General features: G+C 36.7%; 3 protein-coding genes and 1 pseudogene across 3 annotated transcripts; 3 read left to right on the top strand and 1 right to left on the bottom strand.

Moving 5' to 3' along the window:
* Positions 1-18,111: 18,111 nt before the first annotated feature.
* Positions 18,112-19,891, bottom strand: LOC107828804 (GDSL esterase/lipase At4g10955-like; annotated as a pseudogene).
* Positions 19,892-21,090: 1,199 nt separating this feature from the next.
* On the top strand, positions 21,091-25,381 carry LOC107828803 (putative F-box protein At1g32420). Its single transcript, XM_016656178.2, has 2 exons — positions 21,091-22,444; positions 25,006-25,381. Exons 1-2 carry the CDS (start codon positions 21,216-21,218, stop codon positions 25,076-25,078), a joined length of 1,302 nt encoding a protein of 433 aa, XP_016511664.1. The 5' UTR covers positions 21,091-21,215; the 3' UTR covers positions 25,079-25,381.
* A 7,221-nt stretch (positions 25,382-32,602) lies between these two features.
* On the top strand, positions 32,603-36,284 carry LOC107828801 (putative F-box protein At1g32420). Its single transcript, XM_016656176.2, has 2 exons — positions 32,603-33,910; positions 36,056-36,284. The coding sequence occupies exons 1-2, from the start codon at positions 32,716-32,718 to the stop codon at positions 36,079-36,081; spliced, it is 1,221 nt and encodes a 406-aa protein (XP_016511662.2). The 5' UTR covers positions 32,603-32,715; the 3' UTR covers positions 36,082-36,284.
* Positions 36,285-37,019: 735 nt separating this feature from the next.
* On the top strand, positions 37,020-38,943 carry LOC107828802 (large ribosomal subunit protein eL20z-like). Its single transcript, XM_016656177.2, has 3 exons — positions 37,020-37,443; positions 38,372-38,447; positions 38,829-38,943. The coding sequence occupies exons 1-3, from the start codon at positions 37,227-37,229 to the stop codon at positions 38,941-38,943; spliced, it is 408 nt and encodes a 135-aa protein (XP_016511663.2). The 5' UTR covers positions 37,020-37,226.
* The last annotated feature ends 33,146 nt before the right edge of the window (positions 38,944-72,089 follow it).

Raw genomic sequence — 72,089 nt, 5'->3', positions numbered from 1 at the left:
ATTACCCCTGCCTCCAGACGAGGCACCACTAAAACTACTGAACTGACGAGGCCTCTTATCATACCTCTGCTCTCTCTCATATGCAAGAACCATCTCGATCCTCCTCGCGACATTAGCAGCCGCCTGAAAGGAAATCTCACTTCCGGTCTCCTTGGACATCTGAAGCTTGATGGGGTGAGTGAGTCCCTCAATAAACCACCTCATTATCTCTCCCTCAGTAGGTAGTAAAAGGAGAGCATGACAGGCTAAATCCACAAAACGGGACTCATACTGAGTAACAGTCATACTGCCCAGCTGTAGATGCTCAAATTACTTGCGGTAATCCCCTCTCAGTGTGATAGGAAGGAACTTCTCTAGAAATAGTTGCGAAAACTGCTCCTAGGTAAGTGCAGGTGATCCAACTGGTCTGGTCAATGTATAATCTCTCCACCACCTCTTGGCGGAACCCGTCATCTGAAATACAACAAAATCAACCCCATTGGTCTCAACTATACCCATGTTCTGCAGCACCTCATGGCAGCGGTCAAGATAATCATGTGGGTCCTCAAAAGGTGTACCACTGAAATGAGATGGAAAGTGCTTAGTAAACTTATCCAGTCTCAATAAGGCCTCAAAAGACATGGCGAGCCTATCACTGGTCTGTGCCGCAACAACTGGCTGAACTACCCCAACTGGCGGGGATGCTGGAGCCTGATTCTGGGGAGCCATCTGTTCCGGAGCGAGAGTAGTGGGATTTTGTGATCCTCCCCTAGCCTGTGAGAAGGCTGGTGTCACTGGAAATGTATCATTCTGGGCCACTCCCTCCATAAGACTCACCAAACGGATTAGAGCATCCTGAAGTACTGGAGTAGCTATGAACCCTTCCGGAACCTGAACTGGTCCAACTAGTACAGTATGAACTGGAACTTCTTCCTGAAGGTCCACCTGAGGTTCTACAATAGGCAGCTGCTCGAGCTCTGGACTGAGCTCTACCTCGACCTCTGCCTCGGCCTCTAACATGACCTCGGCCTCGACCTCTACCCCTGGCCATAGTTGCCACCGGGGGCTCTCGTCCCTGTCTGTCGGTAGATATATTACGGGTTCTCGCCATCTGCGAGAGAATAAGAATAGAATGGTTCAATTATTGATGATAGAATAAGATCGCACGACAGAATAAGAAAGAAGTGATATTGTTCCTAAACTTTATAGCCTCTGAAGGATAAGTAAATACGTCTCCGTACCGATCCTTCAGAATCTACTAAGTTTGCTCAAGACTCGTGAGACCTATTTAACCTAGTGCTCTGATACCAACTGTCACGACCCAAAATTTCCACCTTCGAGACCGTGATGGTGCCTAACATTTCACTTGCTAGGCAAGCCAATGTTAGAATAATATTATCTATTTTAAAATAATTTTAAATTAATAAATATCAAAGAAACAAATGCGGAAGTAAAGTTTGAAATATAGTGAATAATCCATAATAATAGCGATGTCTAAATACCATCCCAAAACTGGAGTCACAAGTGCACAAGCTTCTAGAATGATACAAATAAGGGTCTGAATAAAATAAAGTTGTCTGAAAGCAAACACATAGCTAAAGAAAAGTATACGGGGACTTCAGAACTGCGGACGTTATGCAGTTATACCTCAAGTCTCCTCTGAGTAGCTGAAATCCGAGCAAGTCTATGGTACATCACTGGGACCAACTCTGAAATCTGCAGAAGAAGAGCAGAGTGTAGTATCAGTACAACCGACCCCATGTACTGGTAAGTGCCGAGCCTAACCTCGACGAAGTAGTGACGAGGCTAAGGCGGGTCACTTACATTTAACCTGTATGTAATAATAGTAATAACAACAATAATAATAACGGGAATATTAGTAAGACCAGTAAATAATAATAATAATAATTGAAATCAACTCAGCAGTCACAATCCCTCAACTTGTTTCTATTGCGGCGTGCAACTCGTTCCCCTAATATAAATTTTAAACAATTCTATTGCGGTGTGAAACCCGATCCCCCAATATAGACTTTTAAATAAGTCTGTTGCGGCGTGCAATCCGATCCCCCAATATAGACATTTAAATAAGTTTGTTGCGGCGTGCCTTCCAATTCCCCAATATAGACTTTTAAATAAGTCTGTTGCGGCGTGCAATCCGATCCCCCAATTTAGACTTTTAAATAAGTCTGTTGCGACGTGCAATCCGATCCCCCAATATAGACTTTTAAATAAGTCTGTTGCGGCGTACAATCCGATCCCCCAATATATTTTAACAACTCATAAATATAATAAAATTACTCCAATAAATACCACGTCCAATGAGAAACTATTGAACATCAAGGCACACAATAATTATAATTTATTTATGAACAAACAATGACAATTAGTAAATAATTGTGGAAATCATAGAGAAAATAAGCAGTTTAATATTTAGTATGCTAAATATCGAATAGCATTTAAGACACATAAGTCAAATAAGCATGTAACAATTATTGCAGGAATCCAAGAGTTAATATTTGACAAGGAATATGAGTGAAACAATTAATATAATAATTCATTCATGATTTAAAATGATTTATGATTTTTTAAGTAATTATGCAAACAATTAATTTGACTACGTATAGACACCCGTCACCTTGCCTATACATGATTTACATGCATCTCACATAACAAATAATTTAAGGGTTCTATTCCCTCAAGTCAAGGTTAACCACGACACTTACCTCGCTTTGCAACCAAATTTTAAGAATCCAACAAACCTTTGTCTCGCGAATTCGTGTCTAAAATCCTCAAATATAATCATAAACTATTCAATATACTCAATACAAATCGTAGGAATTAATTTCATAAGAATTTGCAAATTTTCCGGATAAAAATCCGAAATTTATTTTAAAAATCAACAGTGGGACCCATGTCTCAAATCCCAAAAAAATTAGTGAAATCCGAACACCCGTTCTAATACGAGTTCAACCATACAAAGATTATTAAATTCCGACATTGGATTGGCTTTCAAATCTTCATTTTACATTTTTGGAAGATTTTATAAAAATATGATTTTTCTTCCATAAATTCACGGATTCATGATATAAATGAAAATGGAATCATGAAATATAATCAATATAGGATAAGGAACACTTAACCACTATTTTTCCGTAAAAAAAGCCCAAAACTCATCTTACCCGAGCTCAAAAACAAAAATGGTGGAAAATGGGTCAAAATCCCATTTCCAGAACTTAAGTTCTGTTTGTCTAGATTTTTACTCCTCGCGATCGCGGAAATTCGTTTGCGATCGCGTAGAACAACTTTTGCCCAGGTTTATTTTACTCTTCGCGATCGCAGATAATTCTCTGTGATCGCGAATCATGTTTTGGTTGCCCGAAATTTTAACTCTATGCGATCGCGTAAATGGCCATGCGATCGCAGGAACATTTTCTCAACCTTATGCGATCGCGTACTGACCTGTGTGATCACATAGCACAAATTTGGTGCTTTAGTTTCTGCCTCATTCCTTCTTCGCGAACGCGAAGCTTTGCACTTCGACCCTTTGCGAACGCGTGCCCTCAGTCGCGAACGCAAAGCACAAAATGTGCCAGTCCAACTTTCCTCTTCGCGATCGCAGGAATGGCTTCACGATCGTGAAGCACAATGCACTAGATGATAGCAGAAGCTAAAAACCAGATTTTTCTCAAAGTTCAAATGGTCCGTAGGCTATCTGAAACTTACCCGAACCCTCGGGGCTCCAAATCAAACATGCACACAAGTCCAAAAACCTCATACGAACTTGCTCGCACGATCAAAACACCAATTTAATACCTAGAATTACGAATCGGACACCAAATCAAATAATTTTTTTAAGAAAACTTCAAATCTTCTATTTTCACAACTAAACATCTGAATCACGTCAAATCAACTCCGTTTCTCACCAAATTTGGCAGACAAGTCATAAATGATATAACAGACCTATGAAAATTTTCAGAACTCGAATCCGACCCCGATATCATTAAAAGTCAATTTGTAATCAAACTTTGAAATCTTTAAGTCTTTAGGTTTCTAGTTTAAGCCAACTAGCGATAATTCAAGCTAGGGACTTCCAAATTAAATCTCGGGCATATATCCAAGTCCCAAATCACAATACGGACCTACCAAAACTGTCAAAATATTGATCCAAGTCTGTTTGTTCAAAATGTTGACCAAAGTCAACTCAATTGAGTTTTAAAGCTCTATTTCATATTTTAATCCATTTTTCACATAAAAACTTTTCGAAAAATTATACGGACTGTGCACGCAAGTCGAGAAATGATAAATAGTACTTTTTGAGGTCTTAAAACACATTATTAATTATTAAATTTAAAGATGACTTTTTGGGTCATCACAATTTTATATTGGATTGTAGACAATATATGAACAAGGTGGGAAATGCACAGAGTTTTATATTATTAGTGATATTGCTTGAAGTACACTAAGCACATTTTCTTCCTAACAACTTGTTTGGATGGTCGTTACGTATTGTATTATATCGTATTGTTACTTTAAATATGATATTTGTTTTGGCTGTTACTTAAATTTTATTGTATCGTATCGTTAAATTCGTCGTTACGTAACGACGAAATGTGCCACTTTATGTAACGAACGATTTAGTGTGGTTGCGTCGTTATCTTGTCTTTTCTCTCATCTCACCCTTCACTATTATTAAATAATTTTATTTTATCATTTACCCTACCTTTTTATATAATAAATTTATCTCGTATCATAATTTTTCTTTATATATTGCAAATTTATTCTTCATATTGCTGGTACATGATATCATGAAACAACAACAAACGATATAATCGATCCAAACATTATATTCATCAAACGATATACTACAATATGATACATTATGAAAAGATGTGTAACAACCACCCAAACAAGCAGTAAAATTAAAACTATTATTATTTTTTGGAAGAGTAACTTAAATTTACAATATGATAGTCAAATTTGAATAAATTTAATTAAGAAGAGTATATATTATTCCAATTAAGCTTATGTCACTAAATAATTTGAGCATAAGAAAAATTATAAATTGCACTTAAAAAAAATATTACACTTATATAATATGGGTTAAACCCATATTTTACCCCCTATTTGATACCCAACCCATTTTTGACCCGTATAAAATATGGGTGGGTTGAGATCCAACCCATTTTTAACCCGCCCAAAGCCGACTTAACCCGCCCATTTGCCACCACTAATTGTGATAAACCTCTTTGGCTTAATTAGTTAATGTAATTGTATTTTTCTTTGCTTAATTATGATTTGATTTTTAATTACATATTCAGTCTTGTGCCTCAGTGATTTTAATTGGATGACTTCTAAAAGAGAAGAAAGTAGAAGATGAAAAATATTGCGATGTTATTTGATTGTATGACAGACCATTTATACATATATGTACAGCAGATGCAGCAACAAGATAAACTTGAAAAAGATAATACCTATCAGAAAAGAGCCTAAATAGGAGGAGAGAGTTACGGCAAATTTCTAAAGATCAGTTCTACATAATAGTAAGGAATTTTAGAGTAAGCAATAATCAGTCATTATTACGCCCTGGTAAGTTAGTGGTGTCAACAACACCGAACTTGGAAAATTGCTTAACAAATGAGGCTCTTGGAAGTGGTTTCATAAGTATATCTGCCACTTGATCAGCCGAGTGAAGGTGTTGAACTTCGATTTCCTTGGTTTGAACTTGTTCACGAACAAAGTGAAAGTCAATAGCAATATGCTTCATACGACTATGGAACACCGGATTGGTGCAAATGTAGTGGTACTGACAATGTCACAAAATATCTGAGAAGTGGCTGATATACGAAAGTGAAGCTCATAGAGTAAACTTCTTAGCCAATTGGTCTCAGAAACAGTAGTTGCAACAGCCCGATATTCTGCTTTTGCGGACGAACAGAAAACAGATCTTTGCTTCTTAGAAGACCATGATATCAGAGAGCTGCCAAGGTAAACAACATAACCTGTAGTGGAGGTTCGATCAAGAGGATCTCCAGCCCAGTCAGAATCTGAGTAGGCTAGAAGACGATGATCACGTTCTTTAGCAAGTCGGAGACCAAACGAAGATGTATGGTGAAGATACCGAAGGAGACGCTTCATGGTTGTCCAATGAGATATTAAGGGTTAGTGCATGAACTGTGAGAGTTTGCTAACAGCAAAAGCGATGTCCGGGCGTATAAAGGAAAGATAATGAATTATACCAATTATCTGTTTATAAGGAGAGCCATCTACTAGAGAATCTTCAGCAGATTCTGGTAAAACAACAGTAAAAGGCATTGGCGTTGGAACACCCTTGCAATTGTGCATATTAACTTCCAGTAACAGATCTGTAATGTATTTTTATTGAGATAACAAAAGACCATCTGGATAAAAAAAGACTTCAACACCAAGAAAATAATGAAGTGGACCAATATCCTTTAGTGAGAATCGGGTTGCAAGATTTTCAATAATATTTTGAACACCACGAATTCGATTGCCCGTAACAATTATGTCAACAACATAAACTAGTATATAAGCAGTAAACTTAGAATTATGAATGATGAATCAGATTGGGATTTAATAAATCCCGAAGTAACAAGATAATTTTCGAGTTCAGTGTATCAGGCCCTAGGAGCTTGTTTGAGGCCATATATAGCTTTGTGCAGCTTGTTGATACCCAATTTTTCTCTCATATTTTATAAATGTCATACATACTTTCAAAATATCATTTGCATTTACAAGAGTCATATAAGTATTTTTCTATAATATTTCATAATTTTAAAACTTTAAAAATTAATTTTCTTACATTTAATTACTCAAAATTTGTTAATTAGTCCTTCAAATTATTTTGTGATGACTTAATCATCCAAATTTATTATTTACATCTACATATATGTTTTATAATATTTTACTTCATTTCATATAATTATCTTTGCATTTTTGAGCCATTTGCATAATTTTGCAATAATAGCATATGTTCTATGCATAATTACATTTATTACATTATTCATGTTAAAATAGCATTTTTATATTTTTTATAATGTTAAATCATTATATTCAATCATTTTATTTCATAAGTAATATTTTATTACTTGTTATTTATTTTTATTTAAATAATTTCGTGTATTTAGTTTATATACCAACATAGAACTAATTTTCAGATCAAAAACAAGTCCAAGGCACCTGGCCCATTTATTTTACCCTTCAGAAGCCCAAACCAAACAACCCATCTACCTTACCCGGTCTGGACCCATTTTTTGACCCACCCCACCTTCGTTAATCCTGGTTGTTGATCTCAAATGATCAACGGCCCAAAATAGAACCCTCATTCTCCTTATGCTCTCACACCAAACCCTAGAGATCATTTCCCTCCACCCAGCCGCCCCTGCATTCTCTCATCTCCACTCTCACGCTAAACCCTAGCTGACCGTGGAGATCCCTTCTTATTCTTTCCTTATGTGCGTCCATACGCGGGTTTTACTTACCTTTCTTGCTACGATTACTCATTTATGGTAACTTTTGTTACCACTGCACTTATGGCAAGCTCGATTCTCACAAATTCAGCTTTGATTCTATGGTTCTGGGTGCGAATGTGGTTCCTAGAGAAGAGAAAATCTCTCTTGTATATGGTATATTTCTGTTGATTTCGTCGTGATTGGGGCTTGTGAACGATTTTCCCTAAGTTCGATTCCAACTAGGGTTTGGATTATGATTCTTCTTTCTTGATTTAGGTTTAATTGATTGTTTTCTTGTTTGTTCGTCCTAATTTATCACTATATAAACCCCCTTACTCGTTTCCCTGGGGAGTCTGAACGTTTTTTTATGAAACTACTGCTATTACTCTCTCACTCTCACTATTCTAAACTTGAGCCGACTGAAAGCCAAGGCCGCCAGAATTCGATTGTTGTTCTTTTCTCAGTGCGAGCACTGGCCGGGGTTTACTTGAAACCCTTGGAAACTCTAATGCACTGAGATTTTGGGGTTCTGCTGCTCTTTTGGCTATTGACGATTGGAATACTATTGAGATTATTCTTCTTATTTTGCTTGTTTGATAATTTGTAACTGGTAAGTCTTTTGCCTTCGAAATTTCCTTATCTTTTGTTCATATATATGCTTTGTGACACTGAAACTTCCATGAATCAGTGTCCTACTATCCCATCTTTTTTGTAGCTTATTTGCTCTTAAATATTATTGTGCCTCTATACTCTTAGCATCTGAACTTGCCTAGGTTCTAACTATGGTGTATTCTTATCACATGTGTTTAGCATAAACAACGTTTTTCAAAACTTGTTTAGCATGCCATGTCTATGTATATACATGATGCTTGCCCTGAGTCTTCTCCCTGCTTTGTTCTGGATTATTATGATAACCAACTCATGTGTCCCAATCCTTGTTGAGTTAATCTCACCCAACCTGCTACGTTTCTGGGGTTGTGTTGTTAGCTAGGGCATACTTTCGTGTTATTTGGTTCTAGTATATGCAATTGACTTGTGAAATCATGAGTTCTTCAGTATTATTTGAGACCTTAGGGTAAACCTCATACCTAGCCTTTTCTCCTATGTATGGCCAACTAGTACAAAATTTGATGCTTGCATATCTTGTTGATCTGGAACTGACATGTTGCTTGTTCACCATAAATATTTATGGTATTGACTGATGCTTAGCATGTTAAAGTTATCTCACATTCAACTAAAGTATTTGCTCATGAACCTGTTCTGCTATACTACTCTCACAAAGCTCCTATGTTGGACATTCTATTGTATCCCACTTCTTCTTGTCTATGACTCTGCCATGTTCTCATGTTAAGACTCTTAGCTAAAGTCCTTTTGACTAATTCTAGATCATGTCTTAAACTAGATTTCTAAGATGTATGTGTTCACCCTAAGTAGATATGCCTCTGAAGTTTTTCTAGTGTTTGACTGTGTTCAGCATGCTACTCTTATTCCTTTTGTTGAATAATTGCTCACGCAGGAACCTATGTTGTCTTCTTTGTAAGAAAAACCCTGTTGAAGATTAAGCCCTTATTGATTCTCCTAGTTCTCATGTTCTTTGCCTAATCAACCATGTTACTCTTGCTTTCTGAAATGCCAATGTGTTTATGTGAACCTTGTTAAATGTCATATAATTTTGTCTCTATGAGGTATTGCTTCAGGGCTATTTAATTAATTTTCATGTGTGGTTCATTAATTTATTGGGTTAAGTGGTCAATCTATAATTGTTAGGCTTGGTATGAGTTCATGTATGGCCTTGGGCTGTGCAAATGGACATACTATCCTGTTTGAGAGGCGTTTGGATATGGGCCTGCTATTCGTGTGAAAATGAGCCTATTGAAGGCCCAGACAGTATTGTGTTATTTTTATTTAGGCCTGCTGTTATTCCTTAGGTAATATTTATACTTATATTCATTATATGGGCCTGTAATAATTTGTAAACAAATAGCTAGGGGGTTAGTAAAAATGGGGGAAGCGGGTATACTATAACTTTTCCTAAATGGGTAGAAAACCTGTCCATAGGGATTATTTGCTTTGCTTGCTATTTGACGTGCTTTAATTCTACACACTGATAAAAATTATGCCTATAAGGAATCACATACGTCACTTACTTAATTTGCATGATGCTTGTACACTATCAAAAACATGTTTGTTTGAGTAAATACTTTACCTGCTCCCATGTCTACTTCTATATGATTATTAGATAGCATGCCTATAGGATTTCAATAATACATGCCTTTGCTAATACTCATCTAGATACCATTTCTATAGGGCTCTAATTAATTAATTAATCGACTACTTCTGTTATTCTTATTACATTGCCCGCCTAGATAATGTGTCTATAGGAATATGCATGATGTGTCTATGTTTAAATACCAACTATTAGAGATCCTGCCTATAGGATATTGTTACTCGCCTAGAAAGCATGTCTATAGGATCAAACACGAATAATTCCGAGTTTTCTAATAGCTTTCACTTCCCCATTGGCACAAATAACTTAGAGATCATGTCTATAAGTTTGATAATACCTGTAATCTGCAAATTCGATAGTCTGAAATAGCAGCATTGCCTGTAGGACGTCTTGAACTGGGATCACATAGAAGCTATGTCTATAGGACTTAACGACTCTAGCATGGCTTAATTCTGTATCTGTCTACTGTATATTGCTGAATCTACCTGCGTGCAATTTGTTGTTTAAGTGTGGAGGTCCACTTGAGCCTTTCATTGCAATTGTGTGCAGTCCTATCTGTTTTGAATGTCGCCTAGTTTTATCATTTTGAGCAACCTGAGTAAAGTCTAGAACCACCCGATAGTAGGTCCAAAGCCTCTTGGACCAAAGGTATGGAACGAGTAGTGCACGCATAGGATACAGTTTAGAATTGAATTAGAGCGCCTTTAAGTAATAACTTCAACATAGTAATCGGGTAGCAGGAGATGATAGTCTGTGCCTGCTGAATAATATGAGCAACCCCTATCCTAATGGAGTTGCAAAGTATTATTTATGTTGCACGGGGTGATCCTTTAGGCTAAAAAACTTAGGACCCCCTATCCTTTTATATACACACTTAGTCATAGATCGACGCAATTATACTCCTTGAGATTTTTTAAGACTTGTATCAATTAGTCATATAGTTAATTCTTATGTTGTAATAGAGTTTTTAACTTCTACATCTTTTGCTTATTTGATCACCTAGTTTAATTATCTAATCCATATAGCGTAAACTTCGGTCGGGACCCACAGTTGTGGACCTCGAAGAGTGCCTAACACCTTCTCTTTGAGGAAATTTGAGCCCTTACCCGATCTTTGGTGGCGTTGACTAGTCAAACATAGTTATTTGTAAATAGGTACCCCTAACGCACCTTAAAATCGTTAGGTGACGACTCTTCTCTTTTAATACCCATTTAAAAGAGTTGTCACATATCGAAACCCGCTTTCGCGAGAAAACGGGGCATGACACAGCTTGTAAACATGTGTAGGATGTGTAGAAGCTTCGAAACCAGGTGGTTGGCACATATAGACCTCCTCGTCAAGATGACCTTACAGAAAGGAATTATTGATATCAAGTTGACGGATGGGCCAGCTCTGCTGTGTCTCAATTGCAAGAACGAGTCGAACAGTTGCGGGCTTTACCACAGGACTAAAAGTACATTGAAAATCAAGGCCAGGTCGTTGTGTGAACCCTTTGAAAACTAGGCGAGCTTTGTACCTGTCAACAGAACCATCAAGATGATATTTAACTCGAAAAAGCCACTTACAATCCACCACATTTTTCGAAGGATCACATGGTACCATATCCCATGTCCGGTTCCGAACTAAGACTTCAAATTCTTTTTCATAGCTTCATGCCAGTGTAAGACTTGTTGAGCTTGCTTAAAGGTTCTACGTATAGAGGAAGTGGTTTGAATAACATTGTGAAATTGTTTAGGCTTAAGGTTGTTGGTCTTAGACCGAGTAATCATATGATGAGTGGATGTCACTGTAGAATCAGAGGCAATAAGGGAAGGTTGTGAGGCGATGGAAGGTCAGACAAGTGACGAGGAAGAAGGTTGTATCATAGGGTTCTGGGTCAATGGTCCAGTGGACTTATTTCGGCGTTGGTAAGTGATTATTGTGGATTGAGGCTGAGCGTTTAAATGGGGAGAATGTTGAACTGGTGAGGCAGAACGATTTAGTTGAGAGGAATCATGGCTGGCAACTGAGTTTAGTGTGGCAAGAGGAGGGGGCAGCAGAGATGTTGGAGAAGGAGAGGAAGTGCTAGATAAGCAAGAAACCGAATTACCTGAGATGGTGGCACCTGTTGGGGCAGAAGAGACGAGTGAATGAGTGTCCAGACTGTTGTACATTATGAGTAGGAAGCTCATAATAGACATTTGAACTCAAAGTATTAACCATTTGTGGTTGTTCACTTGAACAAATCTCCCAAGATACATTTTTATTTAGTGTAATTTTCAAATGGGAAATAATATTTTCAAATGGGAATTGATTTTTCAGAAATAAGACATCACGTGATAAATAAATTTTGAAAGTTAAAGGATCAAAACATTGATGGCAGTAATGTTTATTTGAAAATCCTAAATAAACACATGGTGACGAACGGGGCTCTAATTTATTTTTGACATATGGTTTGAGCCATGGATAGCACAAGCATCCAAATACTTTAATGGAGTCATACTTGGGCATAGTTTGAATTCAAATTTCAAAGGGGCTCTTATGCTGAAGATTGGGTGTAGTGAGCCTGTTTATAAGATAAACAACTTGTTGACAGGCAAAACTCCAAAAGCATGAGGGTAAAGATGCTTTGTGCATTAAGGTTCTAGCAGTTTCAATAACATGCCGGTGTCGTCTTTCGACTAAAGCAACTCTTTGAGGAGTATATGGGGGTGACACTAAGTGTTCTATGCCATGTGTTTTGAGATAGGACTGTAAACTTTGAAATTCACCACCACCATCAGTGTAAAGAGATTGAATTTTGGTGTTGAATTTGCGTTCAAGCAATGGATGCAAAGTTTGAAAAACTTCAAGCGTTTCATTTTTTTATTTCAATGTGAACAACCATATGTATTTTGAAAATTGGTCAACAAATAACACATAATATCTTCTTTTATCAATTGACAAAACCGGATCACTATACAGGATTTGCAGTGGCTTATTACTTTGCAATGAATTTTCGAAAAAAGTCAACTTGTGCATTTTATTTGAATAACGGGAATTACAAATGGAACTAGCTTTAGGATCTGAAACAGGAAGGGAAATATTATTAAGAATAGTATTGAAAACGCGACGACTAGGATGACCTAAACGCCGATGCCACAGGTGAATTGGAACAACCACATTGCATTGAGGAGGACGATATGCACAACCCGGTGGCCACTCGTACAACCCATCTTTAATCTGCCCGCGAACTAGAGATGCTCCCGTACTCAGATCCTTTACAAGATAATGAAAAGGAAAGAATTCAATAGATGAATGAATATCACAACAAAACTTAGAAACATGAATAAGGTTACTTTTTATGATAGGAGAGCATAAGGTATTGAGAAGTTTGAAATTATGATTTGAAGCACTTATGTTAGCGTTACCGGTATAGGATATTGGTATGGCGTTACCATTGCCCATAGTTATCTATTTGGTTCCGTGGTAATCATGTATAGTGGTTAGGTTTTGAGTATCAGATGCAATATGATGAGTGGCTCCACTATCCACAATCCACGGGGTCTGTTGAGGAGAAAAACGAGCAGCAAAGTTTGCTCGAGCTTGCAGATGATCATGTGACTACGATCTATATACTCTAGCAAAATGACCTACACGATCACATAGTTGGCAGCGAGGGTTTTTGTCAAAGAGATGTTGCTAGTTGTTTCTTCGTGGGCGCCATGGTTGTGCTTGCCATTGCTGATTGTTGGCAGGTGCTTTCGGACCTAGACGATGATTGCTGGAGTTAGGATTATTACCCTGACGAGGAGGAGTTGGTGTAGTCTTTTGTGCTATTGCAACGATAATAGGTGTTGACAGCGGCTTCTTGTCTTCCTCGTGCTTTAGGAAAAATTCATGATCTAGAAGCTTTTCATAATTCTCTTCATAAGGAAATTGTAGAATCTCGAGCGCGAATGGAAGCAGAGAGTTCGCGAAATTCATATCCGAGTCCACTGAGTATTTTAATGATGAGTTCGGCGTTTGATACAGGGGCACTAGCAGTTGCAAGTTCATCACAGATCGATCGAATTTGATGAAGATAATCGGTGACCGGACGAGAGTCTCATAGTGAGGCGAGCCAATCGATCTCGCAAGCTGAAAATTCTTGTTTGAGATTTGTTCACATACGCAGTATGCCCAACAAAAATCTTACTATTTCTGTAAGAGCAATTATATATATACCCAATAAAAATCTTTTACTCTTTCAATATGGGACATTGTCTCATTGTCAAGAGGGGGAAACTTAAAATTTTACTCAAAAATTTTATTTTTTCCTTCATTTCCCATTCACCCTCATTTTAAGACTATTTCATCTTAAATAACAAAAAACCTCAACAGGGTTTAGAAATGAGGTTCCGCCATGGCTTGCAAACGCACCTGAGTCGTAAAAGGCACTTCACAGGGAGACGGGAAAGGATATTAGAGATGATTTCTCTTGGGAAAATGCAGTTGCATGTTGGGTCTGGAGCTCTGCTCTTTGTTTTCTTAGAATTCCATTTCCCTTTCTTCTTCCCATTTCCTTTGCCTTTAGCTGGCGCCATCTTAGCTGGGAAGTCCGATCCGGAGGTTGAAAACGATGAATGGTTTTGACAAAGAAGAGGGGAAAGGTAGGGTTTTGAGGGGTTTAACAAAAATCAAGAACACATCTTTAGATTATATTGGGATATTTAATGTTTGTTTAACAATGTAATAGTGGAAAGTGCCTAAATTAATGCAATATCTGCAATCTTTGTCTCCATTTGAGGAAAAGTAGTACTCTGCATTTTGTTCCACCAAAATGTCTTTTGTGTTCAGAATTAAGGACACGTACGGCAAGTCGTCCATATTGGGCACCAATTTTGGAATTTTCTTATATTATAAGACGTAGGTTGGATATCTTTTTTTCCTTTCTAAAAGTAATTTTAAGAACACCACAAAGTTTCTTTAAATAAATATATTCCAGTATTATTTGAATACGGTTTTCCTTTCTAAAATTCTTCTTAAACGTTTGGGCGTTCAAAGTTTTGTGAAAATTTAAGTTTGCATGGAATTTTGATTTATCTGATTGGGCAGAGTTTTGTGATATTGAATCTTAAATGTGTTCGCTTCGAGAGGCTAAGCTTGGGCCATGACAAGGATAGTGATCAACCCTTTTGCTTATTTATAGTGTGTTTGGTCAAGTTTCAAAGATCAGCTCATTTCGAAATGTGTATTTTCTTAAAAATATTTTTGGCGAGAAGTTATTTTTTTCTGTTTTTTCAAAATTGTTTCTGCTTCTCCTCAAAAATAATTTTTTTTTCTTCTAAAAACTTGGCCAAATACCTCAGCTTTAAAAAAAAAAAGTAATATTATTTTTTTTTTTTTTAAAAGTATTTCTAGGATTGGAGAAACTTGTCCAGGTTATTAATCACTACCTTCTGCATATAAGTAAGAAATAACTCTATTATTTTGGTATACATTGCATTTGAAATGAAGGAATTGAGTGATCTTTTCTAATATACCCCTGACCAGTTTATTTTGGAAGTAGCGTGTTGTTTACTATTCCCTCCGTTTCAAATTACATGAGGTACTTTCCGTTTTAGTATGTTCCAAAATAAATAACACATTTCTAAATTTGAAAATAATTCAACTTTAAACTCTTCATTTTATCCATTTTACCCTTAATGAGAAACTTTTATAACCACACAAATGTCATGGCCCCACAAAGTTTTTACCCCTTAAACTTTTAAGACCACAAATTTCAAAAGTCTTATTATTTTTTCTTAAACTCCTTGTCGAGTCAAAATACCTCATTTAAATTGAAACGGAGGGAGTACTTATTTGTTTCTGCTATTTTCTCAATGTTTTTGGAGTTATAGGATATCTCTATCGGACTCCCGTTAGTTTCAGTCAACTTATCGCCTTCGTGGGATTGTTTGTATACAGTGAATTTAAAGAAAAATTAGTTACCTTTTTTCTTCTTCTTTCTTTTGGAAATTATGAAACAAGGCGTTTCATGATTTTTTGTAAACACAAAAGAGAGGCAAGGATTTAAGTATTGTTGCAAATTGAGTAATTATTGGTGCTCTATCTAGGCTTTGATTTGTTGAGTTTATCGTACGTCAATTAGATTGAGAAATAACGTCAATATGGTCAAGAAGACAGAGAGGGAAATCTTGTAGTACATCTCTTCGAAAACGTTTAAGAGGAAATAAGGATCAATTGAAGTTCAGAGTGAATTTACTTTTTTATATTCTCTATTTTCTTTAGGTTCTGGAATAGTTAAAAATTATTTCCTAGAAAAATATTCAATGGTAGAGAAAGCCTCAAGTAGCTGAGGTCTGCTAGCTTGTTCTGCTGAAGTGAAAGATGAATTTACCTAAACTTTAATACAGAAACTCCCACATTATGTTAAAATAACCGCAACGGCCAACAAGTAGTGTCTTAATCAGAGAATCTGATTCTGTTTTAAGCTGAAGACCTAAAAGAAAATAGCATTATGCTCTAGGAATATATCTCTTTCTCCCCTTTTTTATGGACGCACACATGTAGAATTACAAGAATTTATGCGTTAATGGGTGATTTGGAATATGTAATAAGATTGAGTTAGAGAAATGTGGTTTGCCATTTCTGAATGTCCTTATCCTAAGAATTATTAATTTCAGCCATCGTTATGTAATTACTGCTTCACCAAATTAATGAGATTTTAATTACTTAATTATAAAGCCAATTGATACCACAACGTTTTCTCTTGCCCTTACTTCAACTTATTCTTTTCTTATGCTACGAACTCTTTTAGTTGCTGAGTAAACTCCAATACTTGTTTCCCAAACACAAAAAATATTTAGATAGTTATTGATTTATGGAAAGTCCTACTATCTTTTTTTCAAACGGGTTTGTCAGAATATATGCCGGACACTTTCGAAACTTTAAATGAGCAAGCACTACTATTTTAGGGAAAGAAATTCAAACGAAACACTACGTGCTTTAAATAGTATATCCTTTTTAAGAAACCTACCTTAAGGAGCCTTGTTTAGTTTTTTTATAGCTTTGTTTAGTTGTTAAAAATCACTTATTGATCACATTGCAAATAAGCCCAAGAACACGAAACCCCACCTCATTTTTCATCTTCTTCCAGCTGAAACTCTTAGTCGAACACATTTCCACTTCATCCGGAGGTCTAGTTTCAGCTGGTCGGAAACACAAAAGACTCAAGATCACAAGGAATTGAGTGATCTTTTCTAATATACCCCTGACCAGTTTATTTTGGAAGTAGCGTGTTGTTTACTATTCCCTCCGTTTCAAATTACATGAGGTACTTTCCGTTTTAGTATGTTCCAAAATAAATAACACATTTCTAAATTTGAAAATAATTCAACTTTAAACTCTTCATTTTATCCATTTTACCCTTAATGAGAAACTTTTATAACCACACAAATGTCATGGCCCCACAAAGTTTTTACCCCTTAAACTTTTAAGACCACAAATTTCAAAAGTCTTATTATTTTTTCTTAAACTCCTTGTCGAGTCAAAATACCTCATTTAAATTGAAACGGAGGGAGTACTTATTTGTTTCTGCTATTTTCTCAATGTTTTTGGAGTTATAGGATATCTCTATCGGACTCCCGTTAGTTTCAGTCAACTTATCGCCTTCGTGGGATTGTTTGTATACAGTGAATTTAAAGAAAAATTAGTTACCTTTTTTCTTCTTCTTTCTTTTGGAAATTATGAAACAAGGCGTTTCATGATTTTTTGTAAACACAAAAGAGAGGCAAGGATTTAAGTATTGTTGCAAATTGAGTAATTATTGGTGCTCTATCTAGGCTTTGATTTGTTGAGTTTATCGTACGTCAATTAGATTGAGAAATAACGTCAATATGGTCAAGAAGACAGAGAGGGAAATCTTGTAGTACATCTCTTCGAAAACGTTTAAGAGGAAATAAGGATCAATTGAAGTTCAGAGTGAATTTACTTTTTTATATTCTCTATTTTCTTTAGGTTCTGGAATAGTTAAAAATTATTTCCTAGAAAAATATTCAATGGTAGAGAAAGCCTCAAGTAGCTGAGGTCTGCTAGCTTGTTCTGCTGAAGTGAAAGATGAATTTACCTAAACTTTAATACAGAAACTCCCACATTATGTTAAAATAACCGCAACGGCCAACAAGTAGTGCTCTTGACAGGCCAAACAGATTGCTGAATCAGATTGATTGTTCTGTGCATGTCTTAACCTGCTTTTGCCTTGACATTGTATTTCTCCGTCATTTCTTTTTACAAATACTTGCTTAGTAGTTTAATGTACAAAACATCTATTTTTTCCCCTGCTTAATTAGCACCAATGTCATTTGGTGAATCACTGCAAAATATGTTTGGCCCCATCATGTACTTATCAAAAAAAGACACCTGGTGTTAAATTTTCTGAAGTTTATATGCAACTATGCAAGTTTTCAAATTTGGTTTAGCAAGTCAAAATGTATAGGAGGTTAATCAATTCATTCATATAAGTCAATGCAGAATCTCAAGCCTTACAATCTTGTGTTTAACATTCAGTCTTTACCAGTCCAAATGCAAGTACACATGCCAATATAACTCTGAACCTAATGGTAGAAATACATTTGTTGTTCTCTATCCACTTTTGGAAGATAATTTGAAGAAAAACTGTCAAGGGCTGAGAATTCCTTTGAAAGACTCTAGCCTTGAGTTTGTTTAGGAGCTTGAATTAATGGTGTACAAGGAGTTGAGCTGCCTACTTATCAGCATGCTATTATTGAGAGCCATTTGGAATTCCAAGTCATCAGACCACCATTGCTGCAGCCTATGTGCCTCAAGAAACCTCTGCTTTCCTTTTGACACCACAAAAAGCTTTACTCCGGTTTGTCCATTTCTAAGTTTTGCTTCTTTCTCCTTATTACTATGGAAAATACTGTTTTGTCCTCCATCTGGATAATTATAGTAGTAGCAGATGTAGTCACCTGTATTAACATACAAATGAGGCATTGGCAGCATTTGCTTAAGTTCTGAAGTGATTCTTGATTCTGTAACTTCAGCTGCAGCCTCATCAGCACTCTTGCCTAGATTCTGTGAGTTAGAAGGAAGCATTGATTTGAACCTTTTCCATACAAATCCAGCTTTCCCACCCAAGATTCTCAAACTCATGGCCAATGAAACAGATGGTGGATTGAAAAGATGTGCCTCTATATAAGTTCCATCTGCAGCTAACGCCTTCTATACCTCGAGAGCAAAGCCAGCTCCTAACGAGTGCCCTGTGATGGCCACATTCTTGCTTCCTTGAATATTGATGATTGATTTTATATCCGTTAAAACCCTGTCAAACCTGAAGGATCCTTTGAGACTTTCCCACGCTAGGTAACGTAGATCATCCTCGATATCTCTCCTTATTGTGGGGTTTCTCAAGAGTGTTCCTCTGATAGCTAATACCACCTTTGGTGCACCAGTTGGTCTTACAGGTATAAAATCAGCCAATGCTGCTGTTTGATCCCACTCCAAAACTGCAGCAAATATAGAACCATCTCTCTCATCTACAAGGACTTCAACTAGTTTGTACTTAAAAGGTGTCAACCACTGTGGTGCAAGAGCAGTTTCTGTGCTCCTATTTTCTTGCCTGTCAAGTTCGAGCAAGTATACTGCTTGTACAAAGCAGGCCATCGTTATTCTTTTGTAGCTTTCATCCTTCCTGCACATTAAGTTAATAAAGACATCATTATAAGTAGTACAAGGAATTCAGAGCGGAACGAAGAAGTCAAGGAAAAATGGTAACTAACCAACTGGAGCTGATGAGTTCTCTCCAACCGGGAGAAGAAATATGCTGAGGTCCCAATACATGGAATGCCTTGGGATGGTGGTGAAAAGAATGGTTTCTTTCCATGGATTTTTTTCTGAAGGACCAATATGTGTTCATTTGCGCACTTCTTTTTCTTATAAGGTCTCTTAATTAGGTGCACATATAATATGAGTGGCAACATTTGAGAAACCAGTCTTCATAAAAGAGAAGAAACACTCCTCCCCAGGCCTAGAAAGGGGGGACATGAGGGGGTTTGGGCTGTCACTTTTTCTTTTTTTATATTTGTGTATGGCATCGGATTCCAGTGAAGGTACAAATCTACTGTGAAAGAAATGAGAGGATAAGCCTTTCAATACAACTTAGTTATACATGTTATTAAATGATTTTCTAGATAGGGGACATAAAACTTAAACGACAAATTAAAAAGGATTGGAGGGAGTGTTCGTAATTTTGATAGTTTGTGCTAAAAGAGGTAAGTTTTATCTTGTCTTGGTAAAGTACAGCTACCTTTGCTAAATAAATGGTCTTGCAATAAGGAACCTATGCTTTGAACAATAGACATGGTTGGTCTATTCTAATTCCTAGACATTGCTTACAAGAGAATCTGATTCTGTTTTAAGCTGAAGACCTAAAAGAAAATAGCATTATGCTCTAGGAATATATCTCTTTCTCCCCTTTTTTATGGACGCACACATGTAGAATTACAAGAATTTATGCGTTAATGGGTGATTTGGAATATGTAATAAGATTGAGTTAGAGAAATGTGGTTTGCCATTTCTGAATGTCCTTATCCTAAGAATTATTAATTTCAGCCATCGTTATGTAATTACTGCTTCACCAAATTAATGAGATTTTAATTACTTAATTATAAAGCCAATTGATACCACAACGTTTTCTCTTGCCCTTACTTCAACTTATTCTTTTCTTATGCTACGAACTCTTTTAGTTGCTGAGTAAACTCCAATACTTGTTTCCCAAACACAAAAAATATTTAGATAGTTATTGATTTATGGAAAGTCCTACTATCTTTTTTTCAAACGGGTTTGTCAGAATATATGCCGGACACTTTCGAAACTTTAAATGAGCAAGCACTACTATTTTAGGGAAAGAAATTCAAACGAAACACTACGTGCTTTAAATAGTATATCCTTTTTAAGAAACCTACCTTAAGGAGCCTTGTTTAGTTTTTTTATAGCTTTGTTTAGTTGTTAAAAATCACTTTTAGGAGAATGGACACGTTGCTGCCTTGTCCGCAAGTCCAGATACAAAAGATAAACAGGGGAAGAGAATGTACTGCGTGTATTTAATCGAGACAAAGAATGCAAATATTGTTCGCACTAACTTTTAGATGCTCCTTTATCCTAATCTCTTCTTTGGCTAGTATAAAAGTGATTTTGGTTGATATTTTTAACCATAATATTTTTTATTTAGTACTACAAAATTGCATTAGTAAGATTATTTTCTATTTCCAATCTTAAATTTATTAACAAAATAAATTACTATTCATTTAATTTAAGTTAAAGTTTTACCGAATAAAATCCATAACTAGTGAAAAGCCAGTAATCTAATTAACAGGAGAAAAAATTAAAACGAGAAGGTCGTTATTATTCGGTTGTTAAGCAATCATTAATTTGAATTGTCCTTATATTATCCACAAATGCTTTTTCGCCTTGTTATAAGCAAAACCCTCTAAAACCCTTTTCCCTCTTCTTTACTAGTTCTCTGTGTCGATCACAAAGGCTTTTCTTCATCTTCAACCTCCGGCTACTTCCCAGCTAAAATGCCGCCCTCTAAAGGCAAAGGAAATGGGAAAAAGAAAGGAAAAGGGAAAGGGAGCTCCAAGAAAACAAAAAATACACTTTCAGACCCAACATCCAGCTGCATTTTCCCAAGAGAAATCATCTCCAATATCCTTTCTCGTCTCCCTGTGAAGACCCTTTTACGATTCAGGTGTGTTTGCCAGCCATGGCAGAAGCTCATTTCCAAACCCAACTTCATAGCCACCCATTTCCGCCATTCCTCTTCTTTGCAGAGTGCCACCTGTACTTCACCCATTTTTATACATACTCGCCATTTCAAGTCCTTTGATCATGTCCTCTCACTATTTGACCCGCACCCCGATTCATCATCGGTTGTGGAACTGGATAGCCCTTTTCCTTCCTACTTTCACGATATGTTGGTTGTAGGTTGTTGCAATGGCATTGTGTGCCTTTCTCAGCCACCTTGGGGTGAGATGATTACTCTTTGGAACCCAGCTATGAGGAAGTATAGGACGGTAAAGCTTTCAAACACCAAACCCCTTATGGGAATTCACTCTTGTGTTTCCATAGGGTTGGCTTATGATTCTCAAGAGAATGATTTATTGATCTTGAGTCTTTTGTGTTTCCGACCAGCTGAAACTAGACCTCCGGATGAAGTGGAAATGTGTTCGACTAAGAGTTTCAGCTGGAAGAAGATGAAAAATGAGGTGGGGTTTCGTGTTCTTGGGCTTATTTGCAATGTGATCATTAAAGGGGTACCTTATTGGAGAGCCATAGTAGAGGATGCGCATGGGTCACGTGAGGTGTTGGTGTATTTTGATGTGAGTAAGAAAGTATTTGACAAGTTACCTATGCCGGGAATAAGAGTGGAGACTGAGGGGTATCTTGTGAATTTAGAGGATTCTCTTGGTATGTTAATATGGGAGAAAACAGACAAAAATAATGTTAATGTTTGGGTAATGGATGATGAAGATGGTTGGAGCAAGAAATGCAATGTTGGAATAACATTTGGTTTTGACAGAATTTTGGGCTGTTTGAGGAATGGTGACATTGTAGCCGAGAATGAAAACAGCGTGTTGTTGTTTGATCCAGTGACTAGTTCAGTTAAGGCAAAATTCAGCATTGAGAATGCTAAGAAGGGTTCGTATGTGATTTTTGACTATTCAGAGAGCCTAGTTCTGATTGGAGGGATGCTACCAGTTAAGAAGGAAGCTGCTGAAGACAAATTAGCACGCGAAGACCTCCTAAAGTACGGTGATCAACTTGTGTCTATATTTTAAGTTACTATATGGCTTGCTTTGTGTTGTTTGCCCTCTTTATGATGTTGTCCTTTGTTTTGTTGTTATCATGTGCATATGTTTAACCAACTGTGAAACTATGATGGGTTCATTTACTGTGTGAACTTACTCTATGATTTGTTTACTTTATTCTACGCAATTAGTGGAGATGCCTGTGAGTTGCTGCTGTGGTTTTGGAAAGCATTTATGCCCAACTAACAAGTTTTTCTTCTCTCTTCCATCTGATAAATTGTGCTCTTGTAGTAACTTAATGGTGTGAAAATAGTTACAACATGAATTTCTGTCACTGCATGCAATTCTCTTATTTCCCCATGAAGTGTCGCGTTTGCCCTGCCTTGGTTTCCACTTCGCTTCTTTCAATTCCATTGGTTCCGAAGAGTTCTATTGATCTTGCAGAAGGACTTACCATCAAACAAAAGAAAAACAGATTAAGAGAACTATATTTCCTCTCTTGGCCTCTTTAGCTTTTCAGCTTGAATTTGGATCAATAATGGCAAGCGTAAAACTAAGAGAAGATTAACGGAAAACAAGAAATCCGCAATTAGGTCATTATTGTCTCACAACTGTGTGTGCTTATCTTTTTGTTATTGAAAAGTTTTCACAGTTTTAATTCCTGTGAGTAAGAGGAGACGATATTTGCAGCTATTCATTTGAAGCATCATGAATATCTGGAAAAACTACTCTCTTTGTATCCCCAGATTTTTTGGTGTTACCTTTATACAAGTGCCTGTGCAGATAATTCTATGTCTTCTTTCTTTATTTAGAATAAACGTGCTTACTTTTCTTTGTCTACGGAATTGGCTTGTTTTCCAATTCAATTTCAAAAATCAAGTCCCACTTGAAGCTATTTTCTCCCTTTCATGTCTTTCATAGTGGGCATTGTTTGAAAAAGACGTAGGCATGTTTCAAAGATGCATCATGTAAATCGAGAGTGTTTCCAGAAGATCTCAACTTCCCTGTTCACCACATTTATTTTCTAAAAACATAAAATCTTCCCTTTTGTCAACAGAAACATTTAAATGATCAGAAAAACATTTCAGCTTTTGTAGTATTTTCTTGTTGGAGCATCAGTTGTGTTGAGATCACTAATCAATGATTTCATTATGAAGAGATAACTAGGTCAATAGACATAGTATTATGATTGCTAGATCCTTGAAGTTTTATATCTATCTGCTGATATGAAAAATTTTATTTACTGATGCTATAGAACTCTGAGGCATCTGGTTCCATAAGCATTCTAACTATTATGTACGTGTAAGAAAGAGCAGGAAACAATAGTTTCTCTGAAATAATGCATTTGGATTGCTGGATTGCACTAATTAACAGAACCAAGGCTTCAAAAGAAAAAAGAAAATTAATAGAACCATGTCCTGTCAGGGATTTGCAACAATTCTGTTACTTATCTAGTCAATTGCAGAGCTTTTGCGTTTTCAGATTTTTTTTTTTTCTTGTTTTGGGTAAGTGTTTTAAAAGAATTCCTCATTTCCTCATTTATGAACTTCATACTTGTATATTCAAGTATGGATGTTAGTCTAATAGATGTTAATGTTGATGAACTAAAGCTTATGTTCAATGAAAGGCGCAATTGGTGTCGTTCCTACCATATTCGACGAATGAGCACTCTTTCTCAAATGGAGTATGAGACATCCATATCTTAACTTTTCAATGCTCCAAGATATAGCTTTAGTTTGACAGTCAGCATAAGAAGTCCTCTATTCATATGAAAGAATCTCCTTTTCATTTAATTATTTTCTAATTCAAGTTGCACTCGTTGGGCTTTCTCAGCTGGAATTTCCAGCATTGTTTTCCCATAGCTTATAAGCTCCTTGGTTGAATTGTGTCTTGCAATCTTCAAAAAATGAATTGACTTGTCATAACTTTGGGATCTTATTCTAGACATAATATTCTAAGTTATTTGGTGCATGGTTTGAGGTGCATGTTCTGAGTGGAAATGAGTAGCGGGCATGGACTGTAACAGAGGTGCTTCTGTTGGAAATATAATTTTGATTTTCTAGAAATTAAGTTTTAGGTTTATGTATTAGCATTACCAATGGGACATTTACAATTTCCAGGTACATTATCTTTTAGTATGATAAAGGTGCATTTTTATGTTTCAAAGTGACCAAGAAAAGTATTTAGTAGATGTGAGTCCAGAGGTTCCCTCTGGCACCTATAAATACCCCTTAGTGATGTTGTTATGTAAGAGTGAAATATTTAAATAGGATCAAGAATGTTCTTATGTTTATCTCCATTTTCAAGGAGAGCATTTGAAGAGTTGGAAAAATCTTTGATAGTATAATTTAGTGGAACATTTCTGTCATATTTAACTAGTGCTGATAAATGGATGCCATTTGTGGGGAAGCATGCTTTGTTGTGAGATGCTCTACCTTTTGTATATACCTTGTATGCGGGATTTCTCTCTGAAATCAATATAATTTTAACTTGATAAGAAAAGATATATATACTCAGAGAAGATTACTGACATTCCTTTTCTTGAATCTTGATAATGTAGGGCTGGCATAAATATGAAGGTCTTTACCACTAAGAACCCTCAGCAGGCTGCCTTTGCTACTAGGATTGCATGAATGACATTTTGGCTGCCCCTTTTTTTGCGAACATCGGAGATGGCATGAAAAACTTTCTGACATCCTTTTAGTTATATAGGAAATACTAGCAATGTATGTAGTTCCTGGTCCCTCTGATGTTTATATTAAACAGTATAATTCATCTCCATTACTTTGTTGATCAGATTGTCAACTAGTATCTATTGCACATTGCACTGATCAACTAGTACTTGATTAAGCAATGGTGGGTTCATGGTTACGTATAACACTATTCGAGTTGTTTTTTCTTTTGCTTCATAATATCTTTCAGCGTGTTCCCTATGAGTGTTTTCTTCATCTTTCTGCATTTTCCCTATTGACTGTTTTCTTCAATCAATTTTTGTTCCTTCCCTCAAAATTTTCTTTTTGGTTCATAATTCTTTGACTATGGTTAAACTATATGTCTCTATGAGTCCTGAAAAACGTTGTTACACGCAACATTTTAACAGTTAGAAGGTTCTGTAAAGCTTGTCACTGATGTTGTCACAAAATTTTTGTTCTTTTTTGCCAGTATGCGAACGAACCTCCTTATTTTTTTTCTCCAGTCTTATTACAATTTCAGCAATTCTCCAGTCCTTTTTTATTTACCCCAAAAAGAAAAGAAAAAAACTGTATGGACAGCCAAATATAATATACTGTTAATTTGTCCTCTTGACAATGTTCGGAAGTAACATTGAGTCTACAAGTTCGTGTTTGGTTAATCATATAGTATACGCTTCTTTTATCTTAAATCTCCACCACCCTCTTACTTCCAGGCAAGAATCATCAAAGATGTAATTTTTTTGTTTAACCATCTGGTATTTAGAATTAGATTTGTGCGAGGTAGTTCCATTAAGGGAGTAAAGCGGAAGTTCTTCATTTCAGGGTTTGAACTCGAAATATTTGGTTAACTATAGTGAAATTTCCAATTTCCAATTATCATACCATATTTTTCGGAGATATAGAGCTAAATATTGTATGTTACTAATTAAAAGAAATTATACTCAGAGGCGGACCTATATGGTCAGTAGAGGGGTCACCGGAACCCGTTAGTTTCTACAAAAATCGTGTATATATATATTTATATATACATCAAGAACCCCTTAAATAATTTTGATGTGCCCCTTCAAACACAAAAGCTGGATGGCTGTGCCGGTTTAACACAGTATTTGTCCTCTCAAGATGGACCGGGGTTCAAGGCCAGCAGTGTTGCTCATTTTCATTTGATTTTTTCCTCTTTGAGTTCAATGTAGTTAGTAATTTTTTATGTAGTGCTCAATTTGGTTTTCTCTTTTTTATCTTTTCTGAGTTCAAAAATATTTTAGCACTAGTATATATAGTGAACTTAGTTTAGCTTTTCCCCCTTCAAATTTCTCTCTCAAAAGCCTAACCAAGATTCTCTCCACGATTAGTTGTTTAGGGCGTCTACACAAAATATTTAATAACTTCTTTGATAAACGTCTTTCTAAACGTTGAAAAAGATAATAGAAAGAGACATGAAGGAAACTGGGAGGGGAATAAAATATTCCATTAGCAAGAAGCCAATTATATTCTTTATCCTGATAACTAAGTTTATAAGTATCAACATTTTCTTGACTTGTATTAAAATAAGTAATTCAACAAAATTTTCCCCAAAAAAGAGTAATAGAAAAACTTCAAAATACTTCTGCCTTCAAAAATCACTTCGGCGAAGTAGCATACTTCCGTCGATTTAGTGATGGCGATTGAGACTCTGCTTGAACTGCTTAACGAATATTTAATCTTGATTTTATTTGAGTAAGTTTTTGATATTTTAAAAGATCTTTTTGATCGCTGACTCATAATCATTAAGTTTTCAAGGAGTTAGCACGCTAAATTTTGTCGTTACCAGCTTATATATCTATATTAAAGATAGTGGTGCACTCGTTGTGCTCAAATCCTGGGTTCGCCTCTAATTATACTTGAAGGAGAAGTGAGTGTTGGTATTTAGAATTAGGGGTATACAAAGAAAATCGATAAAACTCACCAAACCGATAATCCGAGTCAAACCGGAAAAAAAAATCCGATGTGGTTTGGTTTGATTTGGTTTGGTATTGGAAAATAAAACCTGACCATAATTGGTTTGATTTGATTTTAACTAAAAAAAAGTCAAATCGAAACTAAACCAACCTGATAGTACATTTATATAATTTTTAAAAATATTTTATACCTATAAATATTTATTGTAATGTAATTTATAAATATTTCTTAAACTTTTTGCAATACTAGAAATGACGATAGTGTTGGATAATTATTTTAGTTTTATATTTAGTGTGAAACATTCGTGCTTTTATAATAACTAGTTTCTATAAATGTGCGTTGCACGTAAATTCTTAGTCTGTCAATATTTCGGGGATATTTCAGTTATTCAACATTTAGCGTTTAAAATTCGTACTTTTATAATAGCTAGTGGGTAGTTAACGCAAGTTTCTGTGGGTTCGACACTCGACTTATCATTTTATTACTTGTACGACCGCGTATACTTGCGTGTGCGTTTGGTAGCAACAATGTATTTTTTTTGCCTTCTTTAATTCTTAGCCTGGGATGCATTTCCTTTGCTTTTTTTGTCTTTCATTTGGGAGGACAAACACCGAAGGGCGTCCCCTTTTTTTTAATTCTTTTAACTTTCTTTCTATTTCTTCCGCTTTTTATTCAATTTCGCTTCAAATTTCTTCATCTTCACATCACTTTATTCCTACATAGTCAAAATATAATATTAAGTATAAAGTAATATAATTAACACTCAAAAGACGATTAAAAATACTAGAATATGAGGCAACAATAGGTAAATATATGTATTATTGGTTGAATATCACTTTACGATTATAACTACGTATTTCAATGTTATTGATTCCCAATGGAGAAAGGTTCACAAGAAGGAGGATTGTTTGAACTGGAGTTGAACTTAAAATGATTGGATACATATGATGTGTAGATAATCAATTAGATTTAGTTAGTTAGATTGTATTAAATTTAAATCATGAGATACAAAGACATATATTTTTTAAGGATGACGTATTTAGCGTATGTTTTTTTGTCCGTTTTGATTGTTTCTTCATTAATAAAACCTTCATATGAACCCTTTTGATAGTGCAACAGATAGTTGCGTGCAACAATACAATCCAACTTTGAGAATTTATTGGCTTTATACATATAAAATTTTGAATGATTTAATTTGCTATAACATAATAAAATTAAACATCCTAAATTCTTCATAATGTCATACATATAAAATATATACACAAGAATCTAAAGAATCCTAAAACTAAAAGAAAAAAAACAAACGCAAAAAAAATAAATAAATAAAATATCCCTGCAATCCTAAAACTAAAGGAAACAAATTAAAGCCAAAGAAAAAGATTAAAAAAAAAAAACAGTAAGGCAAGATTCCCAAACAATGTAAATTCTAAAGAATTCTATACCTAAAAGGAAGCACACGACAGCTTTTGATTTTACCCATAAAAAAAAAATTAATTATTACAATTACAAGTATATCTATCATATAATACACTTACGAAAGGTAGAAAAGACGAACGATATTTTGATAAGACTTTCGTGATTTTAATATAATATAGGTATAGATATAGACTAGTTTCTATAAATGTGCAATGCACGCTAATAATGACGCATAAGGGTTTCGTCGATAATAAATATAAAGAATAAAAAATTAATTCATCACAAAAATTATGTATATACATGAAGAAAAAATGATATGTAGAGCAATTGACATGTAAAAATGCAACAATTATTTAAATTTCAAAAACCAATATTTGGCATACTACTTGAATTCAAATTGATAGAATATCATCTGAATGCAAAATTGATCAATTTAGTCAAGTTAGATAATATTACTATGTACGTATAGTTTAGAAATATACAACGTGATCATATCTTACCAATGACTTCTTTATAAACAATATTTTTGTAGTTTTTCTCTTATGACTGATTGGTTGCTCCATCATGACCAAAACTCTTATTATCGATAATATTGATAACTTTCTTAAAAGTGCAATATATTGTTGCTCGTGCAAGAAAGCATGTTGCAGCAAATACAATCCAGCATTTTGAATTGTTTGACCTTGTGTATTATTATTGCAAAACACAAGCGTGATGAAAATTATTTCTTGATAAATTTTAAGAAGATAGGAGAAAGATGAATTGTGGGGATAAACACATGCTTGGAAGCACATCAATTCATCATGATTTTTGAATGTGTGATAATATTATCAAAACCTCTATACACTATCATTATACGATTACATAAGACACTTAACGGATTTAAGTTTCTCAGTATAATGGGTGTATTTTTCTTCAAAACTAGCATGTATGCAATGAAAGATCAAATATGGCTTTGTTTGTTGTATGCATACATGACACTAACATATACAAATTTTTTGCTCGTTTTGTCTTTTTTATCTCATTTAACATCTATAAAATAATGAACTTCACAACGAATATCTATGGTGAAAGGCCATTTGGTATTGTATTCTTCTTGATAGTGATTGGTGGTATTATCTTCCATCGAGTCAAAATTGAGAACGTTGGCTTTTATCAAGGAACTTAGTAAGCAACATCTCATTTAGTCGATCAACATATTTATTTCTGCCAGCTAAGATAGTTCTTTCCTTGATGTATTTTGCACAACTTTCTATTTTATTTAGTGATGAAAATAGTTTCCTTATTAAGGAATCTTCACCACTACTATAGTCATTGGGCTTGACAACAAAATATTCTTAAGGAAGGACTAAATTATCTTTTATAATATATATGCTTTTTTCCGCTTCCGACATAAATCAAGAAATCACATAATATTTGATTTAGATTTACTCTCATATTTCTTATTAGCCGAATCTTTAGCACTTGAGATCATAAGTATGATTTAATCAAGCCAGCATTTATAGTCTTTGCTCTTGTGGAATTTTAAACTATTGGTAGTACTTGACGGAAATCACCTCCAAAAACTATTATTTTTTCACCAAACGATTTATCAACATCCATTATATCTCTAAAGTTCTTGTAAATTATTCTGACCGTCTAACGCCACGTCATGTGTACTTCATCCCATATTATTAACTTTTATTTCCTTATCAATTTAGCACTACTACTATGCTTTGACATGTTTGTTATGGCCGTTTCAATTGTTTGAAGTAGTATGTCAAATCTAAAGTGAGTCGTACGACCCTCTACACCATTTTATTGATGTTGCTAATATTTTCATGCCTCTTGATCTAATATTTGTAAATAATGCACGTTCCTTTTCTCTTCTACTATCGAGAGTCGTACGGGTGAGGAGGTGAGCTCTAAGCGTATACACGAAATAGGTTTAATTCCTCCAGAGCCATCTACAAAAAACAACCTCGTTCTATGAATAAGTGATTATTAATAAGATATTCTTAAAAGTTTATTCTTATTCAGGATTTAGCTTTAATTGTGCATTGCAACCTTCCTCGGGCACTTATATGTCCTTTTTTCAATAATTTTTGTGTATTATGATGTGTAATAATGTTCATATATAAACAATAACTATTTCGACATGCACAAGTTATTTAAGTTATTATCTTGAATAAATTCTTTTTTATTTTAGAAACTATCTCAAGTAATTACCCAAAAAAAGGGAATTTAGTATATATATATATATATATATATATATATATATATATATATATATATATATATATATATATATATATATATATATATATATATATATATATATATATATATATATATATATATATATATATATATATATATATATATATATATATATATATATATATATATATATATATATATATATATATATATATATATATAGTAGTGATAGCAATAGAGTATAAAGAATATTATATTTGAAAATAGAATAAATTTGAACCGATGAAAAGCCAACAAAATATTACACGTGTGATTGATATCAAAATCGATAAGTTAAAGCAAAGCTAACTTAGCTAGGGTTGCTTATCGGGCGGATCGGGCGGATAATTACGCTTAACGATTTGATTTATCGGTTAATCAGATTATAAATGTATTAATCCGCTAGCTATCCAATAAGACAATGGGCGGATTAGTATCGGATTAACTATTATCGGGCAGTTTATCGTCTAAACTAAATAAAAACTGTTTGAACAATCAAATACCAAATGGCCATAGTAAGATGACATGCCAATGCTTTCAGACTAATATTAGATTCAAATTCAAAGTCTGTCTTGTTAATCTAATAGTAGTATTTTTGAAGAGTCGTCTTCCAATCTAGGACATACAAGAACTACCGATAAGGAAGACATAACATATACCACCTAATTTGTGCAATGAACATAGTTCTAGTTCATTGCATTGTACAAAATCTAGATGAGCATCCTAAACATGAAGAAAACTAGCTTCATCCATCTTAGTACAACTTTGCCTAACTTTACTATGCTACAATATATGCTAAATATAAAAATTCTTAAGGGGTTAACGGTTTACCCGATAAGAAAATTGAGTAATCCGTTCCCAAACCGTTAAGCCATTAATAATAAAATTTCAATCTGTTCACTATCCATTACTCCGGTAATTCGATACCACTAATCCAATAAGTCATTTATTCGATTCGGTTAACGATATCGGTTCAGTTTTGAACCGCCCTAAACATAGCTGATAATATGGCAGGGAGTACTCTTCTAAAGAAAACAATGAAGTTAAATTAAAAAAAATAATAATAAAATAAAATTGGAAGGGACATCCTTCATACATTCATATTAGCGTGAGTTAGTTTATTTATACAAGTCTTCATCTATATGTGTATTATTTCCAGTTATTTTCTTTTCTTGTGAATTCTAACATTAAAAAAGCTATTTTGGTCCACCAAAAAACATGCATTAAAGCTAGACCAATGATTTTAAACTTTTACGATTAAATTTGAATCCTTGTGGAATTAACTTGAGTGATTAAGGAGCTAAGGAAAATTTTTGGTCCTTTCATTTTGCTTTCACTCAGCTGATTTATTAATATTCAAAGTAGCAAGTTTTTAGCTGAAATTAATTTCTCAGATAAAGGAAAAATTCAAATATTAGAATTTTATCTACACAAGTATTTTTAAGGAATAATTTAATCCTCATAGGATTATAGAGCGATATCTTATTATTTGCTTTGGAAAATTGATCAGCTAGAGTTTTTATAAATTTGTGATTCATGGATTCTAGAGAATAGATTATTTAGTATAAAATTAGTACGTTAATAAATATTTTCCGTATTTTAAATACTCCTATCTTAAGTTATTTAAACAAAATAAATTATTATTCATTAATTTAAATATAAATTTCTACTAAATTAAATCATTTAAAAGTAAAATGCAAGTACTCTAATTAAGACGATATGGTCGTTATTACAAAAATTATTTAAGACGAGATGGTGCCAAATAAGTAGGAAAAGAGGACTATTCCATTGTTAAAGAATCATTAATCTGAACGTGTAAGTATATTATACACAATTGCTTTTCAGTTTTCACCTTATATCCAAAACCCTCTAAAACCGTTTTCCTCTCTTCTTTGTCAAGACTAGCTAGGCTGTACAAATCCCCAGTTCTCTCTGTCGATCACAAAGTCCTTTCTTCATCTTCAACCTCCGGCCACTTCCCGGCTAAAATGCCGCCGTCTAAAGGCAAAGGAAAGGGGAAAAAGAAAGGTAAAGGGAACTCGAAAAAAACAAAAAACAGAGCTCCAGACGCAACATGCAACTGCATTTTCCCAAGAGAAATCATCATTAATATCCTTTCTCGTCTCCCTGTGAAGACCCTTTTACAATTCAGGTGCGTTTGCAAGCCATGGCGAAAACTCATTTCCAAACCCAACTTCGTAGCCACCCATTTCCGCCATTCCTCTTCTTTGCAGCCCATTACCGGTTCTTCACCCATTCTTTTACACACTCGCCATCTCGAGTCCGCTGATCATCTACTCTCACTAATCAACCTGTCCCCCGAGTCATCATCAGTTGTGGAACTTGATAACCCTTTCCCTTTCTTCTTGCAAAGTATGGTGGTTGTGGGTTCTTGCAATGGCATTGTGTGCCTTTGTCAGCCACCTTGGGGTGATGTCATTACTCTTTGGAACCCAGCTATGAGGCAGTCTAGGACTCTGCCGCTTTCGAAACGCAAACCCATTATGGGAACGCACTCTTGTGTTTCCATCGGGTTGGCGTACGATTCACAAGAGAATGACTTCTTGGTCTTGAGTCTTAAGAGTTTCGGACCAGAAACTATGATTGCGGATGAAGTGGAAATGTTTTCAACCAAGAGTTTCAGCTGGCAGAGGGTGCCAAATGAGGTGGGGTTTCGAGTTCTTGGGCTTTCTTGCAATCTGATTATTAAAGGGGTGCCTTATTGGACTGCTCTGCTTGAGGATGCGCATGGGTCACGTGAGGTATTGGTGTGTTTTGATGTGAGTAAGAAAGTATTTGACAAGTTACCTATGCCTGGAGTGAGACTGGAGATTCAGGGGTATCTTGTGAATTTGGAGGATTCTCTTGGTATATTAATGTGGGATAAAACAGACAAATATAATGTTGAAATTTGGGTAATGGATGATGAAGATGGTTGGAGCAAGAAATGCAATGTTGAAATGTTATTCGGGTTCAACAGAATTATTGGCTGTTTGAGGAATGGTAATATTGTTGCTGAGGATGAGAATGGCGTGTTGTTCCTCTTTGATCCGGTGACTAGTTCTGTTAAGGCAAAATTGTGCATCGATAATGCTGATAGCAGTTCGTCCATGATTTTCAACTATTCAGAGAGCTTAGTTCTGATTGGAGGGATGCTACCAGTTAAGAAGCAAGCTGCTAGAGGTAAATTAGCACGTGAAAATCTCCTAAAGTGCGGTGATCAACTTTTGTCTTTTCAATTATATCTTAAGTTACTATGTGCTTGCTTTGTGTTGATTGTCAAGTCTGATCCCACTTTGAGATGTTGCACTTTTGCTTTGTTCTTATCCTTATGTGCTTATGTGTATGTTATGGGCACCTGGTGAAACAAAGCAGATTGATTGTGAATCTGTGATGCATTAATTTACTACGTGAACTAACTCTGTGATCATTTTTACTTAACTCTACACAATTAGTGGAGATGCTTGTCAGTTGCTGCTGTAGTTCTGGAAAGCAAATATGGCCAACTAACAAGTTTTCTTTTCATCTCCCATCTAAGAAAGTATATTTTTGTGAATAGCTTTGTGGTGTGGAATCAGTCACAATATAGATGTCTCTCACTGTATGCAATTCTCTTATTTTCCCAGTCCAATTTTATGGTTAGTCAGCCAAACAACTTCTTGGATTACTAGTTGAAATTGGTGGAAATAAGGGGAATAAATAGAGATGCCACATGATATTGCAACTCAAAATAAGAGAAACTTTCTTTTAGGGTGGCTTACATGTGCACATAGAAGTATGAAAAAAGAGCTAAAATGCTTCCTTTTCGAGTCCCACTTGAAAACTATTTTCTCCCTTTCATGTCTTTCAGAGTGGGAATTGTTTGAAAAGATGTAGGCTTGGCTTCAAAGGTGCATCGTGCGTGTCACCCCATTTATTTTCTGACAATACAAGATCTTCCTTTTTGTCAACAGAAACATTTAAATGATCAGAGAAACTTTTCAGCTTTCGTAGTGTTTGCTTGTTGGAGCATCAGTTGTGTTGAGGTCGATAACCAATGACTTCACTATGAAGAGACAACTAGATCAATAGACATAGTAATATGATTGCTAGATCCTTGAAGTTATATATCTATCTGCAGATATATAAATTTCTATTTGTTGACACTGTAAAACTCTGAGTTAGTTTGTTCCATAAGCATTATAACAATTACTTGTAAGAAAGAGCAGAAAAACATAGTTTCACTGAAATAATGCATTTGGATTGCTGGATATACACTAACTAACAGAACCAAGTCTTCAAAAGAAAAGAAAAACAATAATAAAACCATGTCCGATCCGTGATTGCGACAGTTCTGTTACCTATCTAGTTAATCCAGCCAGAGCATTTGCGCTTTCTGTTTCTGGTGCTCTTTTTCTTGTTTTTGGTGAGTGTTTTCAAAAAAAATCTTCATTCCTGATCCATGAACTTTGATACTTGAATATGCAAGTACAGATGTTTAGTCTTATAGATGTTAGTGTGATGAACTAAAGGTTATAACAATGGAAGGCTTGGCTACTTGTGTCATTGCTAACCATATTGGATGAATGTACACTCTCTTAATGTAGTGCGACACATCCATATCTTTGCTTTTGAATGCTCAAAGATATAGCTTTAGTTTGACAGCCAGTGTAAGAGGTCCTCTCTTCATATGAAAGAATCTTCTTTTCATTTAATTATTTGCTCCTTCAAGTTGCAATCTTTCGGCCTTCTCAGCTTGAATTTCCAGTTTTGTGTTCTAATTGCTTATAAACTTCCTAGTCTTGCTATCCCGTCCTCGTCTTTCCTCCTTGGTTGACTTGTGTCTTGCAGTCTTTTATAAATGAATTGACTTGCCGTAACTTTGGGATCTTATTCTAGACATCATATTCTAAGCTATTTGGTGCATGGCATGAGGAGCATGTTCGTAATGGAAATGAGTGGACCAGGGACTGTAGCAGAGGTGCTTCTGTTTGAAATATAATTTTGATTTTCTAGAAAATATTAGGTTTATGTATTAGCAAATTAGGGTTATGCATTGGACATCTAGAATTTCTAGATACATTATTTATCTTTTAAATCTTTGCTAGTACGTTTGTTTAGTACGTAGAACATTTTCGACTTTATATATCTTTGGAGTATTTTTGATATTTAACTAGTGTTAATGAATGGATGCTATTTGTCGGGAAGCATGCTTTGTTGTAAGATGCTCTATCTTTGTATATACCTAGTCCTAGTGTGCGGGATTTCTCTCTCAAATCAATATAATGTTGACTTGATAGATTAGATATTCGAAGAAACTTACTGACATTATTTTTCTTGATAATGTAGGGCTGGCAGGACCCTCAGAAGCTTGACTTGGCTATATAGAAGACATTTTGGCTGCCCCCTTTTAGCTAACATCAGAGATGGCATGAAAAACTTTTTGACACACTTTTAGTTAGGAAATACTAGCAATGTATGTAGTTCCTCGTCCCTCTGATGTTAGCGTATAATTCGTCTCCGCTACTTTGTATCAGATTGTCAACTATTTTGCACTGATCAACTTGTGCTTGAGTAAGCAATGGTGGGTTTATGTTTGCGTCTAATATGCTCAAGTTATCTTTTTTGCTTCGTAAGGTCTTTCAGTGTGTTCCATGTCAGTGTCTTCACTCAATTTTTGTTCCTTCCCATAAGTAATTTTCTTTTTGATTCATAATTCTTTCCAAATGTGGACTGTGGTGCGACTTGAATGTTCTTTTTGGTTTATAATTCTTTGCATATGTGTACTCGGGTGCGACTTGAATGGAGTTTTTAAATAGAAAGATTATTAGGGTAGGGGTAATATTTGTATACACATTATTCTCCACAGACCCTACTTGTTCGATTATACTAGGTCTATTGTTGTTGTTTTAAAAAAGAAAATAATACTTTTGACATATAAACTAAATCTACATAACATACCAAAGATCCACTTAATATGTTGTGGGCATATAGATGTCATGCCATTCACTAAAACTAAAGATAGTTTTGAAATAGAGAAAGATGCTTATCTTCTTTAAACGGATTAAAAAGAAAACTATGTAATATAAAATGAAACAAAAAGATTATATTGTAAAGCCAGAGTCATTGATCAACCAAATCTCGTGTTAACCTTACAAATTTAATATAATTACAGTGTTACTAATAAATTGTCTCAGTTGATTATATTTCAGTCAGGCACAAACCTCATCACGTGTGAACAACCTGGGTTAGATGAGAATAACAACAATCGCAAATTTCATAAATATAAACTTGTATAAAGACAAATTTTTATATCCACGCGTTGGCGTGAAACTTACCAACGAAGCCAAGCTGAAATATATATCAGCAAACCGTCAGCGCACCACAAATCAAAGACCGCAAAATCGCCGATCACACCGCCACGACGATCCGATTCTGTCAATTGGTGTCAGCAACAATACGACTTCGCTTTGATCCCGAAACCCTAACCCGTTGCTCGATCTCTATCCCGGTGGAAAGGATGAGCGAAGAAGGCGGGAAAAACAGGGCCTCTCCGGCCACCGGCGAACCGTTGCCGCCAAACTATTACTACGGTACGTTTCAAGGAGTGGCCAATCATCCGCCTCCTCCTCCTCCACAGTCTCAGCCGGTGTTTGGTTTTCCTCAGCCCATTCCTCCGCCTGGTGCCTCCGGCGCTCCTCCTCATTACTATCCTCATGGTTATCAAACTGTTCACGGTGTGTTTTTCCACATCTTCATCTATCTACTGGGGCTTCCATAATTTTTTCTTTTATGTTTGTTGATAATTCTGTTTGTTTCTCTGTTTTGAACATTTCATGGAATAAAATCTCAGTATGATGCTTGATGAATATTCAGAATACTGATTGCCGAAACTAGCCAATTCTATTAATGGGTCTATTGTGAAACATTAATGTTGATACCAGCAATATTATTCACGATTTTAGTATCTTTGTAAACACAGGCTTATTGTGATAGGATGCAGATACTTTCAATTATAAAAAAGTTGTATTTTGTGCATAATTTCATCTGTAAATTCATCTATAACTTTGTAGGTTGATTAACTCCTTGTTTTTAAGTATGTATATTTGCAGTCTCGACAAATCTGCAGATTTGTGGGTTTAAGTTTTATATCCGGTTGAACATCTAGTGGTGGAGAGTGGTCATGTTGTATTGAAGGATGTAGTGAAAGGAATTTCGCAATCGGGTTCTCTGAGTTTCTCTGTTAGTTTATTGTTAGTAATAGGAGATGTGGTTGATCATGGAAGGATTGATTGATATTAGCTGTTGAAAGGCTTCTTTTTCCTTCAATCATGCTATTTTGATTTTCCATCTTAGCATATTTAAAGCTTGTTGAATCCTTAATCAATGGATTCTGACTTTAGATTTTGTATGTGTGATTGCAAACTTTCTTAAAGCAATCAGAAGTTGTAAAAGTGGAGTTGAAATGTTATGGTTAACTTACACGTGAAAGAATGGTAAACTAGTTATGTATCTTGTCTCGGAAAATCTCAGGAATTGCAATCTAGAAAATGCTTTCTAAATCTTATTGTTCTAACTGGGCTGAATAACAGATATTTGCTTTTCAAAAATTATTTTAATGTTAGAGGTTATATATGTTTAATATGTTGCTTCACTGTGGTTTAGGTTATGCTGTTGCCGAAGGTAGACCTGTAAGGGAGTACCGGCTTCCTTGCTGTGGCATGGGGATTGGCTGGTTCTTGTAAGTTCCTATTGTTGTACTTTTTCTTGTGCTCAAATTTTTTTTTTTCCGGTTATAAATCGTGGTTAGATTGATAAAAAGTGATACATGGAATCCTACTCAGCGTTTCTTATTATTTAGAGCTTTCCCATTATCGTATTCAGAGTTTTAACTTTTTTTAAAAATAAAGATGGGTAGGTTAGTTGGGGAAACAATGTGAAGCACACCAAATTAACAACTCAGCAATATCAAATCCTGATGTGATAGTTGCTAAGGGCTTTGCCTTTTTCTGATGTTTCTATGACCAGATTTTCATAAACTCAATTTTATGATTCATGTACGATTGACTAAAGATTTCAATGCTGGCTTACTTTCTAATATTTTGGTGACTTTGTTTGCAAGGTTCATCTCTGGTTTCTTTCTTGGTACTGTTCCTTGGTATATTGGAGCTTTTCTTCTTCTGTGTGTGCGGATTGATTACAGAGAAAAGCCTGGACTTATATCACTCAATTTTTAGGTAAGTCTCTCTCTCTCTCTCTCTCTCTCTCTCTCTCTCTCTCTCTCTCTCTCTCTCTCTCTCTCTCTCTCTCTCTCTTATAGCATGCAATTGTACGGTGGATGATATTCCCTTCGTCATTAATTCTTGGGTACCATGTGTTTTCGTCAGAGTCATGTTGGCAAATATTGTTGGGGTAAAATCACACAAATTGCTCAGTTGACTGGGTTTAGGACATAAAGACTTTTGACACATATTGAAAGTTCTTTTAAAACTTGTGGTCTTAAACATGTTATGACATTTCTACGGTTATAAGAACATGTCATTATTGGTAAATTGGAAATTTGAAGTTAAGTTTTCCAAAATATCCAATATCATCCTTTTTGGAAGACTAAAAAAGAAAAAGTGTTGTATAAATTGGAACAGAGGTGTAACCATTTTTTTATATGAAGAATGGAACAGAGGGAGTAATAAAATTTGGTTTTGGCAGCTATACATTTGGAAAAAGAATAAACTCTCTTGTACGTCCAGTATATGTGGACTTGATATTGGATAACTATATTTATTACACCATGTAAGTGCTTACCATGATTTTACCTCATTTGACTTGGATATCCTTTTCTATTGCTATTTACCTTATTCTAGAGAGGGCATAAATGTATATTATAGCTTGGATTTCTACGAGCGTATATTAGAGGAACATTAGAAGGATTGAGCAATTAGACTAGGTTGAGAAGTGGACTAAATTTGGGTAGCCAATTGTAAAACCACTTTTAAACCCCGCTTTTTTTGGCCCAATTGCTTTTAGCCCTTTTCATGTCGACATGTTTTCAATCTGCTAGATTTGGCCAAATCATCAAATCATTGTTCCTTTCTGCCTCCAAGGAAGCACGTCTTAAAAAATATTCAACAATAACCTTGATTTTTGGTGCTGTCAAAGTCCTAATCTAACTCTTGCATGAGTTTTTGGCTTTATATATTTATTATGTAACATTTCCTTCTAGTGCCGACTGGTATTCAGGAAAGCTCGGGCTAGTTCCTTTAAAGAGGTCTTATATTTATCTTGTTCGGTCTTATTCAGATCGTGGATTTGAATCCAAGTAATGTGCAGTTCAGTTCTCCAATTTTAAATTGGTCTGAATTCCTAGGTGACGCTTAAAAGCCTTCCATATAAGCAAATAAGCAGTCCTGCACTGGTACTCTTGTACACTTTGTTGTTCTGCTGAATACTCAAGTAATCTGTTTTATGGTTGCAATTAGTCAAGCATATCTTTACTGTTTACAGGTTAAACACACTATTTGGTAATACCCAACTTGAATTTATACGAAGGAATAATATACGAGGAGTTGATGTATGCTCTTTTATATGCTACAAAGATACATTACGCCTTCCCTCCTTTGTTTGGATTTGGAGGTAGATGGGGATGGAGGAGGGGAAGGAAACAAATAGGGGGGTAGATAAGTTCATGGATAGATGAGTGCTTGTTATTACTGCCCCAAGCGGTTGTAGCTATGCACTAATTAGTTTACTGATTTCTGCAGTACTCAATGGAGCAAAGTATCAGCATTGTCACTCCATTACTTTATTATTTCTCAATTTCTTTGCTGTGACAATGTCAGCCGCTGACTATGTTTATCTTTTTGATAATCAGGCCATGCTTGCTTTAATTGCTGTGACTTTTGGTGTGACAAAGGCAACTCATTCCTGGTGAGGCTATCCAGGCTGCAAAATGTAACTTATAGTGGATCTCGGGGGGGGGGGGCAGCAACTTGAGATTGGTTTTTGTTTGTAAGGATGTCTCTTTTTTTCAATCTGTATAGCAAATATTGACTTGGGTGGTTCTTATATTGAACGTACACTTCCTTTATTAATGTTTGTGGTACTTCTTGGTATGCTCCAGCAGTAAATGTGATGTGTATTTTTGAAACTTCCCCAACAGAAACTAAATTGGATGTGTGTTCAGTCTGTAGAATTTGGCTGCTCCATTCGGAAGACATTACAATTTCAAACACTGTTGGGGGTTTGACTTATTGAATATATACATATATACGTACTAGTATTTATGAACGTGCGTTGCACGTTAATAATGGCACGTGATGATTTAAATATTTATTTATATGAAGGAATAATAAAATTTAATTAATAAGAGAAATTTTATGTATAATAATACAACAATCATCTAAATGCCGAAAATTATTACATTAGCATAATACATAAATTTAAAATAAAAGGACATTATCAAAACTTACACAAATGATCAATTGTGTCATGTTAGTTGGATAATTATGTATTATAGTTTAAAAGTATTTAATGTGATGGTATTTTAACGAATATTTCTTGTGGACAATGTTTTTTTGTATATGTTTTCTCCTAATGCTTTGGTTGCTCTGCTTTAACCAGAACTCTTGTTGTCAATCTTGATATCTCTCTTGAAAGCGCAACATACAGTTATTCGTGCAAGAAAATATATTGCGGTAAATATAGTCCAATATTTATGATGTTTGTCCTTGTGCTTTATTTATTATATTTGCAAAACATAAACATACTAAAATTTATTTTCACACAAGTTTAAAAGAATATTCCTTAGTTTCGGAAGACGAAAGTTAAATTCAGGGATAAGAATATACTTAGAATCACATTGATCAGTATCTTAATTTTTGCATGTATAACGTTATTGTCAAAACTTCTGTGTACCATATGTGTGCTATTACATAAGCTATTCGGCGTATCTAAGTTTTTCAGTAGCATGACGAGCATATTTTTCTTCAAAATCAACTTATATACAATGAAAGATCAATTTTAACTTAGTCTATTATATAAACGGTGATACTAACATACGTAAAAAATAATAAACTTGACAAGAAACATGTATAGTAGAAGGCCATTTGGTAATAAAGTATTTAAGTATTCTTCTTGGTAGTAATTATTGGTATCATTTTCTACTGAGTCAAAAACAGAAAAATATTTTATTTTTACTATAAAATTTTGCAATCAACCTTTTATTTAGTTGATCAACATATTCATTTCTGCTAGCTATGATATCTTTTTAGTTCTATCATGCGATTTGCACAAATTGTATTTTAATCTAATGATAGAAATATTTCTCTTATTAAATGCACTACGATTACCGTTGGGATTGATAATCAAGTGTTTAGGAAGAACTAAATCATCTTTTATTGGATGCTCTTCTTCGTTTCTGACATGAAACAAGAAGACACTGAATATTTGATCTGTTCTTACTATATATTTCTTGTCAGTTGAATCTTTTTCATTTGAGGCCAGAAGTATAACTTTGACAGGCTAGCTTTTACAGCCTCTGCTTTTGTTGATTTTGGAACTACTGGTAGTACTTGACATAAATAACATCCCAAACCATTATTTTCTACCAAACGGTTCATTAATATCCAATTTATCTCTAGAACTCCGCGTAATTATTTCGATCGTTTAATACTTAGCCATAAGTGTTTCATCCCATATTATCAATTTTGCTCTCCTTATAAATTTAGCATTATTGCTCTACTTTGATATATTTATGATGGTTATTTAAATTGTTTAAAGAGGTTATATCAAATCTAAAGTGGGTGGCCTCACAATAAAATCGTTATTGGTACACCACTTGCTATTATTGCTAACAGTGATATGCCTCTTGATATGATATTTAAAAGTAATGCATGACATAGAAATATTTTTTCGATTCGCCTGAGGCATCTACAAAGAATAATCTCGTTATAGCAGAGTCAACTCTTTATAATATAATCTTGAAAGTTTGTTCTTGTTTTGGATGTGAATATCTAAAGTGGGTGGCCTCACAATAAAAATAATGGTTTGGGATGTGATTTATGTCAAGTACTACTAGTAGTTCCAAAATCAACAAAAGTCATGACATAGAAATATTATTTCGATTCGCCGGAGGCATTTACAAAGAATAATCCCGTTATAGCAGAGTCAACTCTTTATAATATAATCTTGAAAGCTTGTTCTTGTTTTGAATTTAGCTTTGATTGTGCTTCCTCAGACACTTGTATGGCATTTTGATTCTTAATAATATACTAACCTTTTTTAACTTTGTGTTCTAACGCTCTTTTTATGAAATAAATTTATGTAACTTAAGATTTTTTTTAACTTGAATAAGAATTTTACTCATATGATGAATTTAAAAAATAATTGAATTGGATTTTCTTGCTAAATAATTAATTAAAAGATTTAATTATTTGGTTTTAACATAAAAAGTAATTTATCCTATGTTGATTATCTTAATATTAGTTCATCTCTTGTTTTGAATATTTAATCTTAATTATAATTTTATCCACCATAGATTTTATTTTCAAAGAGTAAAAGATTGATATGACATTTCACTTTTAGATCTTTATGGTTGTAGAATCATTAGTGGTGTTGACTCTTACCAACCATTTTTTTCTCTTTCTCACACATTAATATTCTTAAATATTTTCTTAGTTGTTGTTTAATAATTGGGTATTTTTCAATATTACATGAAAAATTGATTAAAAAAATATTATTTTAGTAGAAAAATAGTTCAAATATAATTTAAAAATATATTATCGTGGGGGTATTCTTTTCTCAATTTCAACTCTTTATGCAGTCCATTTAATATTACTTTTATTTATTTTTTAGTATTAGACATTATGAAGTGATAATGTATTGCCAATATGGAGGGTTCTTATGGAATTGATTTTATTAAACATTCCTACATATTTTTAATAAGAATTTAATAGACAAAATTTTATTAATTTTAAAATATTAAAAATTAGCATAGAAGGTATTGAAGTCCAAAAAATAGGTTATTGCAGTTATGTCATCTTCCTATGAGTTCTTCCATTTAATAATTTAGGGCTATTTTGGTATATTAATATTGTATTTATGCTTTTATAATAATACATGCTCTCCTTTTTCTAAATGAATTTGGACAATATAATACATTCTCGAATTAAATTAGTAATACGACATTATAATACGTTTTCAAATTAAATTAGTAATAGAAATTTTTAAGAAGTATATCCTGAAAGTAATAGAATTACATGACTAAAGATATTTACTTATTCAATTTTATATGAATTAGACAGCCCGAAAGTAATTATACTATAGGATTCCTAGAGGTAATCATGTAGGATTCCTAACGTGTAGTATTGTGTCTTAAAACTAATAGGATTATAAGGCTAATATTTAGAATTTCGGTTATGTCCTTTTGGATGTGTGTTCAGTCTGTAGAATTTGGCTGCTCCATTCGGAAGACATTAACAATTTCAATCACTGTTGGAGGATTTGGCTTATGGAATACATATATATAATAAAACATATGCGTCAGACTCCAGATATGAACTAGTTTGTTGGTTAAGTCTTATCCTTGAAGCACTCTCCATAGAGCTTTTCAAAAACGCAAGTGTGGCAGAAGGTTCCAAAAAGTAACATCGATATCTCAATTGCACCTATTATCATATCTTGGCAGTTGGGTCATTTACTTCGACGTGAATTAGTCCTCGACAAAGCATATGACAATTATGTGCTGATCGACTAAATAAGATCATAATAACAACTACTGCTAGGAACAATACAAATATTTTAACACCAAATAGTGTACCACCACAAAGGTTCGTTGTCAAGTTCAATATTTTTTTATATATGTTAGTGTTACGTAGGTAAGTAAAAACTGATCGTCCATTGTGTATATGTTGGTTTTGAAGAAACATACGCACATTATGCTACCGAGAAATTTAAATACGTCAAATGACTTATGTAATGGTACAAAGATGGTATGGGGATATTTTGACAACAAAATTGTATATGCATAAATTATGATGGGCCGATTTGCTTCCAAGCATGTGTTTGTCTCCGGAATGTAATTTTTGCCTCCAAAATGAATGATATTCTTGTGAATTTATTCAAAAAAAATAAACAAAGCACAAGGCCAAATAATCATAAATATTGGACTATAATTGCCACAATATGCTTTCTTGTATGTATAATTTTATGTTGCACTTTCAAGGGGTATCAATATTGACAACAAGAGTTATGATCGTGATGGAACAGCCAATATATTAGAAGAGAACATATACAAAAAAAATGTCTATAAAGAAGTCTTAGGTAAGATATGATTACATTGCATATTTTCAAACTATAAGTACATAATAATATTATCTAACTTAGCTAAATTGGTCATTTTTTAGGTTCATATGATATCCAATCATTTTAAATTCAAGTATTATGCTAATGTAATAACATTGATTTCCAACATTTAAATTATTGTTTGCCAAGCTGCATTTGTACATGGCATAGTCATAACTGACAATATTATCCTTAGCCATAAACTAGTGAAAGGATATGGGAGTAAAGGGGTGTCACCAAGATGCATGATCCAACTTGACATGCAACAAGCTTATGGCTCTATAGAATGGGTTTTTCTAGAACAAGTTCTGAATGCTCTAAGTTTTCCAAAAATATTTGTTAGGTGAATCATGGTATGTGTATCGATACTCTATAGTTACCAATGCTCAACCAAGTGCCCTTTTTACTACAAAAAGAGGAGTGGAACAAGGTGATCCTTTATCACCATTCTTGTTTGTTATAGCCATGGAGTACCTCAGTAGACTACTGAAAATTTTGAAAGATAATCCAGACTTTAACTATCACCTTAGATGCGACAAGCTGAATATAATACAATTGGAGTTTGCAGATGACTTATTGTTGTTCTGTAGAGGAGATGTGGTCTTTACTAGGCTACTGTACAATTGCTTTCACCAATTCTCCTTGGCATCTGGTTTGGTGGCCAATCAAGGAAAATGTGTTGTCTACTTTGGGGGTGTGCCAGACCAGATTCAGCAGGAAATAATACAAGAGTTAGGCTTCTCTGTTGGCTCTCTCCCCTTCAGGTACCTGAGAGTCCCATCGAGCTCAAAAAGGCTAGCAATGGGGCAATGTCAACCATTGATAGAGAAGATGATAGGGAAAGTAACCTCCTAGACTGCTGTCACGATCCGAAATTCCCACCTTCGGACCGTGATGGCGCCTAACATTTCACTTGCTGGGCAAGCCAACGTTAGAATAACATTATTCATTTTTAAAATAATTTTAAATTTATTAACAACAAGGAAGCAAATGCGGAAGTAATTTTGAATCCATAAAAATAATGGTGTCTAAATACCATCCCAGAATTGGTGTCACAAGTGCACGAGCTTCTAGAATAAATACAAATAAATGTCTGAATAAATAAAGCTGTCTGGAAATAAACACACAGCTAAAGTAAAATAGACGGGGACTTCAGAACTGCGGACGCCATGCAGTTATACCTCAAGTCTCCTCTGGTAGCTGAAATCCGAGCAAGTCTATGGTACGCCGCTGGGACCAACTCCAAAATCTGCACAAGAAGTGCAGAGTGTAGTATCAGTACAACCGACCCCATGTACTGGTAAGTGCTGAGCCTAACCTCGACGAAGTAGTGACGAGGCTAAGGCGGTTCACTTACATTAACCTGTACGCAATATTGATAACAACAACAAATAATAGAAATAAATCAGGTAACTCATTTATAATAATTGAAGCCAACTCAACAATCATAATCCATTATTATTTCAACCAATTCTGTTGCAGCGTGCAACCCGCTCTCACAATATATTCACATTCAATTCTGTTGCAGCGTGCAACCCGCTCTCCCATTATATTTCTTTTAATCAAGTTTGTCATGTATTTATTTCAATCAAGTTTAACTTTTTAACAAGGCGTGCAACCCGATCCTCCAATATTGACTTTTAATAAGTCTGTTGTGGCGTGCAAAACGATCCTCCAATATTGACTTTTAATAAGTCTGTTGCGGCGTGCAACCCGATCCTCCAATATATTCATTATAATCAATCATGTTGCGGCGTGTAACTCGCTCCTCCAACATTTTCATTTATCAATTCTTATAGAAGAAATTTTTCCAATAAATATAACAATTAATATAGAATTTCAAGACAACAAGCATACAATAATTATGGTTTAATTATGAAGCAAACAATGACAAATAGCAAATTATTATGAAAATCAAGGAGTAAATAGGCAGTTTAATATTTAATATGCTAAATGTCAAATAAAAATTAAGGCACATAATTCAAATAGCATGTAACAATTAATGCAAGGAATTTAAGAATTTACATTTGCAAAGAATAAGAGAGAAATAATTATTATAATAATTAATTTATGATTAAAAATAATTTATGATTTTTCAAATAAGCAGGCAAACAATTAATTTGACGACGTATAGACACTCGTCACCTCGCCTATACGTTGTTTACATGCAATTCACATAACAAACAATTTAAGGGTTCTATTCCCTCAAGTCAAGGTTAACCCCGACACTTACCTCGCATTGCAAATTCCAAATCAATTATTCAACCACAGCTTTTCCTTTTAAATTTTCCTCCGAAAGCGTCAAATCTATTCACAAACAATTCAATATATTCAATACTAATCATAGGAATTAATTCCATATGAATTTATAAATTTTTCGGATAAAATCCGAAATTCATTAAAATATTCGGCAGTAGGACCCATGTCTCAAATCCCGGAAAAACTCATGAAATCCGAACACACGTTCCGATACGAGTTCAACCATACCAAATTTGTCCAATTCCGATATCAAATGGACCTTCAAATCTTAATTTTTCGTTTTTGGAAAGTTTTACAAAAATTTCAATTTTTTCCATCTAAATCCGAAATAAATGATGAATATAGACATGGATTTGTGAAATACAATCACTATATGATAAAGAATACTTACCCAGTCCGAAATCATGAAACATTCTTTGAAATCGCCCCTAAGCCGAGTTATAATTGAGGGTTTGCGAAGGGCCTGTCGCGTTCGCGAAGGGCCTGTCGCGTTCGCGAAGGGCCTGTCATGTTCGCGATGAGTAGCAGCCCGTGGCTTTCGCGTTCGCGAGTCCTCCTTCGCGTTCGCGAAGGTTTCCCCCCGGCCTTCGCGTTCGCGAGGCATAGCTCGCGTTCGCGCTGAAGGAATGATCGATCCTCCCCCAGGCGTGCCTAACACTACGTGTTAGCGAGGAGATGGTCGCGTTCGCGAAGGGTAATGCCCCCATCGTTTCGCATTTGTGACCAAGCCTTCGCGTTCGCGAAGAAGAAATATCCAGCTGCCCAGTTTACTCTTCACGTTCGCGAGGGTACCTTCGCGAACGCGAAGAAGAACATGCGAGAACACCTGATGCAGCAAAATACCAGTTTTTCAAAGTTCAAAACATCCCGTAGCTTATCCGAAACTCACTCGAGCCCTCGGGGCTCTAAACAAAACATGCACACAAGTTCTAAAATATCATATGAACTTGCTCGCGCGATCGAATCGCCAAAATAACACCTAGAACTACGAATCGGACACCAAATCAAAGGAAGTTTTCAAGAAATCTCTAAAACTTATATTTTTACAACCGGACGTCCGAATCACATCAAATCAACTCCGATTCTCGCCAAATTTGGCAGACAAGTCATAAATATTATAGTGGACCTATACTGGGCTCCGGAACCAAAATACGGATTTGAGGTCAATAAATCCAATATCAGTAATTTCTTAGAAATCATTAAGCTTTCAAGCTTTTAATCTTTCATAAAAATTCCATATCTCGAGCTAGGGACCTCGGAATTCGATTCCGGGAATACGCCCAAGTCCCAAATCACGATACGGACCTACCGGAATTTTCAAAATACTGATCTGGATCCGTTTGCTCAAAATGTTGATCAAAGTCATCTTAGTTGAGTTTTAAAGCTCTATTTCCCATTTTAATCCATTTTTCACATAAAAACTTTCCGAAAAATTGTACGCACTGTGCACGGAAGTCGAGGGATGATAAATGGTGCTTTTCAAGGTCTCTGAACACAGAATTACTTATTAAATTTAAAGATGATATTTTAGATCATCACATTCTCCACCTCAAAAATAAACGTTCGTCCTCGAATGGAGTTAGAAAAAGTACCTGAGCTGGAGAAAAGGTGTGGATATTTACTCCGCATGTCTGACTCGGACTCCCAGGTAGATGCCTCTACCGGCTGACCTCTCCATTGCACCTGAACTGAAGGATAACTCTTTGACCTCAACTGTCGGACCTGCCGGGCTAGAATAGCCACCGGCTTCTCCTTGTAAGTCAAATCTTTGTCCAATTGGACTGAGTTGAAATCTAACATGTAGGACGAATCATCATGATATTTTCGGAGCATAGACACATGGAACACCGGATGAAACGCTGATAAACTAGGTGGTAATGCAAGCTTGTAGGCTACTTCACCTACCCTTTCAAGAATTTCAAAGGGTCCAATATACCTAGGGCTCAACTTGCCCTTCTTTCCGAACCTCATTACACCTTTCATAGGTGAAACCCGGAGCAATATTCGTTCTCCAACCATGAATGCAATATCACGAACTTTACGGTCGGCATAACTCTTTTGCCTAGACTGAGCTGTGCGAAGTCGATCCTGAATAATCTTGACCTTATCCAAGGCATCCTGTACCAAATCGGTACCCAACAACCGAGCCTCTCCCGGTTCAAACCAACCAACTGGCGATCGGCATCGCCTTCTGTATAATGCCTCATATGGAGCCATCTGAATGCTCGACTGGTAGCTATTATTATAAGCAAACTCCGCTAGTGGTAAGAAATGATCCCAAGAACCTCCAAAGTCTATAACACAAGCGCGAAGCATATCTTCCAATATCTGAATAGTGCGCTCTGACTGTCTGTCCGTCTGTGGATGAAATGTTGTACTCAACTCCACCCGCGTGCCTAACTCACGCTGTACAGCCCTCCAGAAATGTGAGGTAAACTGCGTACCTCGATCTGAAATAATAGATACGGGCACACCGTGAAGGTGGACAATCTCACGAATGTAAATTTTAGCTAACTTCTCTGAAGAATAGGTAACTGCCATTGGAATGAAATGGGTTGGCTTGGTCAACCTGTCCAGAATGACCCAAACTGTGTCAAATTTTCTCTGAGTCCGTGGGATCCCAATAACAAAATCCATAGAGATACGCTCCCACTTCCACTCAGGAATTTCTAACTTCTGAAGCAAACCACCAGGTCTCTGATGCCCGTACTTAACTTGCTGACAATTCAGACACTGAGCTACATGTGCAACTATATCCTTTTTCATTCTCCTCTACCAATAATGTTGCCGCAAATCTTGATATATTTTAGCGGTACCTGGATGAATAGAATAATTGGAACTGTGTGCCTCTTCAAGAATTAATTCACAAAGCCCATCCACATTAGGCACACAAATACGGCCCTGCATTCGCAGAACTCCATCTTCCCCCATAGCAACCTGCTTGGCATCACCGTGCCGCACCATGTCCTTAAGGACAATTAAATGAGGATTATCATACTGCCTCTCTCTGATGCGCTCATATAAAGAAGACTGAGTGACTGTACAAGATAGAACCCGATCGGGTTCTGAAACATCTAACCTCACGAACTGATTAGCCAAAGTCTGAACATCTGTAGCTAATTGCCTCTCACTAACCGGAATATATGCAAGACTGCCCATACTCACAACCTTTTTTCTCAAAGCATCGGCCACCACATTGGCCTTTTCGGGGTGATACAAAATGGTGATATCATAGTCTTTCAACAACTCCAACCATCTTCTCTGCCTCAAATTAAGATCTTTTTGTTTGAACAGATACTGAAGGCTATGATGATCAGTAAATACCTCACACGAGACACCGTAGAGGTAATGCCTCCAAATCTTCAGCGGATGAACAATGGCTGCCAATTTTAAGTCAAGAACAGGATAATTCTTCTCGTGAACTTTCAACTGTCGCGACGCATATGCAATTACCTTGCCATCTTGCATTAATACTGCACCAAGCCCAATGTGAGATGCGTCCAATATACCGTATACGATCCTGAACCTGTGGCTAATACCAATACTGGCGCCGTAGTCAAAGTGGTCTTGAGCTTCTGAAAGCTCAACTCACACTCGTCTGACCATCTGAATGGAACACCCTTCTGGGTTAGTCTGGTCAAGGTGCTTGCTATAGATGAAAATCCTTCCACGAACCGATGATAATAACCCGCCAAACCTAGGAAACTCCGGATCTCTGTAACCGAAGTAAGTCTAGGCCAATTCTGAATAGCCTCAATCTTCTTAGGATCCACCTTTATGCCTTCTGCCGATACAACATGTCCCAAAAAGGCAACTGAGTCTAACCAAAACTCGTATTTTGAAAATTTGGCATATAACTGATTATTCTTCAAGGTGTGAAGAACACTTCGAAGATGCTGCTCATGCTCCTCCCGACTGCTGGAGTAAATCAAGATATCATCAATGAATACAACCACAAAAGAATCCAAATAAGGCTTGAACACCCGATTCATCAAATCCATAAATGCTGCTGGAGCATTTGTCAACCCAAATGACATCACTAGGAACTCGTAATGCCCATACCGAGTCCGAAAAGCTGTCTTAGGGACATCAGACGCCCTAACCTTCAACTGATGGTAACCAGATCTCCAATCAATCTTCGAAAATAACTTGGCACCCTGAAGCTGATCAAATAAATCATCAATTCTTGGCAGCGGATATTTGTTTTTGATAGTGGCCTTGTTCAACTACCGATAATCTATACACATCCGCATCGAGCCATCTTTCTTCTTTACAAATAATACTGGTGCACCCCAGGGCGAGACATTGGGTCTAATGAATCCCTGATCAAGCAAGGCTTGTAACTGCTCTTTCAATTCTTTCAACTCTAGTGGGGCCATACGGTATGGTGGAATAGAAATGGGCTGAGTGTCCGGAGCCAAATTAATACAGAAGTCAATATCTCTATCGGGTGGCATCCCTGACAGATCTGCAGGAAATACTTCTGAAAATTCACGAACAACTGGTACTGAATCCATAGAAGGAACATCTGCACTGGGATCGTGAATATAAGCCAAATAGGCTAGACACCCTTTCTCTACCATACACTGAGCTTTCATATAAGAAATAACCCTGCTGGCAGAATGGCCAGGAGTTCCTTTCCACTCTAATCGAGGTAACCCCGGCATAGCTAGGGCCACTGTCTTGGCATGACAGTCCAATATAGCATGATAAAGAGACATCCAATCCATACCCAAGATGACATCAAAATCTACCATATCAAGAAGTAGAAGATCCACACTAGTTTCAAGATTACCAATAGTAACCACACACGAACGGTAGACATGATCTACCACCACAAAGTCTCCCACCGGTGTAGATACACATACAGAAGCACTCAGAGGATCACAAGGCACAACCAAATATGAAGCAAAATAAGAGGACACATAGGAATAAGTAGATCGTGGATCAAATAGAACTGAAGCATCTCTATGGCAAATTGGAATAATACCTGTGATCACAGCATTAGATGACTCGGCCTCAGGCCTAGTTGGAAAAGCATAAAATCGGGGTTGGGCCCCACCACTCTGAACTGCATCTCTGGGACGGCCTCTAACTAGCTGGCCTCCACCTCTAACTGGCTGAGCAGGCAGTGAAGCAACCGGTGCCGGTATGATGGCACGAGAATCTTGCCGAGATCTGTTACTCGCCAATCTAGGGCAATACCTCCTGATGTGACCAATATTCCCACACTCATAACACCCATCCTGATGCCGTGGTTGCTGAAGCTGAAGCTGACCCAGATGGGCCGGATAACCACTGTAGTAACTCTAAATTGGTGGTATAGTGAGAGGAGCTGAATGTGCACTGAATACTGGCTGTCCAGAGTAAGGCATAATAGGACTGTGACTCCCTAAAGCACCTGGAGATACATGAAGTGCTTAATGAAACGGTCTGGGAGGATGACCCCTACCAAAATTACCCTTGTCTCCAGACGAGGCACCACTGTAACAACCGAACTGCCGAGGCTTCTTATCGGACCTCTGCCCTCTTTCCTGTGCAAGAACCATCTCGATCCTCCTTGCGACATTAGCAGCCGCCTGAAAAGAAACCTCACTTCTGTTCTCCTTGGCCATCTGAAGTTTGATAGGGTGTGTGAGTCCCTCAATGAACCTCCTCACTCTCTCTCCCTCAGTAGGTAGTAAAAGGAGAGCATGACGGGCCAAATCCACAAAACGGGACTCATATTGAGTAAAAGTCATACTTCCCTACTGTAGACGCTCAAATTGCTTACGGAATTCCTCTCTCAGTGTGATAGGGAGGAACTTCTCCAGAAATAGCTGAGATAACTGCTCCCAGGTAAGTGCAGGTGATCCGACTGGTCGGGTCAATATGTAATCTCTCCACCACCTCTTGGCAGAACCCGTCATCTGGAATACAGCAAAATCAACCCCATTGGTCTCAACTATACCCATGTTCCGCAGCACCTCATAGCAGCATTCAAGATAATCCTGTGGGTCCTTAGAAGGTGTAACACTAAAGTGAACTGGAAAGAGCTTGGTAAACTTATCCAGTCTCAATAAGGCCTCAAAAGACATGGCGGGCCTATCACCGGTCTGTGCCGCAACAACTGGCTGAACTACCCCAACTGGCGGGGCTGTTGGAGCCTGATTCTGGGGAGCCATCTGCTTCGGGGCGGGAGTAGTGGGAGTTTGTGCTCCTCCCCCAGCCTGTGAGATGGCTGGTGCCACTGTAAATGTACCATTTTGGGCCACACCCTCCATAAGACTCACCAAACGGACTAGAGCATCCTGAAGTACTGGAGTGGCTATGAATCCTTCCGGGACCTGAACTGGTCCAACTGGTACATTCTGAATTGGGACCTCCTCCTGAAGGTCTATCTGAGGTTCTTCAACAGGTGCAGCTGCTTGAGTTCTGGACTGAGCTCTACCTTGGCCTCTACCTCGGCCTCTAGCACGACCTCGACCTCGACCTCAACCCCTGGCCATAGTTGCCACCGGGGGTTCTGGTCCCTGTCCATCGGTAGAAGTATTACGTGTTCTCACCATCTGCGAGAGAATAAGAGTAGAATGGTTCAATCATCGATGATAGAATAAAATCGCACGACAGAATAAGAAAGAAGTGATATTGTTCCTAAACTTCATAGCCTCTGAGAGATAAGTACAGACGTCTCCGTACCGATCCTTCAGACTCTACTAAGCTTGCTCGTGACTCGTGAGACCTATGTAACCTAGTGCTCTAATACCAACTGTCACGACCCAAAATTCCCACCTTCGGACCGTGATGGCGCCTAACATTTCACTTGCTAGGCAAGCCAACGATAGAATAACATTATCCATTTTTAAAATAATTTTAAATTTATTAACAACAAGGAAGCAAATGCGAAAGTAATTTTAAAATAATCCATAATAACAACGGTGTCTAAATATCATCCCAGAATTGGTGTCACAAGTGCACGAGCTTCAAGAATAAATACAAATAAAGGTCTAAATAAAAATAAAGCTATCTGGAAATAAACACACAGCTAAAGTAAAATAGACGGGGATTTCAGAACTGCGGACGCCATGTAGTTATACCTCAAGTCTCCTCTGGTAGCTGAAATCCGATCAAGTCTAAGGTACGCCGCTGGGACCAACTCCAAAATCTGCACAAGAAGTGCAGAGTGTAGTATCAGTACAACCGATCCCATGTACTGGTAAATGCTGAGCCTAACCTCGATGAAGTAGTGACGAGGCTAAGGCGGTTCACTTACATTAACTTGTACGCCATATTAGTATCAACAACAATAATAGGAATAAATCAGGTAATTCATTTATAATAATTGAAGGCAACTCAGCAGTCATAACCAATTATCATTTCCATTATTTCTGTTGCAGCGTGCAACCCGTTCTCACAATATATCCACGTTCAGTTCTGTTGTGGCGTGCAACCCGCTCCTCCAACATATTTATTTTAATCAAGTCTGTTACGGCGTGCAACCCGATCCTCCAATATTAACTTTTTAACAAGGCGTGCAACCCGATCCTCCAATATTGACTTTTAATAAGTCTGTTGCGGCGTGCAACCCGATCCTCCAATATTGACTTTTAATAAGTCTGTTGCAGCATGCAACCCGATCCTCCAATATTGACTTTTAATAAGTCTGTTGCGGCGTGCAACCCGATCCTTCAATATATTCATTATAATCAATCATGTTGCGGCGTGCAACCCGCTCCTCCAACATTTTCATTTATCAATTCTTATAGAAGAAATTTTCCCAATAAATGTAACAATTAATATAGAATTTCAAGACAACAAGCATACAATAATTATGGTTTAATTATGAAGCAAACAATGACAAATAGTAAATTATTATGGAAATCAAGGAGTAAATAGGCAGTTTAATATTTAATATGCTAAATGTCAAATAACAATTAAGGCACATAATTCAAATAGTATGTAACAATTAATGCAGGAATTTAAGAATTTACATTTGCAAAGAATAAGAGAGAAATAATTATTATAATAATTAATTTATGATTAAAAATAATTTATGATTTTTCAAGTAAGCAGGCAAACAATTAATATGACGACGTATAGACACTCGTCACCTCGCCTATACATCGTTTACATGCAATTCACATAACAAACAATTTAAGGGATCTATTCCCTCAAGTCAAGATTAACCCCGACACTTACCTCGCTTTGCAAATTCCAAATCAATTATTCAACCACAGCTGTTCCTTTTAAATTTGCCTCCAAAAGCTTCAAATCTATTCACAAAAAATTCAATATATTCAATACTAATCATAGGAATTAATTCCATATGAATTTACAAATTTTTTGGATAAAAATTCGAAATTATTAAAATATTCGGCAGTGGGACCCATGTCTCAAATCCCGGAAAAACTCATGAAATCCGAACACCCGTTCCGATACGAGTTCAACCATACCAAATTTGTCCAATTCCGATATCAAATGGACCTTCAAATCTTAATTTTTCGTTTTTGGAAAGTTTTACAAAAATTCCAATTTCTTCCATCTAAATCCGAAATAAATGATGAATATAGACATGGATTTGTGAAATACAATCACTATATGATAAAGAACACTTACCCAGTCCGAAATCGTGAAAAACTCCTTTGAAATCGCCCCTAAGCCGAGTTATAATTGAGGGGTTGTGAAAAATGGGAAATATCCCGTTTTTGGTTCTATTTTAAGTCACAAGGGTCAGGCCTTCTTCGCATTCGCGAAGGGCATGTCGCGTTCGCGATGAGTAGCAGCCTGTGGCTTTCATGTTCGCGAGTCCTCCTTCGCGTTTGCGAAGGTTTCCCCCCTGACCTTCGTGTTCGCGAGGCATAGCGCGCGTTCGCACTGAAGGAATGATCGACCCTCCCCCAGGTGTGCCTAACACTACGCGTTCGCGAGGAGATGGTCACGTTTGCGAAGGGTAATGCCCCATCGCTTCGCGTTCGCGAAGAAGAAAGATCCAGCTGCCCAGTTTACTCTTCGCGTTCGCGAGAGTACCTTCGCGAACGCGAAGAAGAACATGCCAGAACACCTGCTGCAGCAAAATACTAGATTTTCAAAGTCCAAAATATCCCGTAGCCTATCCGAAACTCACCCGAGCCCTCGGGGCTCCAAACCAAACATGCACACAAGTTCTAAAACATCATACGAACTTGCTCGAGCGATCGAATCGCCAAAATAACACCTAGAACTACGAATCGGACACCAAATCAAAGGAAGTTTTCAAGAAAACTCTAAAACTTATATTTTTACAACCGGACGTTCGAATCACTTCAAATCAACTCCGGTTCTTGCCAAATTCGGCAAACAAGTCATAAATTTTATAGTGGACCTATACTGGGATCCGGAACCAAAATACGGACTCGAGGTCTATAAATCCAACATCAGTAATTTCTTAGAAATCATTAAGCTTTCAAGCTTTTAATTTTTCATCAAAATTTCATATCTCGAGCTAGGGACCTCGGAATTCGATTCCGGAAATACGCCCAAGTCCCAAATCATGATACAGACCTATCAAAATTTTCAAAAACTTTGATCCGAATCTGTTTGCTCAAAATGTTGGCCAAAGTCAACTTAGTTGAATTTTAAAGCTCTATTTCCCATTTTAATCTATTTTTCATATAAAAACTTTTCGGAAAATTGTACGCACTGCGCACGCAAGTCGAGGGATGATAAATTATGCTTTTCAAGGTCTCTGAACACAGAATTACTTATTAAATTTAAAGATGACATTTTGGGTCATCACAACTGTCAAGTTCCTATCCTATGTAGGTAGGTTACAGCTGATCAGAAGTGTACTCACAACCATCCAACAATTTTGGTCTCAAATATTTCATCCTGCCGAAGAAGGTGATTCAGAGGATTGAACAAGTGTGTAAAAGGTTTCTATTGAATGGAAATAATGAATGCTCAAAGAAGTCACTAATAGCTTGGGACAAACTTTGCTTGCCAAAATCAGCAGGTGGTCTCAACATAATAGACATCTACACAGAGAATAAAGCTACCATACTTAAGCACTATTGGAACCTATGTAAAGGATAAGTTCTGGATACAATGTGTGCATATCTACTATAGTAAGGGTATGAAGTCTGGGAAATAACTGTTGCGCCGAAATCTTGGCTTATTGAGAAGATCCTAAAGGCTAAACAATATCTAAAGAATACATGATTAGCTATCGAGGACTTTCTGAACCATGTGACATATGCTATAAAGACAATGTACAACAAGCTGAGAGACAATTATCCTAAAGTACATTGGATGAGGTTAATATGCAACGAACATGGCAACTCTAAATGGCTGTTTATCCTCTACCTTGCTGTCACGACCCCAAATTCCCTCCGTAGGATGTCGTGATGGCACCTAGTCTCTAAGACTAGGTAAGCCTATCAATGCGGAATAATAATAAATATTTGAAATAAATAAACTACAATTCAAACAATTTCAACTCCCAAAACCCGGTAGAAATAAGTCACAAGCTTCTAAGAATTTATTCTCAATGTCTCTATATGTCAAGGTCTAAATAAAATATAAGGAAGCAACATAAAATGATAGAAGGGGACTCCGGAGTCAGCGGACGCTGACAGATAGGGGACTCTGGAGTCTGCGGACGCTGGCAGATATACCTCGAAGTCTTCTCGTACAGTTAGTTTACTGATGCCTGATTTGATAAGATGTACCTGGATCTGCACAAAAAAGATGTGCAGAAGCGTAATATGAGTACATCACAGCGGTACCCAGTAAGTGCCAAACCTAACCTCAGTAGAGTAGTGACGAGGTCAAGTCAGGCCATACTAGAGAATAATTAATGACATGATAAAATGTTTAAATAATATAATAAGATAAAATGACAATGAAAATGAATCAAGTAGTATGTCACATTTAATTACACCAAATAATGGCAATTAATAGCTCGTGGAAATAAAATAAAATTTTCTTTCAACTTCAAGAAAATCACAACACAAAGGCAACTGCGGCCAAAAATCAATATCAACAAGGGCACTCCCGAGGTACCGCCTCGTAGTCCCAAATCATAAATAAATTCACAATATCTCATTTCCTTATCTCACCGCGGGAGCCTTCACAATTTATTTTAAAGAAAATATTTTTCCCAAAATAGCATCCCGCGTTTTAGCCATCCTTATCACATCACATGACTTCTAGTAGTTCCCCCTACGAGCCACGCATATCAAGCCACCCTTATCTCACCACATGCGTTTCAATACCCAGACCTTATACCACCGCATGCGTATCAATATCACAATATATCACAATTTGCACCTCAAGTGCTCAAATAATTTAACTTGCCAAAATAATTCAACAACAATATTTTTCCACAATAAAGATCTCACGACTCCATCACAATGAGTACGAAAATCTTACAAAAATATTGAGGAATAAATAATTCAGGAAAATAATATTTCAAAATCTTTAATACGTTTCTTCAATATCAAGTTTAAATATGTCAAATACTTCATATTAATAATATTTAATATAAAGAAAATCAACCTTCAAATAATGCACATAATAAAAGAAACCAAGTTTCAACTAAACAGGTAAAATAATTAGCAGGAAAAAAGTCAAATAAATTTAAAGTATATATCTCAGTTCAATGATGTAGAATATAACAAGATAAAACAATTTAATAAATGCGCAACAGTGATCTACACAATTTAAAAATATAATCTTTCACATTTAGCCCGTATACACACTCGTCACCTCATGTACATGACTTTCAACACATTTCAATAATCACATCAATACCAATCCTAGGGGAAATTTCCACCACACAAGGTTAGACAAATCACTTACCTCGACTTGCTCCAATTTAATCACGTAGTATGCCTTTTTCTCAATTTTCCGACTCCGATCGACTCGTATCTAGTAATAATTAATTCGATACAGTCAACAAAAATTATAGAATCAATTCCATAAGAAAATACTACATTTTTTAATAAAATCCGAAATTAACTCAAAAATGGCCACGTCTCGGAATCCGGCGAAAGTTACGAAATACGAACGTCCATTCAACCACGAGTCCAACCATACCATTTTTACTAAAATCTGACATCAACTTGACCTCCAAATCTCAAATTCTCATTTTGAAATCTATAGGCCCAAATCCTCGAATTTCACCCCAAAAACATGTAATCTATTCGAAATATTTAATGATAATCCAATATAATTGACTAACAATGATTACATGTGACTTACCTCAAGATTTCCCGTGAATTATCGCTCAAAAATCGCCTCACCCGCTTTTGGAAATGTCAAAAATGATAAAATTTCTCGGACCCTTCTGTTTTGTACACTTTCCGGACAAAATTCTTGCACCTACGGTTCCGTATCTACGGTGAAATACCGCATATGCGGAAATTGCTCAGCCCAGCTGCCTTCGCTTCTGCGAGCTTTGGCCCGCATCTGCGCCTTCGCAGGTGCGGAAAATTCCATCGCACCTGCGGGCTTGCCCGCACCTGCGCCCTTCCTCTCCCTTATGCGCAGCATGAGCCGCATTTGCGGCATCGCACCTGCGGCCAATTTCTCGTAGGTGCGATTACACGAGAAGACAGAAATGTTTCCCAGATTTCTTCTAAGCCCGAATTTGATCTATTAACCATCTGAAACTCACCCGAGATCCTCGGGACCTTAACCAAGTATACCAACATGTTCTAAAACATTATACGAATTTAGTCAAAACTTTAAATCACATCAAACAATGCTAAAATCACAAATCACACCCCAATTCAAGCTTAATGAAACTTAAGAATTTCCAACATCTACATTCGATGTCGAAATCTATCAAATCAAGTCTGATTGGCCTCAAATTTTGCACCTAAGTCATAAATGACATAACGGAGTCGTGAAAATTTTCAGAACTGGATTCCGACTCCGATATCAAAAAGTCAACTCCCTAGTCAAACTTCCAAACTTTAAATGCCTATTTTAGCCATTTCAAGCCTAATTTCACTATGGACTTCCAAATAAAATTTTGATCACGCTCCTAAGTCCAAAATTACCATACGGACCTATCGGAACTGTCAAAACACCGATCCGAGTCCGTTTTCTCAAAATGTTGACCAAAGTCAACTCTGTTGAGTTTTAAAGCTCTAATTCATACTTTAATATCCGAAAAATTTTACGGACTACGCACGCAAGTCGAGGAACGATAAATAGTATTTTTCAAGGTCTTAGAACAAAAAATTAATTATTAAATTTAAAGATGACATTTTGGGTCATCACATTCTCCACCTCTAAAACAAACGTTCGTCCTCGAACGGAGTTAGAAAAAGTACCCGAGCTGGTGAATAAGTGCGGATAACGGCTGCGCATATCATGCTCGGTCTCCCAAGTCGCCTCCTCGACTGGATGACCCCTCAACTGAACCTTCACGGAAGCAATGTTCTTTGACCTCAGCTTTCGAACCTGCCTATCTAAAATAGCCACTAGTTCCTCAACATAAGATAGATCCTTGTCCAACTGAACCAAATTGAAGTCTAACACATGAGACGGATTGCCGTGATATTTTCGAAGCATAGAAACATGGAATACCGGATGAACCGCATAAAGACTAGGTGGTAGTGCAAGTCTGTAAGCCACCTCTCCAACTCTCTCAAGAATATCAAAAGGCCCAATATACCTAGGGCTCAACTTGCCCTTCTTCTCGAACCTCATCACACCCTTCATAGGCGAAACCCGGAGCAATACCCGCTCACCAACCATGAATGCAACATCACTAACCTTCCTATTCGCATAACTCTTCTGTCTAGATTGGGCTATATAAAGTCGATCCTAAATCAACTTAACCTTTTTCCAAAGGCATCCTGAACCAAGTCTGTACCCAATAGTCTAGCCTCGCCCTGTTCGAACCAACCCACTGGAGACCGGCACCGCCTACCATACAAAGCCTCATACGGAGCCATCTGAATGCTTGACTAGTAACTGCTGTTGTAAGCAAACTCTGCAAGTGGTAAGAACTGATACCAAGCACCCCCAAAATCTAACACACACGCACGAAGCATATCCTCCAGTATTTGAATAGTGTGTTCGGACTGCCCGTCCGTCTGAGAGTGAAATGCTGTACTCAACTCTACCCGAGTACCCAACTCATGCTGTACTGCCCTCCAGAACCATGATGTAAACTGCGTACCCCGATCAGAGATGATAGATACTTGTACGCCATGGAGTCTGACAATCTCACAAATATAGACCTGAGCCAGCTGCTCCAAAGAGTAAGTAGTAACCACATGAATGAAATGAGCTGACTTGGTCAATCTATCCACAATCACCCAAGCTGCATCGAACTTCCTCTAAGTCCTTGGGATCCCAACAATGAATCCATAGTGATCCTCTCCCATTTCCATTCTGGAATATCTAGCTTCTGAAGCAATCCACCCGGTCGCTGATGCTCATATTTTACTTGTTGACAATTTAGACACCGAGCTACATACTCCATTATGTCTTTATTCATCCGCCTCCACCAATAGTGTTGTCTCAAGTCCTGAGACATCTTTGCAGCACCCAGATGAATGGAGTATCAAGAATTGTGAGCCTCCTGGAGAATCAAATCACGTAAGCCATCTACATTGGGTACACATAGCCTGCCCTGCATCCGTAATACACTGTCATCTCCAATAGTGACTTCCTTGGCATCACCGTGTTGTACCGTATCCTTAAGGACAAGCAGATGGGGGTCATCATACTGACGCTCCCTGATACGATCATAAAGAAAAGACTGAGAAACCACACAAGCCAAAACTCGGCTCGGAAATATCCAACCTGACAAACTGGTTAGCTAAGGCCTGAACATCCAAGGCTAAACACCTCTCTGCTACCAATAAATATGCTAAGCTGCCCAAACTCTCCGCCTTATGACTCAAGGCATCGGCCACTATATTGGTCTTCCCGGGATGATAGAGAATGGTGATATCATAATCCTTAAGCAACTCCAACCATCTCCGCTGCCGCAAATTCAGATCCTTCTGTTTAAACAGATGTTGTAGACTCCGGTGATCAGTGTAGACATCACAATGGACATCGTACAAATAATGCCACCAAATCTTCAAGGCATGAACAATAGCCGCTAAATCAAGGTCGTGTATAGGATAATTCTTCTCATGTACCTTTAATTGTCTGGACGCGTAGGCAATCACCCTACCGTCTTGCATCAACACTGCGCCGAGACCAATACGTGATGCATTACAATACACAGTATAAGACCCTGAACCTATAAGTAATACCAATACTGGGCTGTAGTCAAAGCTGTCTTGAGCTTTTGGAAGCTCTCCTCACATTCTTCGGTCCACCTGAACGGAGCACCCTTCTAGGTTAATTTGGTCATAGATGCAGCAATAGAAGAGAAACTATTTACAAATCGACGATAATACCCTGCCAAACCAAGGAAACTCCAGATTTCCGTAACTGAGGACGGTCTGGACCAACTCTGCACTGCTTCAATCTTCTTCGGATCTACCTTGATCCCCTCACACGAAACCATATGATCCCAAATTCCCATTGAATCAAGCCAAAATTCAAACTTTGAAAATTTTGCATATAACTTCTTTTCTCTCAAAATCTGAAGCATAGTCCTTAGGTGTTGTTCATGATCTTCCCGACTTCGGGAATACACCAGAATGTAGTTAATAAACACAATGACGAAAGAATCAAGATAGGGCTGAAATACATTATTCATTAAGTGCATAAATGTTGCTGGGGCGTTGGTCAGCCCAAAAGACATCACAAGGAACTCGTAACGACCGTACCGAGTCCTGAAAGCAGTCTTCGGGATATCTGGCTCCCGAATCTTCAATTGATGATAGCCTGAACGCAAGTCGATCTTAGAAAACACTCTGGCACCCTTAAGCTGATCAAATAGGTCATCAATATGTGGCAATAAATACATGTTCTTCATAGTAGCCTTGTTCAGCTGGCGGTAATTAATACACATCCGCATAGAACCATCCTTCTTCTTTACAAATAAGACAGGAGCACCCCAAGGCGATACACTAGGCCGAATGAAGCCCTTATCAAGCAATTCCTGTAACTGTTCTTTTAATTCTTTCAATTCTGTTGGGGCCATACGATATGGTGGAATAGAAATGGGCTGAGTACTTGGTAACAAATCAATGCCAAATCAATATCCCTATCGGGTGGCATGCCCAGAAGATCCGCTGGAAATACATCAGGAAAATATCTTACTACAGGAACTGACTCCACAGTAGGAGTATCAATACTAACATCTCTCACATATGACAGATACGCACCACACCCCTTCTCAACCATTTGTTGAGCTTTAAGAAATGAAACAACCCTGCTAGGAACATGATCTGAGGTACCTCTCTACTCTAGCCGCAGTAGACCTGGCATAGCTAACGTCACCGTCTTGGCGTAACAATCAAGAATAGCGTGATAGGGCGACAACTCAGTCCATGCCCAAAATAATATCGAAATCCATCATACTGAGCAATAATAAATCAGTTATGGTCTTAAAACCACTGATAACAATTAAACACGTCCGATATACGCGGTCCACAATAATAGATTCACCCACGGGTGTAGATAAATTAATAGAAGAATTCAAGGAATCACGTGATACACCTAAATATGGGACAAAATGAGATGACACATAAGAATAAGTGGAGCCTGGATCAAATAAGACTGATGCATCTCTATGACAGATCGAAATAATACATGTGATAACAGAATCGGATGCAACGGCCTCTGTCCTAGCAGGAAGGGCATAATATCTGGCATGGCCTCCCCCTCTAGGGCAACCTCTACCTGTCTGACCTCCACCTCTAGCTGGTTGTGCAGGTGGAGTGGCAACTAGTGCAGTAATCATGGCCTGAGAAGCCTGAGGGCCCTGTGGAATAGGTGGGGCCTGAGAAATCCGTGAAGGTGCACCTCTCCTAAGTTTGGGGCAATCCCTCATGATATGACGAGTGTCACCACACTCAAAACAAGCCCTCGGAGAACGTGGCTGCTGGGACTGGCTCAGGCCTGATCGACTATACTGCCCGCTGAAAGCACCCTGTACAGGAGGTACAATAGACACCGGCGGTGCATAATATGGAACATGAGGTCTGGGAGTAGCCGAAATATCACTGGAAGCTAGAAGTGCTGAATGAATAGGACGACTCACATAACCTTTACCATTAGGGGCTACAATTGGGGCACGAGAATTATTATATGTGCCAGAATCTCGGGGTCTCTTAGCTTCCCTCTCTTCCCTCTCCCGAGTCTGCATACCTTCCAATCTCCTAGCAATTGACACCACCTGTTGGTATGTGATGTCCATATCTAGCTCTCGGGCCATACTGTATCTGATATTAGGGTGGAGACCCTTAATAAATCTACAAACCCGCTCTCAAACAGTAGCAACCAAGGCTGGTGCATGCCTTGCCAAATCACTAAATCGGACTGCATACTCTGACACGGTCATAGAACCCTGGCGCAGCTGCTCAAACTCTATGCGCCATGCATTTCTATGACTCCAAGGAACATATTCCCTCAAGAACATATCAAAAAACTGAGTCCAAGTAAGTGAAGCTGCCTCAGTCAGACTATCCAACTCATATGCCCGTCACCACTGGTAAGTTGCTCCTCTAAGCTGGAATGTCATGAAAGAAACCCCACTGGAATCCACAATATCCATGGTACGGAGGATACGGTGACATTCCTCCAGAAAACCCTGAGTATCCTCTGAAGCTAAACCACTGAAAGTGGGAGGGTGGTACTTTATGTACCTCTCGAGCCTGAGCTGCTCCCCCTCTGAAACTGCTATCCTAATCTCAGGCCGAACTGGGACAACTGGCTGCACTGGTATAACCTCTGGGGCATGGTCAACCTGGGCCCGTGGCTCTGGAGTACAGGCGGGAGTCTGTGATCCTCCCCCAACCTGAGATGTGGCAGGAGCAAGTGGAATTAACCCTGCCTGAGCTAAAGTGCCAAACATGCTCAAAAACTGGGCAAGAGTCTCCTGAAGTGCAGGAGTAGTAACAGTCGCCTCAAGTGCCTGCCCTCCAACTGGAGCTACTGGTGGCTCTGGTGCATCATCTCGTGCAGGTGCTCTGGTTGCACAACGCGGTCTTCCTCGGCCTCTGGCTCGGCCTCTACCCCGACCCCGGCCTCTTGCGGCTCCAACAGGGGGCGCGGATGTCTGATCATCGGATCTAGTTGTGCGTGTCCTCACCATCTGTGAGAGAATAGAAAGATAATTATTTAGAACTTTGAAATCAACAAAGGCGCATGATAAGGAATCAAAGAAGTGAATATTTCCTAACAGTTCCATAGCCTCTCGAAGATAAGTACAGACGTCTCCGTACCGATCCGCAAGACTCTACTAAACCTGCTTGTGACTCATAACACCTATGAACCTAGAGCTCTGGTACCAACTTGTCACGACCCCAAATTCTCTTCGTAGGATGTCGTGATGATACCTAGTCTCTAAGACTAGGTAAGCCTATCAATGCGGAATAATAATAAATATCTGAAATAAATAAACTACAATTCAAACAATTTCAACTTCCAAAACCCGGTAGAAATAAGTCACAAGCTTCTAAGAATTTATCCTCAATGTCTCTCTCTCTCTCTCTCTCTCTCTCTCTCTCTCTCTCTCTCTCTCTCTCTCTATATATATATATATATATATATATATATATATATATATATATATATAAGAAAGCAACACAATAATGATAGAAGGGGACTCCGGAGTCTGCGGACGCTGGCAGATATACCTCAAAATCTCATCGTACAGTTATTTTACTGATGCCTAGTCTGATAAAATGTACCTGGATCTGCACAAAAATAATATGCAGAAGCGTAGTATGAGTACACCACAGCGGTACCCAGTAAGTGCCAAACCTAACCTCGGTAGAGTAGTGACGAGGTTAGGTCATGCCCTACTAGAGAATAAATAATGACATGGTAAAATGTTTAAACAATATAATACGATAAAATGACAATGAAAATGAATCAAGTAGTATGTCACATTTAATTACACCAAATAATGGCAATTAATAGCTCGTGGAAATAAAACAAAATTTTCTTTCAACTTCAAGAAAATCACAACAAATAATCAAAGGCAACTGCGGCCATAAATCAATATCAACAAGGGCACTCCCGAGGTACCGCCTCGTAGTCTCAAATCATAAATAAATTCACAATATCTCATTTCCTTATCTCACCGCGGGAGCCTTCATAATTTATTTTAATGAAAATATTTTTCCCGAAATAGCATCCCGCGTTTTAGCCATCCTTATCATACCGCATGACTTCTAGTAGTTCTCCCTACTAGCCACGCGTATCAAGCCACCCTTATCTCACCGCATGCGTTTCAATACTCAAACCTTATACCACCGCATGCATATCAATTTCACAATATATCACAATTTGCACCTCAAGTGCTCAAATAATTTAACTTGCCAAAATAATTCAACAACAATATGTTTCCACAATAAAGAGCTCACGACTCCATCACAATGAGTACGAAAATCTTACAAAAATATTCAGGAATAAATAATTCAGGAAAATAATATTTAAAAATCTTTAATACGTTGCTTCAATATCAAGTTTAAAAATGTCAAATACTTCATATTAATAATATTTAATTTTAAAAAAATCAACCTTCAAATAATACACATAATAAAAGAAACCAAGTTTCAACTAAATAAGTAAAACAATTAGCAGGAAAAAAGTCAAACAAATTTAAAGTATATATCTCAGATCAATGATGAAAAATATAACAAGATAAAATAATTTAATAAATGCGCAACAGTGACCTACACAATTTAAAAATATAATCTTTCATATTTAGCCCGTGTACACACTCGTCACCTCGTGTACACGACTTTTAACACATTTCAATAATCACATCAATACCAATCTTAGGAGAAATTTCCCCCACACAAGGTTAGACAAGTCACTTACCTCGACTTGCTCCAATTTAATCACGTAGTATGCTTTTTCCTCAATTTTCCGACTCCGATCGACTCGTATCTAGTCGTAATTAATTCGATACAGTCAACAAAAATTATAGAATCAATTCCATAAGAAAATACTATATTTTTCAATAAAATCCGAAATTAACTCAAAAATGGCCACGTCTCGGAATCCGACGAAAGTTACGAAATACGAACGTCCATTCAACCACGAGTCCAACCATACCATTTTTACTAAAATCTGACATCAACTTGACCTCCAAATCTCAAATTCTTATTTTGAAATTTCTAGGCCCAATTCCTCGAATTTCACCCCAAAAACATGTAATCTATTCGAAATATTTAATGATAATCCAATATAATTGACTAACAATGATTACATGTGACTTACCTCAAGATTTCCGTGATTTCTCGCTCAAAAATCGCCTCACACGCTTTTGGAAATATCAAAAATGATAAAATTTCTCGGACCCTTCTGTTTTGTACACTGCCCAGTGCTTTTGCACCTGCGGTTCCGCATCTGTTCGGTGAAATACCGCATCTGCGGAAATTGCTCATCCCAGCTGCCTTCGCTTCTACGAGCTTTGGACCGCATCTGCGCCTTCGCAGGTGCGGAAAATTCCATCGCACCTGCGGGCTCGCTCGCACCTGCGCCCTTCCTCTCGCTTCTGCGCAAGCGCTTCTACGCAACATGAGCCGCATTTGCGGCATCGCACCTGCGGCCAATTTCTCGCAAGTGCGATTACACCAAAAGACAGAAATTTTTCTAGATTTTTTCTAAGTCCGAATTTGATCCGTTAACCATCCGAAACTCACCCAATATCCTCGGGGCCTTAACCAAATATACCAACATGTCCCAAAACATTATACGAACTTAGTCGAAACTTTAAATCACATCAAACAACGCTAAAATCACAAATCACACCCCAATTCAAGCTTAATAAAACTTAAGAATTTTCAACTTCTACATTCGATGTCGAAACCTATCAAATCAAGTCCGATTGATCTCAAATTTTGCACCCAAGTCATAAATGACATAACGGAGCCGTAAAAATTTTCAGAACTGGATTCCGACCCCGATATCAAAAAGTCAACTCCCGGTCAAACTTCCAAACTTTAAATTCCTATTTTAGCCATTTCAAGCCTAATTTCACTACGGGCTTTCAAATAAAATTCTGATCACGCTCCTAAGTTCAAAATCACCATACGGACCTACCGGAACTGTCAAAATATTGATCCGAGTCCGTTTGCTCAAAATATTGACCAAAGTCAACTCAGTTGAGTTTTAAAGCTCTAATTCATACTTTAATCCATTTTTCACATAAAAACTTTCTGAAAATTTTTACGGACTGCGCACGCAAGTCGGGAAATGATAAATAGTACTTTTCGAGGTCTTAGAACACATAATTAATTATTAAATTTAAAGATGACATTTTGGATCAACACACTTGCAATACAAGACAGACTATACACGAGGACTAGATTGCAGAATTGGGGCATGGACTATGGCACGACCTGTCCATTGTGTGATAATGCTGATGAGAATGTGCAACACCTATTCTTCAAGTGTCCAATTACCTTTCAGGTTTGGCAGCAGATTCTCCGGTGGCAGGGTATGAAACGACATACTATGGGATGGGAGGAAAAAATTGAGTGGTACAAACACATGCCTATGGCAACAATGCAAAATCGGAGATATACCATATGGCCCTTACAGGAAGTGTCTATTATACGTGGCTGAAAATGAACAACAAAATCTTTCTAACAAAAAATCATACCAGCAACAACTGTGGTGAGACATATCATTCAAGACATACATTGCCGAGAGTGGAAAGAGGAAGAGATTGGCAATGCAGTTGAAGAAGCTTGATTATTACCCTAGTAGGAAGACATAACCTAGTTTTGTAATTTTCTATCTTCTTGTATCTGGCTGTAATATTTTCTTGGTAATATAATTTATAATTACCAAAAAAAAAAAATGTTGAATTTTTTCATGTCAGTTGCTTTACAACAATCCTTCCTTACTGTATATATAGTAATTTTCTAATTAATTAAATGTATTGTTCCTTTACATAAATAATTGGATGAACCATCGCATATCTATACTACATTAAAAACACGAAGGGCCTTAGCGAAATGTCGTTCGTCTTTTTTATTCTTTTAAAATATAGTTCACATTGGACAAAATAGTCATTAGATTATTTTCCTAATATTTAAGAACAGTCACTTAATTATTTTCCTAATATGTAGGAGTATTTATTTAATTATTCCTATAATATTAGGAGTAGTCATTTAATTATTTTCCTAATATTTAGGATTTTAATTTTTCTAAGTCTAGAATTCATGCACTTTTCAATCCAAAATAGGAAAGTTTCGTTCACTTTGTAAGGGTTCGTCTTGTTAATAAAGTTTTTTACTTTCAACTCCATTCTGATTTAGGAGTATTATATTAAAGAGAAAAAACATAAAAAAAGAAAGATTGACAGGAAATGGGTGAAAGATCCCATGTATGTCAACAATGAGATTTTGTTCTTATTCTCAGCTTTTGTTTCATTCACTTATTTATTTTAGTGTTTGTACAATTCGTATAACATTAGAAAACATCCAATTAAGAATTTAAATAATTTTGTAATTTATTGACTTCAAAATATTAAATATCAATAATAAAAAAACTAGGATTGAAATAGTTCTTAAAATAGTATGTGTATATATGATACAATAATAAATGTTATTTTTTTGCTTAAAGTAATAATAGTGATAATCTATCTATATCTATATTTATATCTATACTATATTAAAAGTATGAAGGCCTTTAACGAAATGTCGTTCACTTTTTTTACCCTTTTAAAAATAGAGTTCACAATAGACAAAATAGTCATTTAATTATCTCCCTAAGATTTAGAACCTTTAAATCAATAAAATTTTGACTATTAAATATATTTCCTTATTTGAGTTATGTAAGAATTTCTAATATATAAGAATTTAAAAACAACAATTATACGTTGATTTAATAGTCCAACGAAACTACATCCAAGTAACCATATTTGTTTACCAATTCCATATAACCCGAAACTACATCCAAGTAACCATATTTTGTTTACTAATTCCATATAACCATATTCTATTTACCAACCACCATACCCTTTTAAGTTAAGAAAATTGCTTTTGTTGTCTAAATAAAGATTATATTGTTCCTCTTTTAGTTTTTATACAAAGTTGGAAAGAATGAATTCTATGTACCTAGGTTACAATTTTTTTTTTCATTACCATGTAAAAAATAGACTTATAAATATTTAAAAAAAAATTAAGAACAAGACTCAACCTTATTGTGCTTAAATTGTTCATTTCTAATTAACTTAAAGTTCTACTCAACCAATAGAGAAACCCTTTCTCTCTCTCTCTCTCTCGGCGCACGTTTAGCGTGAAGTGCTAACTTGCGCTCACCGAAAATGGGGAGGGCACGAGGTCGACCGTCAAAAGCTACAAAACAATTGATAGAGGAAGATAGCAATTTCATGGAGGGAAGGAACTCAGAAGTACTACGTATGGTAACACCAAAAACTCTAGCGACTGGAGGCAATACTGCTAGTTTATCGACAAAGACGGGGGTAAGTGGGAGCAATTCCATCACTAACCCAAGGAAAGTGACTAAGGAACCAGTAGGCACCAAGGGAAAGGAACATGCAACAAATAATTCGAAGATTTGGCCAACCCTTCCTTCGCGAAGTGAAGGTACTAGAACCCCAACACCTACATGGATAACTTCGGTACACATGCAGACTGATCTGAGCTCAAAGGAAACAGGGCAGATGCAGATTAAAGGGATAGATCCACAATTGAAGCCAGTTCAAAGTGACAAAGCCAATGAAACAGTAACTCACATTGGGGGAGCACAACGTAAGCTACAACTGGAACCAGGACAACCAGGAGGAAAGGCATGGTCGACGCTATTTGAGGAGAACAAAATGGCAGCAAGAGGTATGGATCTGACTTTTATACCTCTTGCGATTGTTGAGGGAGAGACGATTGTGGAATTGGTACAAGAGGATATTGACAGTGAGATTGAAAAATGGAAATATGCTGCAATAGCATATGTTGTTGGTGGCTCACCTACAACTAGGGCTATGGAGAGGTTCGTAGCAGCACAAAGGGAGTTCACAGCAAAACCAAAAGTATATTATCACAATGCTAGGTATTTTGTAATTAATTTTTCATGTTTGGAAGAGAGGAATTTGGTGATGTACTCAAGACCTCATATGTTGAGCAATCGACCAGTCATTATCAAGGCTTGGACTGTAGATTTTAATTTTGATGCTGAAGACCCGAAGACAATTCTAAATATGGGTAAAACTGCCTAATCTCCCATTGAGTTGTTGGAGTGCAAATGCATTAAGTAAAATTGGGAGTGGTTTGGGTCAACCCATATATGATGATGCATGTATGTCAAATGCAAATAGGATTTCATTTGCACGAATTCTTGTAGAGATTGATGTAACTAGGGAGCTTCAGAATGTCATCAAAATAAAAGATTCAAAAGGAAGAATGATTGAGCAAGAAATATGGTATGAGTGGAAACCCACATATTGTGCAAGGTGTATGCAAATTGCCAAAAACAACACCCCCAAGCAGCAATGGTGGAGAACAAGATAGGCCAACAACAGCACATGAAAGCCCCAAAACAGAGGACAGAATGGAAGCCTATTAATGTTGAAGGTAAATTACTGAACCTAGCTCAAAGGGAGATGCCAGACAAGAATGCTGAGAACCACAGTATACAAAATCAAATGATGGAAGGTGGGGATGTATGGCAATAAGTGAAGAGTAAATCAGCAGCAAAAGGACAA

This window comes from Nicotiana tabacum, chromosome 17 (assembly GCF_000715075.1).
Source record: "Nicotiana tabacum cultivar K326 chromosome 17, ASM71507v2, whole genome shotgun sequence".
Taxonomy (NCBI): Eukaryota; Viridiplantae; Streptophyta; class Magnoliopsida; order Solanales; family Solanaceae; genus Nicotiana; species Nicotiana tabacum.
Note: the sequence above shows the minus strand (reverse complement) of the source record. Positions and strands in the feature narration are given on the sequence as shown.

What these genes read in the sequence shown, in the direction of transcription:
- LOC107828803 (XM_016656178.2), top strand. Translation starts at nt 21,216, where the DNA reads ATGCCGCCCTCTAAAGGCAAAGGAAATGGGAAAAAGAAAGGAAAAGGG. An exon ending in GCACGCGAAGACCTCCTAAA is followed by an intron (nt 22,445 to 25,005) that starts GTACGGTGATCA and finishes TTGATAATGTAG; the next exon opens with GGCTGGCATAAATATGAAGG.
- LOC107828801 (XM_016656176.2), top strand. Translation starts at nt 32,716, where the DNA reads ATGCCGCCGTCTAAAGGCAAAGGAAAGGGGAAAAAGAAAGGTAAAGGG. An exon ending in TAAGAAGCAAGCTGCTAGAG is followed by an intron (nt 33,911 to 36,055) that starts GTAAATTAGCAC and finishes TTGATAATGTAG; the next exon opens with GGCTGGCAGGACCCTCAGAA.
- LOC107828802 (XM_016656177.2), top strand. Translation starts at nt 37,227, where the DNA reads ATGAGCGAAGAAGGCGGGAAAAACAGGGCCTCTCCGGCCACCGGCGAA. An exon ending in TGGTTATCAAACTGTTCACG is followed by an intron (nt 37,444 to 38,371) that starts GTGTGTTTTTCC and finishes ACTGTGGTTTAG; the next exon opens with GTTATGCTGTTGCCGAAGGT. An exon ending in ATGGGGATTGGCTGGTTCTT is followed by an intron (nt 38,448 to 38,828) that starts GTAAGTTCCTAT and finishes TTTGTTTGCAAG; the next exon opens with GTTCATCTCTGGTTTCTTTC.